The sequence below is a fragment of the Humulus lupulus genome, chromosome 6, assembly GCF_963169125.1.
Source record: "Humulus lupulus chromosome 6, drHumLupu1.1, whole genome shotgun sequence".
Taxonomy (NCBI): domain Eukaryota; kingdom Viridiplantae; phylum Streptophyta; class Magnoliopsida; order Rosales; family Cannabaceae; genus Humulus; species Humulus lupulus.
The window spans coordinates 190,051,907-190,123,995 of NC_084798.1; the positions used below are offsets into that span (position 1 = coordinate 190,051,907).

At 36.2% G+C, this 72,089-nt stretch overlaps 3 protein-coding genes across 3 annotated transcripts; 1 reads left to right on the forward strand and 2 right to left on the reverse strand.

Moving 5' to 3' along the window:
* Positions 1-2,102: 2,102 nt before the first annotated feature.
* LOC133782857 (uncharacterized) lies at positions 2,103-5,561 on the forward strand. Its single transcript, XM_062222273.1, has 6 exons — positions 2,103-2,354; positions 2,827-3,783; positions 3,986-4,159; positions 4,737-4,879; positions 4,998-5,108; positions 5,260-5,561. Exons 1-6 carry the CDS (start codon positions 2,226-2,228, stop codon positions 5,339-5,341), a joined length of 1,596 nt encoding a protein of 531 aa, XP_062078257.1. The 5' UTR covers positions 2,103-2,225; the 3' UTR covers positions 5,342-5,561.
* Positions 5,562-5,751: 190 nt separating this feature from the next.
* LOC133782855 (uncharacterized) lies at positions 5,752-8,191 on the reverse strand. The gene is made up of 5 exons (XM_062222272.1): positions 7,669-8,191; positions 6,671-7,519; positions 6,482-6,561; positions 6,306-6,377; positions 5,752-6,180 (listed from the first exon to the last, which is right to left on the reverse strand). Exons 1-5 carry the CDS (start codon positions 8,176-8,178, stop codon positions 5,928-5,930), a joined length of 1,764 nt encoding a protein of 587 aa, XP_062078256.1. The 5' UTR covers positions 8,179-8,191; the 3' UTR covers positions 5,752-5,927.
* A 9,347-nt stretch (positions 8,192-17,538) lies between these two features.
* LOC133782858 (probable E3 ubiquitin-protein ligase RHY1A) lies at positions 17,539-18,814 on the reverse strand. The gene is made up of 3 exons (XM_062222274.1): positions 18,424-18,814; positions 18,193-18,317; positions 17,539-18,100 (listed from the first exon to the last, which is right to left on the reverse strand). The coding sequence occupies exons 1-3, from the start codon at positions 18,595-18,597 to the stop codon at positions 17,755-17,757; spliced, it is 645 nt and encodes a 214-aa protein (XP_062078258.1). The 5' UTR covers positions 18,598-18,814; the 3' UTR covers positions 17,539-17,754.
* Between the last annotated feature and the right edge of the window lie 53,275 nt (positions 18,815-72,089).

Sequence of the window (72,089 nt, forward strand, 5' to 3'; positions counted from 1 at the left end):
TTGAAGCGGAAAATTTAAATTATCCAAAATAAATATAACACATGAACTAAATAAGAGAATCGTCATGACCTTCAAGTTGTGAAAAATTTCAAAAAGATTTATGAAATTGAACAACATTAGAAGTGAGATTGAATTAATTTAATCAAACTAGATGTCATTCTTCATAATAAATTTTTTATTCCTATTTATAAATAAAACAAAACATTATATCTATTATAATTATAAATATTTTTTAAAATGTATATTAATATATGTTTCTAACATTTTCAGTTATGAATATTCTCCAACCACATGGTACAACTACAAATGATAATAATAAAACATCATTACATATTAATCGAATCAGTAAAAAAAAACTAAAGGAAAACATCTTCTTCATATAGGTACATTTGTATTTACATTTGTTGGATTTTGTTACTTTTTCTTAATGTTTCTAATATTAGAAGTTAATAATTTATTATTTGTTGTTAGAACTATAAAAATATGATGCAAGCCCAAATAATGATACCTTTTTACATGAAACTGCATATACAATAGTAATATTAGTATATATAGGAATATTTATGTAACAATTATATTATTTGTAATATAGCTATCACTGACTCCATTGATGAGATTGCAAATGAAGAAATTGAAAAGGCCAAACAACAAGTTATCTTTCATGGACTTCATATCATTTAGTTTGAAATTGATGAGGTTTCAAGAATATTTTCTCAGAGTGCAAAATGTAGTGACTTATTTTATGTCACTCATTTAATGAAAATGTTAATAATTATTTAAGGTATAAATTTTTATCCCTAATAAAATAAAATCTGAATTTTTTTATAAAAAGAAGCTGAAAAACATTAATTTAAATATATATATATATATAATTTCAATTATTATAAAAACCGTGCCAGGCGCAATGATATTGCCTAGTTATATTGTAATTACTCAAAATGAAAATTATATACAAATTAAACAAAAAATATATGTCCTATATTTCATATGTATTTTTATTATGCTGGTTGAAAATATAGCATATTAAATAATAAAATACAAAAGTGAGAAAATAACTTTTTTTATCACTTATCTTAAAAAAAAAGGCAAAAAATATTAGAATTTTTAAAACTTATAACATAATTATTAAAAAATGACAAGGGAATTTTTTTTTGAAGCCAATAACACGCTTATTAATTCCACAATAAATTCATAAAATAATTTCTAAATACCATAAAACATTGAAAATCTTGGAACGATATTTATGTTTCTTTTATTTATTATTTAAAAAAGAATGTATAAATATATTATTATATGAAATTCATTATTGAACTAATTAGTTCTTAACGAATTATATGATCAATGCTTGTCTTTACAACCAATTAAAATAAATCTAATAACATATCCAATTAATTATTCTTCTTGATGGTACATTCCATTTATTATAAAAAGGATTTAGGAATTCCAACATATCATACCGACATTCTTTAATTTATATAGAAGCAAATCATAATATATGTTAACTTTAAAAGCTTATTTACATTTACATCACTTGAAATTATAAAAATGATTAAATTCTTTACTTCTAACCAATATTTTTATTATTATTATTTAGACAATAGATTTTTAAGGATGGATGTCTCTTAATTTTTTTTTATATTCAATCTTAGGGTATTTTTTTTAAATAAAAAAAATAAAGAACTAGATTAGAACATTGTGTTCTATACCAAAATATGTTAATTGACAAATTTTAGTATGTAGTCCCATATATTTTATTTTAAATTAAAACATGTAGAATATAATACTAAATTAAATTGCATCGATGATAATATATTATATCAAATTAGTGTTGAAAATCAATAATGTCTAATATTCTTCTAGTTATTTTATAAAATGTCATATTAATAATTTGATTCATGCAACGGTTATTAATGAATTAAAAATCTATTACATTAGTTGTGCATTCAATTTTTTACAAGCAAACAAAATCTAACAAAATGTTATTATTATTATTATTATTATTATTATTATTATTTATGAATGACTGTAACAGTTTTGAATTTATTTATTTTATTATATCATATTAAAAAAAAAAGAAAAAAAAAAGAGAGTTTTTGAGTTGGGGATTGTGGTATCATGCTTCCTTAGTTCTTTTTCTCAGTTATCATCTTCCTCTTCCTTTTCTCTCACTGAATCTCTCTAAGTAAGCGATTCTCTCTCTCTCTCTCTCTCTCTCTCTCTCTAAAATGGGTTCGAGCAGCAGTCGATTGGGATCGCGTCCATCTCGTTCCCGAGTCAATGGTTCATCCAACCGCTCCAGGTCCAGACTCTCTTCGTTAATTTGCGGTGGCTCGTCTTCTCGCGCTACGTATGAGGTACTCTACTCTCTTCTTTCCTCTACTAAATATTTTGCTTTTATTTGTCCTAATTCAATGTAACCATTTCTCATGTTTTCTGCCTTTTGTTTATTCCTCTTCAATTCGTACTCTTATGGCTTTTCAGTTATTTGGGTCTTCAATCAAGACAGCAGTTTTCAATATAATTTTTATTTATTTATTTATTTCTCAGCTTGAATTTATGATTTAGAGTAACACCGAATTTTATTTTATTTTATAAAAAAAACGTTTATTCGGGATTTCAAAAAATGATGCATGAGACCTTTCTGGTAGTATGCTTAAGTTTTTGGGGTTTTTTTTTCATATTTTTTTTATTCAGCAAGACCCATTTTTGAGATTTTTGGATTTCAGATTTTTTTTTTTTTTTTGAATGAGTGTGTTGTTTTAATTATTGTTACATGAGTTTTAAGCTCCTCTAGTTCCTGAAGTGCTGAGATAATTTTTCCTGTAGATGGAAGATCATCCAGCTGAGTGTCTAGTTAAATCTTCAGAACGTTGTTCACAAATCCATGGAGTTCACAACTCCAGGGTTGAATCTTCGTTTTCTGTCAGAGCAGGAACAGGGTTAACTAGTCCAAGTACTGAAACTGCAGCCATGGCTGATCGCTCTTCTGAAGATGGCTTGAGAAGATTTGGAACTAATAACCATGGTTCTACATACTTGTCTGATTGTAAGGAGCTAATTTCTCCTCGTCAGGTGAGTGATGATTGTAGTCATGATGATTCTTCTAGGGATAGTACTACTACATCTAGTACTTTGTTTAAAGAACAACAATCTTCAGACACACTCTCTGTGAATGTTTCGGCTAACGCAAATTCAGTCAATGGAATTGATAGCTCACTGCATAATGGTGAATCTAGGACCAATTCTGAGGTTATGCGTGCAAGCAGTTCATCTTCTCAGGGTGGTGGCAGTTCACGTTTTGATGTTTTTCCTGTTGAGAATCATGAGGGTGAAGTTAGTTCTAGTTCTGTTCGACTTTCCTCTCCACCAGCAACTTTTCACTCATTTGGAAATGAACCCCTTCAAGATGTAGGTTCAGGTTTAGGATTCCTTGTCTCAAACAGGGAAAGGGCCCGAACTGATAGCGGTTTGCTTCAAGTGGATGTCGTGAGTATTTCTTCCAATATGCTGTCTAATAGCAGTCCTAATACAAGTAACCGTGAAGCCAGAAGGAATAGTAGAAGACTATTCTGGGATGCATTTTCCAGACGCAGTTCCAGAAGGCATATTGATTCTCCAACCATTCTATTTTCCATGGATGATAGTGAGGACCTAGGTTCTCATGACAGGTGGCTACTTGGTTTCAGTGGTGACTTTTTTGATGATGGGAATGGAACTGATTCTGGATACCTGGGTGGTAGGATTCCATACTCAAGTGAACGTCAGCGGTACTCAAGATCTGAGGTGAAAACAACTCTTTTAAAACATTTTGAAGATAGCTTTTCCGATTCCACTCCAATCTGCTCTTTCACTTGATAACACCCATTTATGTTTTACACCTGTATTCCATCTTGGTGTGCTGGCTGCCAAATTTTTTTTTTTTTGTGATAATTTGTATTAATATTTTGTAATATATTACGAAATGCTTCTGCCTAATTGCTTGCAGGCATTGGAAAGACTACGCGGTGGTCTGGATGACAATGGTCGACGAAATACTTTTTGCCCATCAGGACTCCATCCTGATGGTTCATGCCCATGTGAGTCTTTATTGATGAATGAAGAATCTACTACTCGTGCAAGTATATCTAGAATTGTCATGCTGGCTGAAGCTTTATTTGAGGTATGTACCTTCTGATTCATGCTGCTCTGTTTATATGTAAATTTTGAGTTCCATATATCTTGCTCTCTTCTAATTGCTTGTTCATGGATATGGTCATAGAAAATGGCTATTTTAGAATAACTTTGAAGGTAAAAGCGTTTAGAATTTTAACCTTTGGGATGGATTTTCTTCAAAGAGACGTCAAGTCTTAGTATTCTTTATGGAGGCCTATGGGCTACAACTTGTCTAATCCTTACTATCCAAAAGTTCTTTCTTTTAAATTTGTGTCACGTAACTTTTATTCCTCCATCTTCTTTATTTTGTACTGTATCATGCATGGTAAATCTCAAGTATTTCGTGAAGATTTTGCTTTTGTGGTAAAATCTCTATGGCTATTAATTGTCTAATCTTTTATAACTATTGTGTTCTTTTCTGCTTTTGATTAAGTAATTGTGTCCTTTCAACTATACTTTCACAGCTTGTTATACAGTTCCTTTATTATTTATTCACCATGACAAATAAGATAGTTAAGATATCTTGCATACATGGAACTCCACAACTTGCTCTCTTAAAATCTCGTCATAATCTTGGCTTTCAGGTTTTGGATGAAATTCACCGGCAACCCGTCTCACTTTCCCTATCTATGGTCTCAAGTCCTGCCCCAGAATCAGTTGTTGATTCCTTTCCCCTTAGAATCCACTCAAAGAATGACAAGGCCAAGGGCGGGGATGAAGTTTCAGAGTAAGTTTCTCCTAATCCAATTTATGTACCGAAATATGAATTCAAACAGTGTATCTCACGAGCAATCTCAATCACAACTTTGTATGATTTGACAATGCTAAGTTTAAAATATCAACAGGTGTTATATTTGCCTTGCCGAGTATGAAGAAGGGGACAAAGTTAGAGTTCTTCCATGCCACCATGAATACCACATGTCATGTGTGGATAAGTGGCTAAAAGAGATTCATGGGTACTGTCATCTATAATTTTCTATCAACAACTTGCTTGCTTCTTTCATCCCCCCTATATGATTTTATGCCGAAATGTCATGTGTTTTTTTAGCTTTCTTAACCATTATTATATTTGTTTTTGAACCTTTCTTGGTTTTGTTTTTTTTCCAGAGTATGTCCACTCTGTCGAGGTGATGTTCGTGAAGGTCCCACAGGGTGTTCTGTCTCTAACTCGGAGATACCTTCTGTCTAACATAAAACTGTATATATTAATGTAAAGATTTCGTCTTTGTAAATAAATGATAAGGTTTTTTCTTTTAAAAAAAATGTTGTAATGTTTCTCATGAAATATTCTTTCTGTGTCTGAAATTGATATACAGCATCTTTTCACCATGATGCGGTTTTGCTCTGCTTTTTGTAGTGAACTTTAGAAATGATGGCATTTGCTGGATCCATACGTTCTACCTTTTCAACATTTTTTCTTCTTTTATTTCAAACAAAAAGGCCACTCTCAAATTTGAATAATTTATTATAAAAAAAATTCAAAAGTGGGGCTTTTGGAGAAGATGTTCACCTTTTTAGTTTTTCTTTTTCAATAAATAAAGTAATGCATTATTGTTATGTTACTGTTAAACCCCCACAAGGAAAACTTTGTCCAAAGCATTATTGATTGTTTTGGAGAAAAGGACAAATATTTTGATTCATATTATATAACAGCTCAATTACAAATCAAACACAAATAATGTGTCTGTATACATTGAAGAACAGAATCGTTCTTCCAAAATATTAAAAGCAAATACAAATATAGAGTTGTTCCCTTTTCATCTAAAGTCTGGTTTCTAACCGTGCCTTGGTGACCAAAATGGATTCTGGTTATGAAGAAAAGCTGACTCTGCACTCATCTTATTTCCATTAGCGAAGAGATTGGGGTGACAGTTCTCATCGTCGTCATCGAAAGTGGTCCATCGTTTTGAGTTGTTGCCGTGTTTCTCTCTTGCTGCACTTCTCATGTTTTCCATCTCCCCAACATGGTCTTTGAACTCTTTCTTCACCACATCCAAAACGACATCTCCATATCTATCACACCATGACCTTAACATGGCAAAAACAATGACCAATTTAGTCAATCACTCAATACAGTTTCCACAATTCATAGAAGAAGATGGAATAAAAAACATAGACAATTTATTTGGGAGAAAGTATAGAATCTGCTTTACTTGGGGAAAAAGTTCTTGAGCTCAGCCTTGTCTACTGGAAGCTTGGTAGAAATTGCTTCAATTTGATCATTCCTAAACAAAAGCACAAGAACCAAAAGAATTTTTTCATTATTTCTAGAATAGAGAACAAGGAAAGAAAAATAGCACAAACAGATAAGGTGATCGAGAAAGCATACGAGAATTTGAGATTAGGATTTGTAGTTGAAAGCTCAGTTTGAATTCTGGAGAGCTCCTTCTTGATCTTATCCCCTAAAACCTTCAAATTCAAACATTACCCAAATTCAGTTTCAACTCAATCTTCAATATACAAAGTCCACAAATTCATAAACAAACAATAAAGATAAGTTAAACCAAGGCTTAGATACCTTGTCAATGAAGAAATCAGATGGTGAACCATCCTTATGTAGCTTCTTTTTAATTAGCTTGGTGTCTGGCCCTTCTCCAATGGGACTGGCTACTAAATGGTTTGAGTATCCCTCAGAATCTGATCTTTCATTAAGAGGGAGTGGAGCTGTCTCATCCTCTGAATCATTTTTATTCCATTTCTTGAATCCATCAAAACCCCAATGCTTTTTCGCTGATTTTGTTGCTGTTTCACTGTTATTAGGATGGCCATGATCACCACCACCTCCGCTGCTTCCACCGCCATGTCCCTCTCTCTGTTCTTTCTGAAACAGAGACTTAAATGGTTTCCTCTTCTTAGCCTTATCTGTGCAAACAGTCTCCCTCACCGGCTCAGACGGGAGGCTTCCGGGCATGAGAATTGTGCTTGTCTCATTTTCGTTACTCTTTAAATGGCTATCCCAAAGCGGGTTTTCTCCAAAATTTCCCAATTCATGATTCGAACAGGCAGAGGCAGAGAGTTTTGATTCCTCCAAATCGAATATGCTCTTCTCTTCTCTGTGTCTCCCTGGTTTGTAAGAAGAAACAAAGCCCAAAACTGAGGCTGCTCCTTTGATCTGCTTCTTTGCTGAGCTTTGCTTTGATTTGCTCTTCGAATTCGAGTTCTCTTTGTTAAGCAAACAGTTTTCATCCTTTAAGTCAATGACTGACCATTCCTCTTCTGTACCATGCTCTTTGGGATCTCTTGGTGTGGCTCCAGCAATTACATCTTTGGCATCAATTTCAGCTCCTTGCACTGCCAATCTTTGCAGTAATGGTCTCTTTGACGAGTGGTACTCCTCTGAAGATATACATTTTGCATACAAGAGCTCCTTAAAAAGAAAGAAAACACACAAAAGATTCAGATTTGAGCAGAACTCTAACCCTCATAAAGAACTAAACTATAAGAAAATTTGTGGATGTACTTATTTCTACTACCACTTCTTTTGGTTCAATAAAAGAAAACCCATCTGAGATTTACCTGCAAAAACAGCAATTTATCTCTTAAAATCACTGATTGCTCTTGTTCAGCCGGAGAAGCTATAAGGGTATCGAGCAAATGGGATCGAAAGGCAGAAACCTCAGTTTCAGCCAAAATCCCTTCTTTGTGAAGCCCCATCAAGTTGAGTATTTGGTGGAAAGAATCCTGCTGCCATTTGAGATTATCAGATTGCAGCTTTGACAGCTTCTGCTCGGCCGCCAGCAACCGCCGCTTCTTGAAGTTGAAAGGAAGAATGGTCTTGCATAAGGAGGTGATGGAATCGTGGAGAGAAGAGTAGTATGTGGGTGTGTAAGAGTAGACCATTTTTGATCTCTTTGATTCTGAGTTTGACGAGTTGCTAATTTTAGTTGAAAAAGATTGAATTTTTTCTGAGATCCCAGATCTTTTCGTTGAACTTTTCTGGGTGTTTTGTGTTTGAATCGGAGTGAGCTTTTTTTCGCTTTCTTCGTCTATGGTGATGAGCTTCATGGACAGGAGTTTTCTTTTCATATTTTGAATTTTAGCTTTAGGGTGTCTAAAACGGTCACCTAAAAAAACTAGCCGTTGTACCATTGAGTCTATGAATGCTTATTTAGTGGTGCTAAAATGAAACGATGTCGTTTTGGTTTATCTTGTCATTATCAATTTAAGCATCCTTTCCTTTCCTTTGTTTTTATTTTTATATTAATTATTTAAAAAAAAAAAAAGGAAAGATAACCATTTTGCAAGTATGGGCCCATTTATTCTCTTGTGGGGTACACAAATAGAGATGTCATATTATAGAGGCTTGTTTTTAGGTAGTGGACAAAATATCAAAGAGTACATATTGATACAATCATCAATCTAATGACAAATACTTTTTCATTTTATTTATTTTTATTTTCTTAACATAATTCTTGAAAAAAAATTAAGATCCTCAAGGTGGTGTCCTCCAACTAATGACAACAAAAAAGGTGACTTTTTGCAAGACTTTGATTAGAATATTTGAAACAAATTATATGAAACTTAAAACTTTTTTTTTTATTAATTTAGAGGTTGTTTGGTAACTTTGAAATCAATAATTGTATGCTTATATAAATAAAAAAGTAAAAACAAAACTTAAAAATACGTTCGGTAAATGATTTTAAGCATAAATATTCGGTAAAATATAAATAAAAAACAGTTTACTTGATTTGGTTTCCAGTTTTTCAAATCAAATAAATAAAAACTATTTTTTAAAAGTTTACTGAACCCCACCTTAGTTTAGTTGGCAATTTAATTAAAACTAATACAACTTTTTCAATTTTAATTGTTACCTAAATAGTTATGATATCCAAATAATGGATTGTCGATTTCAAACCTTGAATTTTAATAGTATTATCCAAATGAAAATGGAGGCTAATAGATGTTCAACTAGCTTTAAATTTTAATAGACATTACACTAGTGTAATAAAGTTCAATTCAAGGACCAATTCATGGGTAGAGAACCAATTTAGTGGGAGAAAGTGATGTTTCCACAGCCACAAATGGTGACAAAATCTATCAAAACTCCTAGAATGACCTTTTCTTTTTAACCTAAATCAATACATGCAATTAATTATATAAAGGGAAGTTTTGTTATTTATGCTCAATAGTCTCTACTATTACTAAAAAATACTACCACTATTCACTCTTTCATTTTGATACTAAACATTCCTCATCTACCAAAAATACCCCTCCTATTATATCAAGTACACCAAAACCCTCTCTTCCTCTCTCTTTTCTCTCTCTCTCTCTCACACACACACACACACACAAAACACTTACCAAAACCCACGGTGAGTGCCAAAATCGTTGTTAGCCATCTCTATTGTCTCTGTAAAGATCACAATATCAAATGCAACATCCATTTTGAGGGATTTTGGAGGAGAAAAATTACGGGTAAGAAGATTGTTCATTTTTTGTATTGGGTATTGTTTGTTTACTTTTTTTGGCTATTTCGAACAGATCTGAGCCTAAATTGGTGTGTTTTTTGGGTTTGTTAGAGAGATTTCGCAATTTGTATTTTTTTTGGGTTTTCTGCAACATTTTTGCTCAATAACAGCTTGACAGGGGCTCGATGATATGTAGAAGACTGTTAAGTTGTGAACTCGATGCTGCTCGATAGTGGCTCAATGATAGCCCGATAGGTTTAGCATTTATTTCTCGATGGTAACTCAATAGGGGTTCGATTGGACCCTAGACTATTTGGTTTAGTAGTTTCTCGATACATGCTCGATGGGAGCTCAATAGGGACTCAACAATAGGAATATGATGTAGGTTCTGTTAAGATCTCGATGCTGCTCGATTGTGGTTCGATATATGGTGCTCGATAGGGGCTCGATAAAATGTTTGGTTAGGGTTAGGGTTATGTTCAGTTTAAAAACTTGTTGCTCGATGTAAGTTCGATAGAAGCTCGATAGGAGCTCGATGTAAGTTCGATTACAACTCGATAGATTTCTTTTTAAAACCTGAAAAAAAAATTACAATTTTTTTTAACAATTTATTGGCTTTTCTTCATCACATGTTCCATTGTTTACATTTTGTATCTTACAATGGTGTTTGGGAAATAGAAGGGAGGAAGTGGATTTTCAAGGAGACTCAATGCACGGTGATACCGATGGAGAATGACGTAACATACTTGTAACTTCTTAACATATTGCACAAGGAACTTCGTGTTGATAAATAGATGTGTATGGGTTGAAATTGGAGGTTCCTTACACATGCAGAGATCGACCGTTTACACCTATTCATGTTGAAAGTGATCTTGGTGTCCTTGCATTCTTAGGAGTAACAACGAAATAAAGGATTGCCTTGTGTGTCACTCCTATTAAGAAGATTGTCACTTCAGATCCATATTCCACTCCTGGTCCCAGTGTTAATAAAGGAGTGAGCCTAATGCCTAGCAAGAAAAATCTACTAAAAACATACATCATAAATCATAAGACTATAATATGAACATACACTATAAAACATATGACTATAAAAACATATATCATATATGACTACAATGGCCATCATTCTTCTTGGGGCTTGCTAGCTAGGCAAATCATATGCCCATAAATTTACGAGACTTGTTATCTAAAAAAATCATATAAATTTATGGGGCTTGTTATCTGAACAAATCATATGCCCAAGGAAAATATTCTTGGGACTTGTTATCTGAACAAGTTATATGCTTGTTATCTAAACAAATCATATACCCAAGAACTAAAACATATCATACATATACATATCATAGCATAACATGTCGTAACATAAACATAACATATAAGCACATAAAATCTATCCTATTTTCCTTACAAAAAATCAGGATATTTGAGAACAAGAACGAGATTAGAAAACTCCTATAAACCAACAGTAGAAAAAGGTGAGAATCTCTAAGAATAGAGATGAATATGAAAACTAAACCATCAAGAAGAAACTAAACCATCAAGAAGAAACTTACTAAGAAGGACCTTAAGTTTCAAGAACTTAAATACCTAATCATGAATCACAAACAAGAATTAGGATCTGAATAAAAGAAACTAAAGAACTGAACTTAAGGAATAAGAATACCTTGGTTGATCTTATAGATTGATCTAAACCTCAACACCGAAATCACACTATATCTCACTTCCCAAGTGTTTAGAAAGCTTAGAATGATAATGCTTTTATCCCAAAGCCAAGTGTATCTCTCTATACTAACACTAGCACATTGGAGGCTCTGATCAAGTACTTGAAGAATGAAGAAAATGGCTGAGCACTAGGTCCTATTTATAGAGTTTGAGGAGTGAAACTATCCTATTAAAAAAAAATACTTAAATCCTTAAATAAACATGATTATGACAAGTGTCATGCTCTTAATGGTTCTAGAAGGTTCTAGAGTTTCTAGATCTTTCTTTTATTTAAACTTAAATCCTTAGATAAATATGATTATGACAAGTGTCATGCTCTTAGTGGTTCTTGAAGGTTCTAGAGTTTCTAGATCTTTCTTTTATTTAAAAATACTTAATTTCATTCGAACTATAACCCAAATTTAAATTTAAATAGAATAGAATCCTAACTTCTGTAAACAATATCTTATTAATATTTTTATTAAATAATTGAGGAATATTCTAACATAAAAAAAATATCTCAACCTCTAACTTCCTAAATCTCGTAACTCTAAACTCATCTGTAGTAAAATCAACATAATTGGAGCTGTAAGATTTTAATTTAGACTATCTTTATACCGTTAGAAAGCTAATTCAATTATCTACAACTTTCTAGAGATACTATTTTTCGAAATTCATAATATAACTAGGTCAAAAATAAGTCGGAAGTTACAGTACCCTAAAGTTACGAAAAATCTATTTAATTATCTAAATAACAACCTAATCCACAAATATCTTAACCAACCATAAAATAACAAACTCTAATTCCCTAGGATGATTTCGAATTTACTAAGCCCAAAATCTTATTGGGCTTTTGGGCTTTATGTAGGCTCGATCCATAACACTTTTTAATAATATCATAATTAATTTATTCTTATGCAATCACCCCCTTTTCCACAAACAAGGCTACTAATATCATAAACCTATACTATACTATACTAATCGTAACTACTAAAAAAATTAAACCTTATTCTATCACCACAACTTAAGCTAAATCTATTCTATAAAAGTAAGACAACCTACGGTCACACAAATAAAGAGGTCTAAGAGAAAGGCAACCTTGGATACTACATTGATAGACTTGTTAAAATGAATTTTAAACCTGACTGTTTTCTCGATATGAGCTCAATGGTTTCTCGATAATATCTTATTAAAATGAATTTAAACCCGACTTAGCTCGATGGCTGCTCGATTGCAACTTGATGGTTGCTCGATAATAGCCTATTAAAAAAATTTAATGTTGAATATGTATGTTGCTTGATTACAACTCGATAACATATCGATATAGCTCGATAATACCTTTACAATAATTATATTTCTATAGTTATCACAAAAAATCTCAAAACACAAACAAAACATGTAAAGAACTTGTGTATATAAAGTCATAATAAAAATGAAGAGCCTATTATAATTGCTCTTGTAAAATATGTCCAATAAAAAACAAAACATACAAGTATTTGATACCACAAGTCTATACATTCTGATACCACAAGTCTGTAGTCCACTTGTTCCTGAAAAACTCTATATTTTCATCGCAAATGGTGTCCAATGAAAGGCTAGAAATGAGATCCTCAATATGCTTGATAGCATACACACCGCAATCTCCACCATAAAAAATATATAAACATTAAAGGTACAGTACTATAAATTTCCTTAGAAACTGATATAATATAAAGATGATGTTATTTACCTTCTCTTGGATTGAGTGAGCTTGTGTCGCTGTAGGCGGTGCCATATGAACTGACGTGGCTTCTTTCCTGATGCATGAATCTTCAACATCAAGCTATCCTTGAACAATTTACTCTTCAGCAACAGAGAAAGAAACAACATGCACCATGGCTTCATAATTTTCTCCATCTGTGCGTCACTAATCACCAAGATGTCTGAATCATAAATGGTGAATGTCCAACTAGAAATAGAAGCCTCAATGGCAAGCCAATGAGACTGCTGATAGTTCTGGCACCAATATACATCCTTAGCTCTTGACTAAGATGCTAGAAACTGTTGCTCGAGGCTGGTCACCATGGACATGACGTCAGCATCCCAAATGTACCTTTTTTTGTTAGTGCTGTTCTTGTACTGATCATATCTGGCAGATATCACTTGTGAGGACATCACGTTCATCACAGCAGCACTCTGGCAAGAAGTCTTGGGGAATAATTGGCGACGCTTAGGAGGAATGTGCTGTGTCAAATCAATATGTTACAAGGAGAAGACAGAAGAAAAAGTTAGCAAAAATAAGCATAAATGGCTGAAAATGTAGTTTGAAAAGCATGCATCGAGCTCATATTGAGCCATATTGAGCAATGTCGAGTTCCTATCGAGCTCATATCTAGCAAGTTCACACATTTAACCTCAAAACCTACAACCCCCCCTTCAATCGAGCTCATATCGAGCCCCTGTCGATGCAGTCAAAACATAACTTAAAGTTTTAAAAACAAGATAGAATTTGTCAACATTTTAAATAAATAACTTACCACATCATCGAGCCACGACCGGAGTGTCTTCCACTTTAGAAACCATGCTGGATCGTGACACCCTATCTTCACATCCCTCATATTCTTGTTGGGGATGTCTCCAAGCATCCACTTGCAAAGTGTCTTATACTGTTTGGCATATGGCTTCTTCAGAGGGTCGAGCACCAATGCCTATTCTGTATCTGCAGCTGCATTAGTGTGAGGTCCCTTCCTCGTTGGATTAGTGTAGTCCTCAAACCAATCTGGCTTGCGTCTTGTCCTTTTAAACTGAACCTCATGCACCTTCTCAGGGTTGACAATAACGACTCTCGGAGTCGCAGCATCAGGTGTCACAACAATGGTGGGAGGAGTGGATGGATCAAGTTCAAATTCATATGGAATATCTATTGAATCTGAGTCTGAATCTGCCCTAGAGTCCTTTGGTCGCTTCTTAATAAATGTCAGGATCTGGCTGACTACGTCCATGATCACTGACTGAACCTTCAGGAGGGTCTCTTGTGGACCCTCAACTCTCTCCAACTGCTGCATCAACTCTTTCATATCGGCTAGAACATGGGCTGGGGCTGCAATAGGGGCATTGGGAGGGGTGGGACCTGTAACCTCCTATTCCTCACGAACAACATCATAAAAAATCGTCACTGCTTGGGCAACCCAAGAAACCATCTCCACCACTTTCTCAAAATCCATGGATACCTCCTCCCTATCAAAATCCTCGGGATCCTAGCCAAGCCTGGGATACAGGGGAACATCTCTCGGAATCAAGGAGCTATAATAATCGACCTCTGATGGTCGGGGCTTCAACAACTGAAGGACGATCAACTACAAACAACATAAAACATTGATTTAACTTAAATAATCATAAAAGATAAACATATAGCTAAACATAACTGCTTAACGTCAATCAAATATAACTTCTAGTCCTCTTTGATAACATCAGCAAGAGGAAAACTTAGTAAAATCCATATTCTTCCGGTGCGACCAACTAAGCATCCTCACGACCATATTTCCCGAGCTCCCAACAAACTCCGTCGCAAGCTGCTGAATGACCTCATATGCCCAATACTATAATGCCCGGGTATAACCATAAAAACTGTACTTCAATTCTTGTTGCACCTTTGCATCCTTCTTCTTTTCATAGTTAGCCTTTTGGCGCTACATGTCCTTCTTACAAGAATTTAGAAACCTCTTGTAAGAGAACTTCCCCCATGGATAGCTGAAGAAGTTGTCTATGTCCTCAACCATCTTCAGTATGTCTCGCCATATATTCAACTTGTCCTCTATGGAATTTAGAACCCCCTCAACCAACAAACAAAGACCCAGCTTGTACACATATTCGACCACCGTACAAGTTTTGAAAGCATTCTCCAACTATAGGAGCTTGACTTTCTCGACATCATTGAAATGCTCCTTGATCAAGCAGTCACTGGTCAAATGCTCAAACAACTATGCCTGTGATGGTACATAACTGAAATTTAATCCCGTCACCAAAGAAAACTCTCCCATGCCAAATCTATAGGACTTCGAGCCCAAAAAGAAATGCACCTCATCTTCATTTTGACTTGCTATTTTCTTCAACATCAACTGATGCACCAAAACTCCTGAGAAATGAAACTTCGAAGCAAAGAACTTCTTGAAAGGGGATTCCTTAGCCCTTTCTATTAGGCCGAGCTCCACAAACCTTTTCTTAATATCATCCAAATTCCTACCACCCCTATATGTGACTCGACCAAGAAAGTGATCTTAAAATGGAACAAGTAACTTCGACAATTGCATTGACACATGAAAAATTTTGGTGAGAAAACAGAAAGTAAAATAATTTCGGGCAAAAATTGTAAAAAAATTCATAGCAGCATTGAAGTAAACACTGCCATCGAGCTGTTATCGAGCAACAACAAAACTCTATCGAGCCACCATCGAGCTCTATCGAGTAAGTATCGAGCTATATCAAAATCTGTCTTAATCATGGAGCATCGAGCATCCATCGAGCATCCATCGAGCTCATATCGGGCCTAACCGATTACTATCGAGCTATCATCGATCACTATCGAGCCAAAATGCCTCACTCATATCGAGCCACCATCAGTCCTAATGCCTCACTCATATCGAGCCACCATGGAGCTCTATCGAGTCAGTATCGAGCTATATGCATCGAGCATATGTTGAGCCTATCGAGCCAAAAAATATCAACCCCGAAGAGAAAATCCCAGACCTCATCGAGCCTAACCGATTTCTATCGAGCTAGTACTATCAAGCTAACATTGAGCTTATATCGAACCCTCGAGTTCTAATGCCTCACTCATATCGAGCATTATCGTTCTTATGATTTTTTAGTTTCTATTTTGTTGTCGAGCAACCATCGAGCACTCATGGAACCTATCAAGCCTATATCGGAAAACCCAACAAAAAACACCCAGAACTCAGATCGACACCCACCCCACACATTCTAAGATCTTCCCCCAAAATCTAAATGAAAACATGCATTTAATCTTCGCGAGAGAGAGGGAGAGAGGAGAGAGAGAGAGAGAGAGAGAGAGAGAGAGAGAGAGAGAGAGAGAGAGAGAGAGAGAGAGAGAGAGAGAGAGAGAGAGATTCAAGTCTTTACTTTTTCGATTCAAGTTTGGGAAGCTCGAGTCGAGTGTCTCTGTCTCTTTCTAGTCGCTCCATCGCCTTGGAGATGCTGTAGTGGTCGTTGGCAAGTGGTCTGGGTGGGCGTCGTTGGTTCGCGAGAGAGAGAGAGAGAGAGAGAGAGAGAGAGAGAGAGAGAGAGAGAGAGAGAGAGATTTGGGGTGAGGGTTTGGGGGATTTCTTGTTCGGGTTCGAGAAAGAGAGAGAGAAACAATAGAGAGAGAGAGAGAGTGAGCGATTTTGGAGGAATAGTTTTTGGGAGGGAAAAAATAACAGGGGTATTTTGGGTACTTGCTGAAAGTTTAGCACTAAATTGAAAATGAGAATAGTCCTAGTATTAAAATGTAATAGGACACAATATTATGAATAGATAGTGAAATTTCCCTATATTAATCTTCCACTATGACTAATTTGATATGATTTCAAATAATCTTTTTTGAACTTTCTTTGGGTGTTTCATCATATAAGTTAAGTTTTTATAGTAAATATATGTATTATTGAATTGTACAACCACTTAAGTGAATATTTAATTGAAGATAAATGGACAAATGTGAAATGACCTATAACATCAAGTTTCCAAATTGCAAATGCAACATGCAGTTGGGGGCCCATTGATAGGCTGGTGTGTATGCAATGATGCATAATATCTATTTAAATATATATACAAATATCTAATTATGTATGTATTTATGAAAGTTCAATTTTCATGGTGGGGTAAAAGATTTAGATAGATGGTGATGGTCTCTTCAATCAGATTCACATACTTGAGCAAATAATTCAAGAGGTGTCCTCCTCAAATAAAACCACTCATTTCTTTTTTTTTTTTCCTTTGTTTTTTATAACCTTAAACTGTTGCAATGAAATGACTAATGTTTTATCTTCTTCCCCCTGATTACAGTATTAACCATTGTTTATTGTAATAATTTTCTGAAATTTAAAGGACTAATTTTGGTTTCATCTACCTTATTCAGTGAGTAAATACAGTGTGTGTATATATATATATATAATATTACACAAGAAAAATTTGAGTTTAAATGGCATAGTTTCTTGAAAGTTGAAATTGCAACATATTTGACTGGCTAATCATTTGAACTCAATTTGAATAGTCATATAATTTGACTACTAAATCTGTAATGTGTCAAAATAAGCTTAAGATAGTATTGACTACAAAGAAATAAAAAAAATTACAAAAAATCACAAAACTTCTAATGTGCACATGCCCATCTGAAAGAAAGGTTTTTTTTAGTCCCCAAAACAGAACTTCCATGTTACAAAATCTACAAAGCTCACAGCTCTATTGCATTAAAAAGTTTTTTTGAGTTTAGATTACAAAGTGCCCAGATACCCAAAAATCAAGATACACTATTTTGGGTGGTGATTATAACCATTCTACAACAAGGGCAGTGAGTGTTGTTGTGAAGCCAAGGCACCAGGCAGCCATGGTGGAACCGATGGGCACAAGGCAAGTGAACCAGGCTCTCACCAGGCCTGAACCTCTCCAAGCAAATGGTGCACTCTTCTTGATCTGAGGCTCTCCATGGGCTAAGCTTGGCCCAACTGAACCTCTTTGATCCACTACCACTGCTACTCTTCTTTGAGCCACTACTACACACCTCCATTTGCAGCTCTTCTTTTTTCACCTCAGATTTTTTCTTATCTTCACCATATTTCTGTCCTAATTCTCTGCTCTTGTTTTGCCTGATTTTTTTTTTCATAAACAAATAAATATCAAAAGGGCAGTTTTGAATTCACGTAGTTGATCAAAATAAGGGAGAAAAATATAATTTTACCTTTTTGGTTCTGATTTTCTTTGTGTTCTCAATCTTTCATCCAATCTTTCTTTGGCTTCTCTGGCTTCTACCCCTAACTTCTCATCATCTTGGTAAAATTGATTTGAAAATATTGTTCTTTGTTTCTTTCATCAGAAATACCACCCAAAAACAATGAATTTTAGCAAAATATCAAAATTAAAGGAAAATTATAGCAAAATATATGATAGTGTTTTTGAAGAAGATATATACCAGTATAGAAGCTGAGGTGGTATGAGTTTCATGATTGCTTGTATACAAGCAAAAGGAAGATCTCCTAGTCCTTCCACATGAGGATGAGGGTGCACCCAGGGAATCACAGCTCCCTCCACTTTGATGAAATCTTCTTCTCCGGGCACATTCAACACCAGGAAGCATTCCAGCCATTGATTTTTTTTAAGTAAAAATAAAAGAAAAAAATATTATTACTATAGTATACAATATCCCATTTCTTCAAACATGTTACATAGTATGTTTTCTCTCTTGAAGCTAAATACTGCAGAAAAATAAAATACGGAAGAATTATAAGTGAAGAGTTTTTGTTGTGATTTGATGTGTACATGTATTTAACTATTTATATTATATGGAAAGGAGAAAGGGCAGAGTATTACTACTATTGTATTTTTAATTGATTAATTAGGTAAAGGTGGAAAGGGAGACAAAAGAGGGTCCATACCATTTATGGTTGCCCAAATCATCTTCCTCAATAATAATTCATTATTATATATATATATATATATATCAGATTCTTTATCTATATATAGTGTAACTTGGAAGACAAAAGGTTAAAAAGGTAAGAAACTATAAAGAAATTGCATGGAAGTTTCAATATTGAAGATTTTAATTTTATTTTTTAATAATTTGAAGTTAGGCTTGAAAGTTCAATAATAATAATAATTATTACTTATTGTAAAGTTGTTAGCAGACTAAAAACAAGTCCACCACCAGTTACTTGTAAGTATCTTGGATACTTTTGGGTACAAGTGTTTACCATGTGATTCACCAAATTGTTCTCTGTTTTTATATTGGTTAATTAGTATTAAAAATGACAAATTAATTAATTATTGTGCCTTCAAACCAGATTTTCATGTTTGCAATTTACTATTAATTGTTATAAAAAATCATATATATTAACAAAGAACCATACCATAAGCTCCAAAAGAAAGTCATAAGGTACAAATTAGGTAGTATTTACATGTCTAATTAAAACTTGTTAAACAAATTGCACAACTAATTATCCACTCACAATATATACTTATTCTTATTCACAAAAATTTGAAATATATATGGATCATGTGAGATAGAGAATGAATTCTTCAGATGGAATGACAGTCAGATCAGGAGTTAATATATGACAATATCATGTACAACTCTTTAATTATATATAAATGTCCTGAAATACAACAATACATGTGAACAATTTTATAAGCTCAAAACAGGAATTTCTTGATTTTGTTGTATTAATTAAACTGATTTTGTGATCATCATAGATTGCTGCTGATTTGTCTGTTACAATAATATATCTTATATTGCTTAATTGTAATTACTGCCGCGTGTTGTCATAATAAATAAATAATTCACTTAAAACAAAAACCCTCAAAGATACATATTTATTTAAAAGAAATTATAGTAAATGACCCAAAACAATAATATCAAGAAGTTAATTTTCTCATTTTTAAAATTGTAGAAAAATTGCCCTTTTACATTGTTGATTACCTAAATTACCCTTTTCTATAATTTATTTATTTATTTAGGAGTGTGTAACTTTAATATAGTGATATATGTATATTAGTTTTGTTTAATTATTTTTTATTTTAAAGTTATATTAATTTTTTGTAAAGACCCGACTAACTTAAAGATCTCGGACCTTTAAAATTACTAAAACAATAACTACTATCTTTGAATACAGACATAAAATAATAAAACTTTATCATAGAAAATCCAAAAAAATAAGTGATCCCACTATTTATACATAAAATCATAAAGAAAATTAAACCTTAAAATACTAAATGCGGAAATCATAAATACATAATAAAAAGACTCAAATGTCAACGTCATCCTCGATCGATCCCATCGGTTCATTCCTTTAGTCCTCACCCAATACACATGCCAAAGCCACCTAGAATCTGTCCCACCTTCCATGTTCATTTACCTGCACAATCTAAATAAAAAGGAATGAGCCTAATGCTCAGTAAGGAAAAACTACTAAAGCATAACATAAAACATAAAACATAAAACATAAAAATGGACTACAATATTAATGGCCATTAACTCATTATCGTAGTATGTGATAGAAATCGCTATAGTCCTCTTGCTACTATTTAGAGGTAGGTTTAGACACAACTATAGTCTACGATAATGATAAAAATCTTGGGATTTGCTATCTTAGCAACCATATTTCCCAAGCAACTAAAAGACATAAAAACAAACATACAAACATACACAAAGCACATAGCACATAAATCTAACTTATTTTCCTTACCAAAAATCGGGGTATTGGAGACAAGTGCGGGATTAGAAACTCCTAAAACCAAACAGTAAAACCATAAGTTTCCTAAAGAAAAGAGGATGAAAAGAAGATCTAAACCATCAAGATAAGAACTTATCGAAAAACTTAAGTTTAAAAGAAATCAAGCACCTAACCAAAAGCCATTATAACGAGTTAGGATTTGAAGTAAAAGAAAAGAATAAGAGGAACTGTAATGAACTAAACTTGAGGATTAAGATTACCTTAGATAGCTTAGAGCTTCGATCTATACCTCAATACCGAAATCCCACTCTAGCTTACTTCCCAAGTGTTTAGAAAAGCTTAGATTTGAAAGCTTTTAACCCCAAAACCCTAGTGTTTCTCTCTAAAATGAAATTGGCAGCTTGGAGGCTCTGAGAAGTGTTTGAAAGATGATGCAAATGGCTGAATGAATGGTCCTATTTATAGAGTTCAAGGAGTGAAACTAACTCCTATTAAAATGAATAAAAATGGAATTTTCTGCTCGACAGATGCTCAAAACTTGATCAAAATCGTTCAAGAGCAAGTCCGAGTTGTTGAGGGTTGTTTCTAGTTTCAGATTCCATGGATTTTCAAAATGGCCTGATGGAGCCGATATATCGCCCCTGTAGGCGATATATCGCCTGCCCCATTTTCCCGAGGCTCCGTGGTTTCGTTCGTGCGAAGTCGATGTGTTTTCCATATCAACATAGACGATATATCAGCCCCTATAACTGCGATATATTGGCTTACACTGATATATTAAATCACGTTTTTGCACATTTTAAGCACACTTGAAGTTGTTTAAACCACTTTGACTGAGTAATACGAGATCCTAACATCTGAGCGAAGGTTCTAAACTTTCTAGGTTTATCCTTGATTATTTTATTCATCTAAAATCCTTAATAAACATACATATGACGAATGTCACATTCTTAACTATTATATCTAAACCTTAGGTTATAATAAGTAATATTTCTAGGACCAACTTCAATAATTAAACCTTAGGATAAAATTAATATTTCTAAACTATAGGCTTAACTTATAAAATCCATAGCTATCTCTATGAGTTTCCGAATAATTCCCGGCTTGAAGCAATAACCCTGAAAACTAAAATACTACAGCATAAGATATTACTATCTAACTAAGTAAAATTTCAAGGCGCTACATTTTAAAAGTTTTTTATGAGTTGTTGGTATATTATTTTTCAATATTGTATATGTTTTTTGTGGTATGGTATATCATTTTTTTTATGATATTTAGTTTCTATCTTATTATACATTGTAAAGTCCTTTATTGACTATCTTAATAGACAATATCTTTATTATTCAAAAGTCTGTCTAGGTTTACTATTTAAATCTTGGTATATATGAAAGACATGTTTAATTCATATATTGTGTTTATATTGCCAAAGTCAAAGATCTAATTATTTATTTAAATAATATTTTCTCTTATAAATAAATAAATAAATTATTTTTCTTGTCTTAAGAAAAAGATTTTTTAAAGATTGAATTTGTGAAATTTGCTTGTGTTCTTTCCTTTGGCAATTCGATTATACAATTATTTTTCCAGCTCAAAAGATTATTTTTATTTATAGAAATATTTTCTTTAAATAAAATATATCTTTTCTTGTTTGGAAAAGAAGGTTTTTTGGTGAAATAAAATATTTTTTTTGAGATATTTTATTTTGCGCATCTCTGAACGAATTACTACATGATTTGATTTATTTTGGAAAAGTTCCTTGTCCCAGAATGAATTTGGTCGTTTTAATTGTCCAGGTACATTCAAGCTGTCAAGACAATTTCCTAATCTGTCAAGACAACATCTAGGAGACATACAAAATTTTCTATTTAAAGAATTGTATGATTCTTGTAGATTTTGTGGACTGCATTGCATGACCATTTCAACTATAAATAGATAGCAAGAGCTCTTGGAAAGTCAAATCTCTTTTCTTGTGATAAGGATAATATATTTGATTTATTCTGACTAACTATTTTCAGGGATTGAGTTATTCTGGGTAAGAAAGATTAAAAAATGAATATGGTCTAGAAAAATGACAAAATTTGTTACAGCCAGTCAAGACTGATGATCATACTGACTCAGCAGTTTCATATTTCGTCGGAACATAATCAACCTGGCTGGCATATTTTTTCAATCAAAGAAATTTGCAAATATTCTTGTATTAATTGCAAGTTTTCAGAGGAGATGGCTTTTGATGTTTTTCTCAGCTATAAATTCCTTGCCAAGGCCTTTGGAAAAATCACCTCCTCCATTGTGAATTTTGTAAACACTTGTTGTTATTTTTGAGGAGAGTTTCTTTGTAAAGATTAAGTTGTTCACCTTAATCTTTGTGTGTGTGCTGAATGCACTTTTCCATATATCTATCTTGTTCCTTGTAACAGGTGGTGTCTCTTGTGAGCGTGTTCCTTAGGATCTTCGGGAGAAGATTTCATCAAAGTCTTACTTCGAGAGGAAGATAGCACTCGCTATTCTTTAAAGGGATTTCAAGAAAGTCATTGTTTTATCAAAACTAGATTCGTAGAAAAGAGTACAACAAGATTGAGACAATAATTTAAGAGGGAGTCTTACTTTGTTTAAGTCAATACTTTTGTTCACATTATTTCTTTACTAATTGGTTTATTCTATAGGCATTACCCCATGGATGTAGGTTATTTGAAAGGATTTATGAACCATGTAAAAATTCTCATGTGTTGATTTTTTACCTATTTTTATGTTTCTGTCTTAAAACTTGTATCATTTGTGTTAACAACATTGGAATCAGTTTAAACAACTTAATCAGTATTTCACATTTAATTAAGTTGTTTTACTCTAATCACTTGGTAATCCTAAAAAATAGAATTTCAATTGGTATCAAAGCACGTCACTGAACTCTTAGTGAGATTTTGTGGTTTTCCGTTTGTTTTGTTTCTTGTGAAATGTCTTTCTTTGTGGTTTTCTGTTTGTTTTGGTATCAGAGCAAGTCACTAAACTCGCCCTCCATTGTTGAATGATACAAACTATCAATACTAGAAAGTAAGGATGAAAGCTTTTATCAAATCCCTTGATGAAAGGGCTTGGAGATCAATATTGACAGGTTGGACACCATTTGTCGAGACAGATTCGAAATCGTAAGACACAGGTAAAATATGAACTTGAATGGTCTAATGAAGTAGATAAATTGTCAATTTTTAATAATAAAGCTTTACATGAAGTTTTTAATGGTGTTGGTGAGGGTTATATAAAATTGATTTCATCTTCTGAGTCCACCAAAGATGCTTGGGAAATCCTTTAAACTTAATTTGAAGGAACCATTGATGTTAAACGATCTAGGCTAGTAATGTTGACAACAAAGATTGAAAATCTTTAAATGTCAGAAAAAGCCCTCATTAAGTTTTTATTTATAATTGCCTGACATTGCTAATGAAATTTTTGCTTTTGGAGAAAAGTTGTGTGACTCTGTTTTGGTTAGGAAAATTGTTAGATCTCTTCCTGACAGGTTTCAATCAAAGATCACAACTATTGAGGAGGTAAATAACATTGACACCTTGAAAGTTGAGGAACTGATGGGATCTCTTCGAACCTTTGAACTTAATTGTTGTGAAGGAGAAATCGATTGCCTTGAAATCTTCCAAAGAGAAAATGGAAAGCTCAGATGAGGAAGATGATGATGAAATAATCTTGTTATTAATTTTTTTTAAGAAGTTTATGAAAAAGATTGGTAACAAGAAAAACGTGTCTAAATCCTCCAAAGGTAATAATTTTTCCAAACCTTTTGAATCTACCAATAAAAAATGTATTCAATGTAGGGAGGGTGAATGTTTTGGACATATTCAATTCGAATGTGCCAATACCTTGAAGAAAAATAAGAAGGTCATGGTAGCCACTTGGAGTGACCAAGACTCTGAAAGTAGTGAAGAGGAAGAAAATTATAATCTTGTCTTAACTTCTATTTTTTCTGGCTTAACCCTTTCTGTGCTGGTAAATGAGAGCATTATCTGTTTAAATAATACTATTTCAGTAGATGAGAGTTCCGATGGTGACTCGGATGAATTCGATTTGGATGAGGATTCCTTGAAAGAATCATATAAAAACATGTATGATTAATGGTTGAAAGTGTGTTAAGATAATAGTTTGATGGCAAATAATAACAAAGTTCTCAAGAAGAAAAATGAAGAACTTGAATCTCTTGTTAAAAAATATGAAATTTATATTGTTGCTACGGATTTTGAAAGAAAAAGTTTATCTATTGAAGTTGATCAAATGGTGAAAGGAGTAAAAATGCTTAATCCTAGATCTATGGTTTTGGATGATGTTCTGCTTGCAGGTCAAAAAGCTGGTGATTTTTTTTTTTGGGTTACGATCAAATGGATCTAAACCTAAAGGAAAGGCAATTTTTATTTATGGAAATCTTCTTGTTGTTTCAACGTCTGATCCTTTTGCAAGAACAACTTAGACTCACGTGGCCTCAACTTCTCAATCTGTCACAACACTTTTCACACAGTAGTGTTTCCAAAATAAAAAACTTGTCATTTTGTTCCAATTTGCCATTTCTGTGGAGTGAAAGGTCATATTCGACCTAAATGTTTTACCTTGATGAATTTTCTTCAAAAAATGACTTTAATCATCATGGTAATTTGAGACAAATGCCCTTGAAGAAAATGACTCCACCTAAGAAAGTTTGGGTGAAGAAAAATAAATTCAAATGTCTTGCTGCCTTTACTCATCCTAGATTATGTGCTTCTAACTCTTGGTTTTTTGATAGTGGTTGTTCTAGGCATATGACAGGTAACAAAATCATACTCATTGACTTCAAGATGTTAAAAAATGGGAAGTCACATTTGGAGATGATAATTCTTGTAAGCTACTAAGACATAGCTACTATTTTGGAATACATACATACATAAAATATTAAAACTTTATTAAAAATCCAAAATACAGTACGAAATACAAAATATGGGATCCCATCGTTATTTACATAAAAACATAAACATAAACTTTAATTAATTGTTTAAAAACTAAGTGCGGGAATACATAAGAACATAAATTAAAAGACTTGAAACAACGTCATCCTCGATCTTCCAGCATTCCATTCAATCAATCCATCCCCAATACACATGCCAAGCTGCCACGAATCCATCCCACCTTCCAAGCTCATTTTCCTGCACCATCTAAAATAAAAGGAATGAGCCTAATGTCCAACAAGGAAAATCTACTAAAAACATATATCATACATCATAAGACTATATCATAAAACATATACTACAAAACATACAACATAAAAACGTATATCATATAGGACTACAATATTAATGGCCATTAACTCATTACTGTGGTATGTGATTAAACCATCTAGGTCCTTAGTCTACTAATCGAGGTAGGTTAGATCACAAAGTAGTATATGATAACCCATCTAGGTCCTCTGTCTACTAATCGAGGTAGGGTAAATCATAACTCTAATCCACGATAATGATAAAAATCTTGGGGTTTGCTATCTAAGCAACTATAAGCCCCAAGTGACTACAAAACATATTTATACATATATACATAACACATAACATATCATAACACATATAATCTAACCTATTTTCCTTACCAAAAACCGGGCATTGGAGACAAGAATAGGATTGGAAAACTCCTAAAACCAAATAGTAAGAGTCATGAGTTTCTAAAGAAATGGAGATGAAAAAGAGATCTAAACCATCAAGATAGAAGCTTACCAAAAAACCTTAAGTTTCAAGAAACTTAAACACCTAACCAAAAGCCATAATAACGAGTTAGGATCTAAAAGAAAATGAAAGAAAATAAAAGAGCTATGATGGATTAAACCCGAAGATAAGAATACCTTGAATGAACTAGAACTTTGATCTACACCTCGATACCAAAATAACACTCCATCTTACTTCCCAAGTGTTTAGAAAAGCTTAGATTGAAAAAGCTTTTATCCCAAAACCCTAGTGTTTTCTTTCTAGAATAAACTTAGCAGCTTGGAGGCTCTGAAGAATGTGTGAATGATGAGTGAAATGACTGAGTACTAGGTCCTATTTATAGAGTTCAAGGAGTGAAACTAACCCCTTTTAAAATAAATAAATAAATGAATAATAATTGAATAAATTTGAATTTTCGGTTCAACAGATGCCCAGAACTTGGTCAAAAACGTTCAAGAGCAAGTCCAAGTTGTTGAGGGCTGTTTCTAATTTAAATCCATAAAGTTTCAAAAAATGGCTCCAAGAGCCGATATATCGCCTACCCTAGGCGATATATCGCCCCTACCTATGCCCCAAGCTTCTGTGGTTTCGTTCCTGCGAAATCGACGTGTTTTTCGTATCATCCGTAGGCGACATATCGGCCCCTATAGCTGCGATATATCAGCATACGCTGATATTTTAAACACATTTTTGCACATTCTCAACACACTTGAAGTTTGTTAAAACAACTTTGATTGATTAAAATGTGATCCTAACAGCTACTGGAAGGTTCTAAAGCTTCTAAATTTATCCTTATTTAAATTATTCATCTAAAATCCTTAAATCCTTAATAAATACGTTTGTGACAAGTGTCAAGCTCTTAATTATTCTATCTAAACCTTAGGTTATACTAAATAATATTTCTAGGACAATCTATATTAATTAAACCTTATGTTAAATTAATATTTCTAAACTATAGGTTAAACTTATAAAATCTATAACTATTTCTATGAGTTTCCAACTAAATCCCGCTGCCGCTGTCACCGTTGCCGCCGTTGCTGCCGCTGCCGCCGGCGCCGCTGCTGCCGCCGGCGCCGGCGCTGCCGCTGCTGCCGCCGGCGCCGGCGCTGCCGCTGCTGCCGCCGGCGCCGGCGCTGCCGCTGCTACTACTACTGCTACTACTACTACCACTACTGCTGCGCCTACTACTACTACTACTACTACTACTACTACTACTACTACTACTACTACTACTACTACTACTACTACTACTACTACTACTACTGCTCCTACTGCTGGTGCTGCTGCTGCTACTACTACTGCTGCTGCTGCTGCTACTACTACTACCACTACTGCTGCTCCTCCTACTACTACTACTACTGCTACTACTGCTGCTGTTGCTGCTACTACTACTACTACTCTTACTACTGCTGCCACTACTACTACTACTACTACTGCTACTGCTACTGCTACTGCTACTGCTACTGCTACTGCTACTGCTACTGCTACTGCTACTGCTACTGCTACTGCTACTGCTACTGCTACTGCTACTACTACTACTACTACTGCTGCTGCTGCTGCTACTACTACTACTACTACTACTACTACTACTGCTGCTGCTACTACTACTACTACTGCTGCTACTACTACTACTGCTGCTGCTACTACTACTACTGCTGCTACTGCTACTACTACTGCTGCTACTGCTGCTGCTGCTACTACTACTACTGCTGCTGCTACTACTACTGCTGCTGCTACTACTACTGCTGGTACTGCTGCTGCTGGTGGTACTACTACTACTACTGCTACTACTACTGCTACTGCTACTACTGCTACTGCTACTACTCCTACTACTACTGCTGCTACTACTGCTGCTACTCCTACTGCTACTACTGCTGCTACTCCTACTGCTACTACTGCTGCTACTACTACTACTACTCCAACTCCTACTGCTGCTACTTCTGCTGCTACTGCTGCTGCTGCTGCTACTTTGATTAGTGTGCCGGGAGGGCATAATTGGTTTATGTGTGAATTTATTAATTTAACGTGTAATTATACGATAAGCATGCTAGTATGGTTGTATAAATATAAATGTGATTATATGCTTTAATTGTGAGAACCACATTATTATGTGGGTAAATATGCAGCATGTGACTTGAGGCGATCCTAGGAAGATAGTTAGCGAGAAAGTCACAATGGGGCTTAATACTTGACTTGGGGCAAGTCAAGGGGTATTTCGGGTATTAGATGATTATTTGGGTTATCAGGTTATGGAAATAAAGAATTGGAGATATATTTGAGGTTAGGAAGCTTAGGCGGGAATATTGGGGAATTTTACCATTTTGCCCTCGGGGATGTTTTCAGTACCCCGAGCCTTGGGATTGAATTAATTAATTAAGGTTAGACTAAGTAAAATAGAAAACAGTAGAACAAAAACCCAAACTGACCCTTTTTGTTCCTTTCTTCCTTCTCTTCTCTCTCTCAAGAAAACTACTGAAACCTAAGGAGATTCAGTTGGAACTCTGTGATTTGAGTTGAAGTTTTGAGGGATTAGCTCAGTCTTAACTAAGAGATTCAACCAGGGCTAAGGTGAGAACTGAATTACACTTTTGATCATTAGAATTCTGTGTTTTTGCTAGGTTTTAATGTGTTTATGGTTTTGAAATTTAAGGACTGAATTGAAGCTAGAAAGCTTGGGTTTTAGCTCAGAAATCGTTAAGGGAGTTGGTTCTGCAGTGGAGGTAAGCTTGAATCCATGATCTAATGGTTGAATTCTGGTGTTTCATTGCTGGTTTTTATGTTCTTGAGTTTCTGGGTTTCAGAAATTAAAATGGGATTTCAATGAGTTTTTAAGCTAGGTTTCTGCTGGATTTTGTTGCTAGAATCATGTTAGAAGTTTTGTGATCAATGGGTTTTGGAATTAGGGTGCTTTGGGGTGGTTTTGAGCAAGGTTGGGATGTTAGGAATGGTGTATTTTTTGGGCACGAGGGGCTGGGCCGCGACTTTGTTCTAGAGTTCGCGGCCCTGCGAAGCGAAGAAGAGCCAAGGAGGCTATGCAGTAGGGGAGTGCTGCGGCGCCACAGGGTAGGGCCGCAGTGCGTGTTTGTGGTCAGAGAGGCCTAGCCTCTGTTTTAGGGGGTGGGCCACAGCGCAAGTCTTTAGGGCCGCTGCCCTTAAGGGAATTTTTGGTTATTTGAAGGTTTTAAGCACGGGAACCTAACCTAGGGTGCTTGGGATCAATTCCACCACCGTGCTTGGTGGAATTAGATGTCCCGGAAGCTAGAACTTTACCCAGAAACCTTTGTTCGAATATTAATGGAATCCCTTATCTTGGTTGTGACTAGGTAAAAGCTAGGGCTCGGGAGACGGATCGTGCTCAAGGGGCATCTCTCGTGATCGAAGTAGTTGGAAATTAAAGGTAAGAAAACTGCACCCGGTTGTGGATTCATTATGGGACTAAGGGTTCCCTGCCTTGTATGCTTTATAAAGGATGGTATTATGCCATGTAAATAGTAGACAAACGGCCTAAGAGTGCCGGAGTTTACATTAGCGCATAGGGTGCGACTCGACCACTAGTAGCTGAGGACAACTTATTATGCACTGAGCTCGGTTTAACCGGGCCGGAGTCAATGGGGTAAACAGAGGGTGCGACCTAAGGGTGGCGACCTTATTTATTGTGTAATCTGGTTATTGTAGTTGATTGTTGAATATGATGTGCTGAAATGGCTAGTTGTTAGCTTGTGAATTCATGTTTATGCCAGTGAGTTATATGTTTGTTAGGGATTGCTAAATGTTTAAACATGCTTAAAGGGTTTATGATTATTATCAGTACTTGTGTTGTGATATTATGTTTTCTTGCTGAGCCTTGGCTCACAGGTGCTTCATGGTGTAGGTAAAGGCAAGGGCAAGCATGATCAGCCTTGATTTAGAGAGCTCTAGGAGCAGAATGTACATGAACAGCTGCTCAGCCGCCACGATTGATGGGAGACAGGGACAGGAGAACCATAAACATCTGTTTTGCCTTTAGAATGGCTAGTGGTTGTCTGTACACTGGAAATTTTGTAAACAGACTTTTAAATGCTATTTCTTTTGGGATCCCATGTGTAAAATGTTTAATTATATGGAAAGTATCTTTTGGGACCAAAACCTTTTAACCCTATCACATTAATGACTCTAGCAAACACGTTTTTAACTGGTTGACTTGATTAGCAAGTCCTGCACCTTTATAAATACACAGTGTAACAGTCTTGGCTATCCAGGGCATTACAAAACTCAAGCACCCAATTCATGCAAAATCTATCATTCTCCTAAAATCATATCAATCACAATAAAAAAATCCTATCATAGACTATTTACTTTAAACTTAACCATGTTTTACTACAAAATCTAATTATTAAACAAACTAAAAAAAAAAGATAGAATACGACAGTTGTCCTTCCCTCACACTTAATATAAGCATTGTCCTCAAGGCACAAATTAAATAAAAATCAATACAAAATAAAAAGATAAGGGTAAGAAAAACTCCTATAAATGCTTTGTTTAACGTTGTTAGCTCGAGTGAATGATTTGGTTATGATTGTTATGGTGGGTCATTTTATAGAACCTTCTTCCTCTTATACTTATCAATAGAATTAAACATATTGAATTTAATTACTTCACCATCAAATTTTAATGATAACGTTCCTTTTTAACATCTAGATTTGTACTCGTAGTGAGCTTGAATGGCCTCTCAAATAGAACTTGCACAAAAATATCTTCAACCACCCCTACGGAATAAAAATTAGTGCAATTGACCAATTGACTAATAAAATTAGTGTCTTTTAATGGCCTAAGATTTAAAGAAGCAAATAGAATAAGACATAGCATTAATAAATTCTCCTAAATCTATCATACAATGATCAAATCTGGTTTTACCATTGGTGCATGGAATTATAAACATCTCAGGGTCCTTACACTTGGATGACAACTTCCTTTGAAGAACAACAAACACATTCTCCCGCACACTTAACATACTGTGGTACTTGGTTAATAGTTTTAAGGAGCCAAATATTAATTTTAAGGATCTCCTTATTTTCCTCCTCATTCTTAGATTTTGTCAATCTGCTCGAAAAAGGAGGAATAGGGACATACGATTTCACAGTTGGTTTTTGTGGCCTTTTCTTCGATGATGAACCAATTGAAGTGGAAGGTTCTACCTCCAATGGAGAGGATTCTTCTGGGGTTGAATTGTTGACTTCTTGAGATGGAATTAGATCAAATGTTGTTTCTATGTGAGGTGATAAGTCAAATTGTACCACTTAGCAGAGTTAGGTCACTATCATTCTCTATTGGATTACTCTCCAGTTCTGTGGGTAATTCTCCAAAATTTTGAACGTCCCATTGCTTAGAGGTGCAGCAAGTTGTCCCAGTGTATTATCCAAATTCTGAAAGGATACCCAATTACTCTTAAGAATTGCATGTGAGGTTTGCTGAAATTGTACAAGACCCTGTTGAAATTGCATATTAGTAGTGACTAAAGTTTTCATCATATCAGCCAGAGAGAGCTCTTGTTGTTTTGAAGCTGCAGGTGGAAGTTGTTAAGGATGAGGCACATAAGCCTGCTGTGACATTGTAACGTCCCAAATTTACTGATAAGGCATAATGCATCGATTAGCATGCTGGGAGGCATAAATGGATTTAATTGAATACATATGTGATTATGTGAAATATATGAGTTATATTAAGATATGATTATTTATGCATGCTTATGTGTAATAAATGTGATTGTGGGCCCGATTTTGTTAAAATGACATTTTTGTAATTTTGACTTGTTAAGGGTATAATTGTAATTATATGTGTTATGTGATTGGAACCTCATTATTATGTGGATATATTTTGATAACTAGCTTTAGTCGATCCTTTAGAGAAATTTGGCAAAAAAGTCACAATGGGGACTTATACCCAACTCGGGGTGAGCGAAGGGGTATTTTTGTAATTTTGCGTAGATTGGGAATTTGTGGAGCATTATTGGAAAAAATATTCATATTTGGAGGGTTAGTAATCTGATTCAGAAATTAGGAATGTCAATTGAGGTTTAGTGGGATTAGTGGTATAATGACCAAACTACCCTTAGGGGTTTAACTTTGAGACTAAGTAAGGCAGGGGTAAGGTGGTCATTTGACCAATTGATGAGGCTTATGGAAAATTCTAGACTTAGCTGAAATTCATGTTTTGGACACTGAAGCCCCTTCTTAGTCACTCTTAAGACCATATCCAAGGACACCAAAATTCAAGGGACACACAAGTTAGGTCAAGGAATTTGAAGGATCCATAGAAGAAATTGGAGGTTCTAGAAATATAAAGCTGCCAAGGATAGCTATTTCCAGCTAAGGATTCTGATCTAGAGAGATTATCGCGAGGCTCGAGATCAGGATCGTACTTGAGGCCGTATTGTCCATCGAATGAAACTCGAGGTAAGAAAATTGCACCCTGGTCATGGTCGGGGCTTGTAAATGGATATGACAGTGGATATAAATGTGATTATTCGTTTAGGAATGCTTGTATATGCTGCATATTATTGTCAACTGTAATGCCCCAAATTTCATAATAAGGTTTATGACCTTGATTAGGAGGCTAGGAGGGCCATAATTGATTTATCATGTAATTAAATGATTATATGCATTTTTATGTGAATTATATTATTATATGATGATAAATACATGCATATGGGTCCACATCTAATTATAAGGGCATTTTGGTAATTTGGCCCGTTGAGGGTGTGATTGTGTATTTTCATGCATGTGGGTGAATTATAAATAATACCACATTATATATGGATTGGTTCGGGTCATTCGGCATGAGACGATCATGGAATGCAAGTTTTCGGTCTAGTCATAACGGGATTAAGTTCGGGGCTCGGAGTGAGTCTCGTGGTAATTTCATGATTAGAATGTTGCTGGGAATTAAAGGGTAACGGGATATGAATTATTGGTATTTGAGAATATTGAGGATAACGGGAATTGGAGAGTGTTAATTATAATTAACGAGATAGGCGGGAAATGACGGTTTTGCCCTTGAGGGCTGTTAAGGAAAGAATATTAGCCAAGGGGCATTTAGGTCTTTTCACCCTAAGGATATATATCAATCCTTAATGCTGTAAAAAATGTAAGAAAACAGAGCATCATCATCCTCATATCTCTCCCTCCCGTACCTATTATTCTGTCCTTCTTCCTTTTGATTTTTGAGAGCCAATTTGAGGATCCAAGCTAGGAGAGCAAGGCTTGAGGGCTTAGGACCTTAGTTCAACCATTGAAGGGGATCTAAATCAAGCTTGAGGTAAGATTACATCCATGAATTTAAGCTATACTCTATTTTTTCAAGTAAGTTTTCAGTTGAGAATTTGAGGTGTTAGTTGTGAGAATTAATGGAAGTTTTTGTGTAAGATTGCTTAGGTTTTGATGAGGGTGTGTTGTAGATGAAGTTTAGGGGTGGAATTGGATGTTTGGATGATTTTTGGGATTGGTTTGGATGCTTGGTTTTCAAGGGGGATCGCAGGGGAGAAGACCAGAAAAGTTTATGGTCTGCTGATGGCGCCCCAGCGCTAGGCAGGGTAGGTTCTGGGCTTCTCTGACTTTGGGGCAGTGCCCCAGCGCCACTAGGCAGAGCCCCAGTGCTAGTGCATTTTCCAGCAAGCCTATTTTAGGGCTCAGGATGACTTTTAAGGCTCGGGGGTTAGTTCCTTTACCCCGTTTGGGTAGATTGAGAGTCTCGAGAGTGTGGGATGGATCCTAGGAGTGAGGTTTTAGATTAACAACCTTTTTATGATTTATTTTATTGATGGGATTCCATATTTGGTTATGACTAGGTGACCGCTAAAGGATTAAAGGATTGATCGTTTCAAGGGTCGTTCTTTTACTAATTCTTGCTTGAACCCGAGGTAAGAAAACTGCACCCCATATGTGACATGCATGGTTATTCTTGATGCATGTTGGATGCTTAAATGTGGACATTGATAGCATATTGAATGCTTAGAAATCTTGCTCATTTATATATGGTTATTATTGAGGCATGCTAGATGATTAAGTGTGATGCATGTGATGCACGAGAAACATGTGATTAGGGCATGCCATGAATATTGACTATGAGACTGATCAGAGCTTGAGTCTCTGTGTTTGTGCATGATCATAATTATGCTAGCAACTGTTAAGTAAGCATGCTGAATGCCCTACTTTTGGATATTTGACATATGATATATACTGGTAGCATTTCTTACTTGTGCATGGTACTGACTAATTAGTCAGAATTGGCAAAGGTGTTAGTATCAACTGTGAAGCTGATACTTATTAGTCAAGTTCGGTAGTGGTACTAGGCACTGGTCACACAGTGCTGACTCATAAGTCAGGACGGCCTTAGCGTGTTCAACGCAAGCCAATAAAGATTAGATCTAATCGACATCTGCATTAGATGACTCAACAAGAGCATTAATGTTGGACTGACCTTAAGTTCGATGAAAACTAAAAGCGCTTGTGTGACTTACCCATCAGCCACTCATTTGTTTAAGCTAGTGACTACCCATCAGTCACTCATCTGATAGAGCCATTGTAGGAAAGCCCAGGTAACGGTTTCGTTACACAGCTATGGGAACCGAGCCCCATAGTGACTTGCTTGCCAGTCACTCAATATGGTTAACAGAACCTCAAAGTGATATTCACTCATCTGTTCAGGGCTCTAAGCTCTGTATGATCATTCTGATCATCATTTGCATGGCTTCGGGTACTGAGCCCCATAGTGACTTGCTTGTCAGTCACTCAGTATGGTTTACCAGAACCTCAAGTGTTAAATCACTCATCTGATTAGGATTGACTTGATAGTCATCCAATCAGGAGGGCATGATTTCTTATCCTCGATTCCCCAGCATTGTTTGAATTTATTTGCATGCTTGAATAAAGCTATGTTTGCTAGGCATGCCAGATATGATTTGATATCATGATATGATTGTTCTTGAGCATATTGAGTTTTCTTGCTGGGCTTCGGCTCACGGGTGCTATGTGGTGCAGGTAAAGGCAAAAGAAAGTTTGACCATCCTTGAGTTGGAGAGCTTAGGTGACGATGTGTACATATGCAGCTGCTCGACCGCCACAGCCGAGGTTTGAAGGAGAGGAACAAGGGTTAAACCTTGTTTTGCCACTTAGATCGGCTGGTTGTAAATATTTTGTTGTAATAAATCTTTAAATTATATTTTTGGGATCTCAATGTATATAGTAAATGGTCTAATGAAACGTTATATCTTAACCAAAATTTTTAATCCCTAAACCGCTAATCATACTTAGTTACACGATTTTGGCCAAATGACTCGATTAGCGAGTTTAGCACTGTTTACAAGGCACACCGTAACGGTCCCTTGAGTTTAGGGCGTTACATCAACTGTACAATCTATATATGTTTGATTATATCTAAACCAAAAGTCCGGCCTAAGGGAGCCAGTGTAATGCCCCAAAATCCCTAATGTGGTTTAATGGTTGGATTAGTAGGCCGGGAGGGCCATAATTGTTTTATTATGCAATTAAACTATTATATGCATGTTTATGTGAATTATATTATAATATGATGTTAAATGCATGCATGTGGGTCAACATTTCATCACAGGGGTATTTTGGTAATTTGGCCCGTTGAGGGCGTAATTGTATGTTTGTATGCATGTCGGTGATCTATTGTTGAGGCCACATTATAATGTGGATTTGTTCAAGCCATTCGGCATGAGACGATCGTTGAGCGCAGGTTAGCGGTTTAGTCATAACGGGATTAAGTTCGGGGCTCGGGATGAGTCTCGGGGTGATTTTGAAGATTAGAGTGTTGCCGGCAATTAAAGGGTAATGGGTTATAAATTATTGGTATTTGAGAATATTGAGAATAGCGAGAATTGGAGAGTGTTAATTATGATTAACGGAATAGGTGGGAAAGGATGATTTTACCATTGAGAGTCTTTAGAAATCTTTAAATGACCTAGGGGCAAAAAGGTCATTTCACCCTATGATTTATATAAGCCATTGAAGGCTGTAGAAGGTTGGAAAATCAGAGTATCAAAACACTTCTCTCGTATCTATTTTCTTTCCCTTTTTTGTGTGATTTTTGGAGCTTTTCTTGAGGATTCAAGCTAGGGAAGTGGATCTTGAGGGCATGTGATTGTGTTCCTCTATTGAAGAGGGTCCTAATTTGAGCTTGAGGTAAGTTTCTAGCCATTAATACTCTAGCTTTGCTTTGTTTTTGCTATAGTTTTCAACTTGGTTTTCTTGATTTGTTGAGGGGAATTGATGAGAGTTTGTGGTTAGGGTTCTTGGGGTTGTGATGCCTAGGACATGTGGGGATGGTTTTTGGGTTCATTTGGGACTTAAAATGAGGTTTGGAAGCATTTGATTCAGGTTGGAAATGGAGGAATCGAAGGGGAAAGTTTCAGGGCCATTTCTGGCTGGGTGTAGCGCCATAGCGCCCACTAGGGGGCACTACAGCGCTACTCTGTGTAGCTTTGGGTGGTTTTGGCTATGCTTAGGGCGCTGGGGCACTAGTGGGGTAGTGCTGGGGCGCTACCCTGTTCCATCAGATTCCCATTTTAGGCATTTTTAAGGGTTTTTGGCTCAGGTTTTCAATCCTTATGGCTCGGATCGAATTTCGGAGTCTCGTGAGTGAGGTCTAGGTCAAGATCCTATTATTGTTGATTTTCATTAGTGGAGGTTATAATTGGTTATGGTTAGGTAACCGCTAAGGAATCAAAAGGTCGATCGTTCTCAAGGGTCATTCTTTTACTATTTCTCGCTCGAATCAAAGGTAAGAAAACTGCACCCTATATATGACATGCGTGGTTATTATTGAGGCATGTTGAGTGATTAAATATGGACATTGATTGCATATTAAATGCTTAGCAAATCTTGCTTATTAGTGAATGGCACTGACTTACTAGTCAGAATCGGCAATGGTGTCAGATCCATCTGTGAAGCTGTGACTTACTAGTCAAGTTCATCAACGGTACTAAGCACTGGTCATGTGTTACTGACCTAAGAGTCAGGAGCGGCATAAGCGTCATGAACGCAGAGCCGATGAAAGATTAGATCTAATCGACATCTGCATTGAATGACTCACTATGAGCATTAATGCCGGACCGATCCTAAGTTTGATGAGAACTAAAAGCGCTTGCCTAGTTCTATAACTAGTTACTCAGAGCCAGGGCCAGAAGGCTAGGTGACCCTATCGTCACATGGTTAAGGGTACGGAACCCACAGTTGTGACTCTATGGTCACTCGGTTGGTTCATTGGTGATTTGCTTGTCAATTGTTTATTTTGCTTAAGCTAGTGACGTGATCACTTATTTGTAAAGGGAACGGAACCCACCTTAGTGACTTTTACAACTGTCACTCCTCTATTTAGGACTAAAAGTCCTGGATGATTATTATGATCATTGCTTGATATTATATTCATGCAGTATTGAGTCTTCTTGTTAGGCTTTGGCTCATGGGTGCTATGTGGTGCAGGTAAAGGGAAAGAAAAGCTCACCCATCCTTGAGCGGAGAGCTTAGGTGGCGATGTGTACATATGTGGCCGCTTGACCACCACGACCAAGGAGTTCTCAGAGGAATTAGGGGGTTTACCCTATTTTTTTCCCTTAGGTTGGCGGGTTGTAAATTTTACACTGTAATGACCATTTTGTATTGTAAATAACTTGTAAACGTTTTTATGGGCCCATGAACAGTTTTATGTTTTAAATAAAATATATCATTTCCTTTTGATTGGTTTTACACCTTAACCTATTAATAACACCTAGATGCAAGTTTATAACCAAAGAACTCGATTAGCGAGTTAAGCACGGTTCAAATATCAGAGTAACGGTCTTGGAGTAACAAGGGCGTTACAGCAGGGGTCGAAAGTAAGCGTGTGGAATGCAGTTCGACCTAAGCATTTGAAGTATTTCTTCACCCAGAAGGAATTAAACATGAGACAGAGACGTTGGCTAGAGTTGGTAAATGATTATGACTGTGAGATCCTTTATCATCCAAGGAAAGCCAATGTAGTGGTAGACTCTCTAAGTCGGAGGGGCCCAGGACAATTATTTAGTTCGAAGCAGATATCAAAGGAATTGGCAGAAGTCATGACCAAAGCAAAGATAGAGTTGGTAGTGGGCCAGTTGGTCAATATCACTTTGCGGTCTACTCTCTTGGAGAGAATAGAGGAGGGCCAGATGGGTGATTCATAGTTGGTGAAGCTTAGATGGGATGTCCTACCTAGAGTAGCTAAGAATTATTCTGTTTCAGAGACGAGTTTGCTGACATACAAGGACCATATTTGTGTTCCAATGGATGTGGGTATCAGACGTGAGATCCTTGACGAATCTCATACCACACCATATTCATTACATCCAAGCACCACAAAGATGTATCCGAATTTAAAGACCTTGTATTGGTGGCCTGGGATGAAGAAAGATGTGATTGATTATGTAGCAAAGTGTATAACCTGTTAATAGGTCAAGGCTGAACACTAGCAGCCAGCGGGGTTGTTACAACCTTTAGGTATTCTCGAGTGGTAATGGGAAGATATTACTATGGACTTTGTGGGAGGCTTGGCCAGGACAATGGGGCAACATGACTTGGTATGGGTAATAGTAGACAGATATACCAAGTCAGCTCTTTTTCTGTCGGTGAGGACAAACAATACCGTGGAATAGTATGCAGGGCTGTATGTGAGGGAGATTGTACGTCTCCATGGGGTTTCGATGTTGGATTGGGATCCCATTTTTGCCTCCAAGTTTTGGGAAGCTTGCAGAAGGCTACGGGGACTCAGTTGATGTTCAGTACGACCTATCATCCTTAGACAGACAGACAATCTGAGAGGATGATTTAGATATTGGAGGACATGCTTAGGGCATGCATATTGGATTTTGAGGGGCCCTGAAGTAAGTATCTTCCGTTGATTGAGTTTTCATACAATAATAACTATCAATCAACGATTGGAGTAGCTCCATATGACATGTTGTATGGCAGGACGTGTAGGTTGCCTATTCATTGGGATGAGATGGGAGAAATGAAGTATTTGGGTCCATAGATGGTTTAGAGGACTAATGAAGCTATTGAGAAGATTCGAGCTCGAATGTTCGACTCACATAGTAGATAGAAAAGCTAAGTTGACCCTAAACGTAGGAATGTGGAGTTCCAGGTAGGGGACCACGTATTTCTGCGAGTTTCTCCACTGTGGGGAGTAAAAAGGTTTGGAAAGAAGGGCAAGCTGAGCCTTATATTTATAGGACCTTTAAAGATCCTGGAAAGGATCGACCAGGTAGCCTATAGATTCGCATTGCCCCCGTTGTTATCAGGAGTTCATGACATGTTTCACATCTCAATGCTTCAGAAGTATGTGCAGATACGACCCATGTATTGGGATATGCAGATCTGGAACTACAGACGAATTTGTCTTATGAGGAGCGACCGGTTCAGATCCTAGATAGAAAAGACAAGGTTCTAAGGAACAAGATGGTTCCTCTAGTTAAGGTTTTATGGAGGAATAGAAAGGTCGAGGAAGAGACTTGATTGTTAGAATCAATTATGCGGGATCAACATCACGAGTTATTCAAGTAAATTTCGAGGATGAAATTTTCAGTAGGAGGGGATGGTAGTACGTCCCAAATTTGCTAATAAAGCTTAATTCCTCGATTAGCGTGCCAGGAGGGCATACATGGATGTATATATGGATTTCATTGAATATATATGTGATTATGTGAAATATATGAGTTATATTAAGATATGACTATTTATGCATGTTTATTTGTATTAAATGTGATTGTGGGTCCGTTTTTGTGAAAAGGGCATTTTCATAATTTTGACCCATTAATGGTATAATTGTAATTATATGTGTTATGTGATTGGAACCACATTATTATGTGGATATATTTGTGATAATTGGCTTTAGTCGATCCTTTAGAGCGATTTGGCAAAAAAGTAATAACGAGGACTTATACTCGGCTCGGGGTGAGCCAAGGGGTATTTCAGTAATTTTACGTAGATTGAGAATTTGTTGAGCATTGTTGGAGGAAATATTCATATTTGGAGGGTTAGTAATCTAATTAGAAAATTAGGAATGTAAATTGAGGTTTAGTGGGATTAGTGGTATAATGACCAAACTACCCTTGGGGGTTTAACTTTGAGACTAAGGCAAGGTGGTTATTTGACCAATTAGTGAGGCTTATGGCTAAGTCTAGACTCAGCTATAAATCACGTTTTGGACACTAAAGCACCTTCTTGGTCACTCTCAAGAACACATCCAAGGACACCAAAATCCAAGGGACACACAAGTTAGGTCAAGGAATTTGAAGGATCCTTAGAAGAAATTGGAGGTTCTAGAGACCTAAAGCTGCCAAGGATAGCTATTTCCAACTAAGGATTTAGATCTAGAGAGATTATCACATGGCTCGGGATAAGGATCGTACTTGAGGCCGTATTGTCCATCGCATGGAACTCGAGGTAAGAAAACTGTACCCTGGTTGTGGTTGGGGCTCGAACCCCCTGTAAATGGATATGTAAAGACCTAACTTATTCTAGACTTTGGACCATTTATAACTACTATACATAGACACTATTCTTAGGAAAACTTACATACGAAATAGTTATAACTTTATTAAAAATTGTAAGGAAAAAGTTAAATACATAAAAATTCGGTTAGGATATGGGATCCCATTGTTTTGAAAATAAAACATAACATAACTTAAATCTTAAATAAAATGGTTACAATATTAAGTGCGGAAATACATAGAAATCGTAATTAAAAGACTTAAACAACTTCATCCTCGAATCGTTCGCGCACGGTCCATCGATTCCATTCTCCCTCAATACACCATCCCAAGCTGCCAAGAATCTTCCCGCCACCATACTATTTTCCAGCACATATAAAGCAAAGGAATGAGCCTAATGCCCAGCAAGGAAAATCTACTACAAGCATGAAACATATACATAAACATAAACTATGAACATATATCATATACTATAACACATATATCATAATTCTACCCCATGTACATGGTAACTATTGGGGTTTGCTAACTAAGCAACTATAAGCCTCAAACTACAATGAGGCTTGCTAGTTAAGCAACTATAAGCCCCAAAACATAAAAGTGTTAGGGTTTGTTATATAACAACTATAAGCCCAAAACATAAAAGTGTTAGGGTTTGTTATATAACAACTATAAGCCCCAAAACATACATATATCATAACATATAAATCATACTATAGCATAATAAAAAAATATTATATAAACATAGCACATATCACATAGGAACTATCCTATTTTCCTTACCAAATACCGGGAGATGAGAACAAGGACGGGATTTTGGAACACTCCTAAAAACCATTAATAGAGAGGTGAGTATTCTAAAAGAAAGAGATGAAAAGGAATGAACTAAAAACCATCGAGAATATACTTACCAACAAGAAACCTCAAGTTCAAAGATCTTAGATGCCTAACCAAGAATAGAGAATACTGAGTTAGGAGTTGAGTAGAGAAAAACTATAAAAACTAATGAAACAATACAGAAAGGAACTAGAATTAGGAATGCCTTAAATGCACTATAACCGAACTACACCTTGATATCGGAATACACACTATGAACCTTACTTCCCAAGTGTTTAATAAGCTTATAATGATAAAGCTTATAAACCTAACCCAAGTGTTTAACACTCTAAAGTAAACCTAGTAGCTTGAAGGCTCTGAACTTAGCTTGATGAATGAAGAAATGGCTGGGCACTAGGTCCTATTTATAGAGTTCAAGAATGAAAAGATCTTCATTTAGCTTGAATAAAAATAAAGACTTTTTAATTGAAAAACATTTGAACAATCGTTCAGCAGAGGCTGAAGACTCGGTCAAAAAGATTCTGGACTTATCAAGAGGTTAAGGATTAAAATGAGCTCGGTTTTAAAATCATTTGAAAATGCAGCCCTAGAGTCGATATATTCCCTACCATAGGCGATATATCGCCTGGGCTCATATTCCCGAGGCTCGTTGAAATGGTTGTGCGAAGTTACGTGTTTTTCGTATCCCCGTGTGGCAATATATCGCCCCCTAGAGCTGCAATATATCGGCATACGCTGAAATATTATACATGTAATTACACTTTTTCAGCCTAATTTGAATTGAGTAAACAGCTTTGACTGAGTCCTATAATGATTTCAAAGCTTCTGGCAGACTCTGGGATTTTCAAATATTACTCTTAATAAACTATTCCTCAAAAATACTTAATTTCTCATTAAACATGCACATGACAAATGTCATTATCTTATTGAGTCTATCTAAACCTTATAGTATAATAAAAATCATCTTCATAATCAGTCATATTAATCAAACCTTAGGTTATAATTAATATTCTTAAACTATAGGTTAAACTTATAAAATCTACAAGTGTTGCTACGAGTGTCCAACTAAGTCCCGGCTTGAACCAAAATCCACATTAATAAACATACTACAACTACTACTAATTATAACTATTACTACTACTATCTAACTAGCTAAGTAAAGTTCTTGGACTCTACAATTCTCCCCTACTAAAAAGAATTTTGTCCTCGAAATTTACTTACCAAATAATTCCGGATACCGGTCTTGCATGTCCTCCTCCAACTCCCACGTTGCCTCTCGTCAAAACTATTACTCCATAGGACTTTGACTATCAGAATATTCTTGGACCGTAACTGCTTCATCCCTCTATCTAGGATGCTAACCGGTCGTTCCTCGTAACTCAAGTCTTTCTGGAGTGCTATTGTATCGTACTTGAGGACGTGAGATCGGTCTGAAACATACTTGCGTATCATTGAGTTGTGGAACACGTTGTGACTATTTGCTAGGGCTGGCAGTAGGACTAATCTATACGCAACTGCTTCCACTTTCTCCAATATCTCAAAAGGACCTATGAATTGGGGACTAAGCTTGCCTTTCTTCCCAAACCGCTTTACGCCTTTCATAGGAGATATCTTCAGGAAGACTTGATCTCCGACTTTGAATTCCACATCGCGTCGCTTGGCATCCGCATAGCTTTTCTTGCGGCTTTGAGCAGCGAGCATACGCTGTCTAATCAACACTACAGGTTCTTGAACTTTTCTAACATCTTCGGGATTGAGAAGCTGCCTTTCTCCTACCTCGTCCCAGTGTAGCGGCAATCGACACCTTCTTCCATAAAGTAACTCATAAGGTGCCATCCCGATCGTTGACTGGTAGCTATTGTTGTAGGAGAACTCTATCAGCGGTAAGTACTTATTTCATGATCCTCCAAAATCAAGTACACAAGCGCGTAACATATCCTCTAAAATTTGTATCGTTTGCTCGGATTGACCGTCTCTCTGAGGATGAAAAGCTTTACTAAGACTTAACTTAGTACCCATGGCTTGCTGTAAACTTCCCAAAAATCTTGATGTAAACATCGATCCTCTATCCGACACTATTGTCTTGGGGATTCCGTGCAACCTTACTATCTCTTGGACATAGATGTCTGCATATTGATCCGCTGTGTATGAGGTCTTAACAGGTAGGAAATGAGTGGACTTGGTTAGTCTATCTATTACTACCCAAGCTGAATCATGCTGCTTACTTGTTCGTGGCAAACCTGTCACGAAATCCATAGCTATATCATTCCATTTCCATTCTGGTATGCTAAGTGGCTTCAATAAGCCTGCAGGCCGTTGATTCTCTGTTTCACTTGCTGGCATATTAAACACTTAGACACAAATTCCACTATGTCCTTCTTCACCCCTGGTCACCAATACATTGCCTTGATGTCATGTGTCACTTGGTCGACCCTGGGTGGACTGAGTACGGGGTACTGTGTGCTTCCTCTAAAATCGTCATCTTAATCCTTTGATCATTCGGCACGCATACCCGATCCTTATATTTCAATAACCCTTGACCAGATATTGAGAAATCTGTGGCCTTGCCTTCTCTGACTGCATCCATATGTGCCACTAGTTTGTCGTCATGCCTTTGCCCAATCCATATATTTTCTAGCAGATTTGATTGGATAGACAAGTTAGCTAGCTTGCCGACAACTACTTATATTCCGGCATTGATCAGCTCCTGCTGCAGCGACTTTTCTATTCTGGCTAGTGCTGCTAAACTTCCATAATTCTTCCTACTTAGCGCATCGGCAACTATGTTTGCCTTTCCTGGGTGATATAGGATTTCACAGTCATAATCCTTCACTAGCTCTAACCACCTGCACTGCCTCATGTTAAGCTCCTTTTGAGTAAAGAAGTACTTTTAACTTTTTTGGTCCGTATAAATCTCACACCGTTCTCCGTAAAGATAATGGCACCAGATTTTTAACACAAAGACCACCGTTGCCAACTCCATATCGTGAGTTGGGTAGCGTTGCTCGTACTCCTTCAGATGCCTTAAGGCGTAGGCTATCACCTTGTCATTTTGCATCAGCACGCAACACAACCCTTGCTTCGATGCATTACAGTAGACTACAAACTTGTCGTTGGGTGTTGGTACACAGAGTACTGGTGTTGAGCACAACTTGTCCTTAAGCAACTGGAAGCTTTCTTCACATCTATCATTCTAGTTGAATCGTTGCTGTTTCTGGGTCAGGTTGGTGAGCGGAGTGGCTATCTTAGAAAAGCCCTCAGCGAGCCTCCTATAATAACCTACTAATCCCAGAAAGCTTCTTACTTCGGATGCGTTCTTCGGTCTTGGCCAATCCTTCACGGCCTCTACCTTTGATGGGTCTACTGCAACTACATCCTTGGATATAATGTGCCCGAGGAATGCCACTTGCGAAAGCCAAAAATCGCATTTCTTGAACTTGGCGTAGAGTTGATGCTCCTTTAGTCGCGATAGGATTAACCTCAAATGTTCCTCGTGCTTGACTTCGTCCTTGGAGTATACTAAGATGTCGACGATGAACACTACGAAGAATTTATCTAAGTAGTCCTTGAAGACCCTATTCATTAAGTCCATAAACACGGCTGGAGCGTTGGTAAGACTGAAAGACATAATGAAGAACTTGTAATGCCCATAACAAGTTCTAAAAGTTGTCTTAGGAATATCCTCTCCCCGCACCTTGAGCTGATGGTACCCGAACCGTAAATCAATCTTTGAAAATACGGTCGCACCTCAGAGTTGATCAAACAAGTCATCAATCTGGGGTAGCGGGTACTTATTCTTAATCGTTACCTTATTCAGCTCGTGGTAGTCTATGCACATCCGCATACTTCCATCCTTCTTCTTCACAAATAGAACCGGTGCTCCCCATGGCGAATGACTTGGTATAATAAAACCCAAGTCTAGGAGTACTTGTAGCTGCGTCTTTAACTCCTTGAGTTCTGTAGGTGCCATTCGGTATGGTGCCTTGGAGATAGGCTCGGTGCCCGGTACTAATTCTATCGTGAAGTCAATTTCCTGAGTCGGCGGCAACCCTAGTAAGTCATCGGGAAATACTTCTGGGAATTCTCGTACAATACGGACGTCTCCAACCTTAAGCTGGGTTTCCTTTACTACATCTGTGATGCTGGCTAAGAATGCTTGACTTCCTTTTTCTATCATCCTTTGAGCTTTGAGAGATGATACTAGTGGGGTGCGTAATCTTGAAACTTGTCCCATGAAGCATAGTTTCTGGCCGTCAAGAGTCTCGAACGTCACCTTTTTGCGTTTACAGTCGATGGTTGCGCCATGCCGTGCTAGCCAGTCCATCCCTAGTATCTCATCGAAGTCCTTGATCTCCAGTTCTATTAGGTCTCCTTCAAGTTCTACGTCCTCAATCTTGATCGGTACACCTCGTACTATCCGTGATGATAGAACTACTTTGCCCGAAGGCAACTCGGTTACAAACCTAGTTCTAAATCTTTCACAAGGTTTGTCTAGTTTTTCTATCATTCCTAACGAGATATACGAATGAGTGGCTCCCGAATCAAATAATACAGAACATATTTTATTGAGAATAGAAACCTGACCTGTGACCACCTTATTGCTAGCATCAGCCTCTCCTTGGGTTAAGGAAAATACCTTGGCATGAACCATTTTATCTTCCCTTTCCCTTCTGTCTTGAGCTGAGGACATTCTTTCTTCCGGTGTCCTTCTTGACCACAATTGTAACATCCCTTGGTGTTTGCCCGCCATTCCCCAGGATGTTTCCTTTGGCACTTAGCACACTGCGGGTACTCTACATAACCCGACCTACTGTTTCCATTGTTTGTCCGTACTCGTTTATCGTTGTCGGACTGCTTATTGTCAGGATGCCTTCTTTTCTGTCCGTTGCTGTTGCTGGACTGATTGCTGTTGTTATTATGGTTGTTGTTCCAACTAGTCTGAGGTTGATTCTGCTGTCTAGGCTCCGGCTTACTGGCTTCTTCTTTACTAATATTAGCCTGCAGCCTTTCTACTTCTATTGTCGTCTCTAGAACATCGGCATAAGTAGTGTTTCCTGGGTTTGCTAACTTAACCCCTAGCTCGATCTTTAGTTGAAGTCCTCTAACAAACTTAGACACCCTCAGATAATCAGTTGGAACCATTTTCGGTGCAAACTTAGCCAAACGGTCGAACTGCCGAGCATACTCGGCCACTGATAAATTCCCTTGCTTCAAGCCAGTGAACTCCTCAACTCTTGAAGTGAGTACAACCGAATTATAGTACTTCTTATGGAACAACTCCACAAATCGGGTCCAAGTCATAGTGGCAACATCATGCGTCTGCTGGACTAAGTCCCACCATATCCTGGTGTCCTTCTTGAGTAGAGACGAAACGCAGGATATGCGGTCCGCGTTGCCTAGATTCATGTGTGTCAAGATTGGCTCCATGTTTCTTAGCCAGTCTTCTGCTCGAAGGGGTCTGTAGTACCTTCAAAGTTCGGAGCGTGTTGCTTATGAAACAGCTCATAAACTGGCTCCATGTGCTAAACTGGATATGGCACATAATTCGCCACTGGCCATCCCCCATATGGACCAACTTGTTGGGGTGCTGAGGCCATTTGTTGTGGCTGTGGTTGTGGTGGAGGTGGAGGCTGAGTCTGTTGTCGCTGTTGCTGCAATAGTTCCTCGACTTGTTGTCCCAGTCTGGGGATCTCGGCAGTGTTGTCAACTGGCGGTGTCGGCGGTGCGTTGCGGTAGGCAGCAACACACACTCCCCTTCTGCGAACCTGAGGGGCTTCATTGTTCACCGGAGCAGCGTTGGAGGCATTTCTGTTGGTGCGAGTAGATCTTCAGAGCGACATTACAGCAGAGTTTTAACAGTTGAGAGAAACATGTCAGAACTTTACCCTAATAGGCTCTAAGGCAAAAACTTAATCTAAACAAACATAGCTCGGACCTATTGATTATGACTTTTTATGAAAATTATATAAGTCTTCTTTATTATTAGAGTGGGTTTCTATACTTAGAAAAATAAGCCATCTTTATTATTTTCTAAGTCTGTTTCTAATCATCCTATATGACTTAATTCTCAGGCTCGAAATTCATCTTTGTTTCAAAATTACCCATATAGAGGGAGGGCTAGGATCAGTAAAATCATTCCCACTACTATGGCCCCCTAACTCTCAATATAGAAACTTGGTTCATTGACTTGTATCCACCCTCACCGAACTTAGTCATTATTTATTATGATTGCAAAAGAAAATCAAACTCATACTTGATAACAAAAATAACCATGATATTAATTTGGAAAAGAAAGTTTTCACTATTTACAATCATCAAAGAAAACAAATAATAAATAAAAATAAACAATGAAACTAGTCGATTCTAAAAATCGGGATCTTCTACATCCGATCCTTCATCTAGCATATCGTCTTCTATCTCTTCATAGTCATCATTGTCTTGTGCCTCAAAATGCCCTCGAGGAAGATTCGTAAAAATTCTATGTTTTTGTTCATTTGTAAACTGAAATTCCATTTTTGAAGTGAACCTAAGTATGAGAAAATAATATCTCATAGCTACCAGCAGTTCATCTTCGTCATCTATCGTCTACCAAATTTCTTTTACGGTTGCAGTCACAGTAGGATAATCTCTAAAAAGTCTAAGTACTAAAACGTATTGCTCGGTTGATCTCATCATAATTTGCTTAGATTCTTGGAGGTGACCTATCTCCCTGTGGAACAAAAGTATCTTCCGAGTGATTCTCTCTAACACTCATACGGTGTTTCGGGGTTCTCTAATTCTTTTTAAAGCCTTAATGGCTCGGATATCCTCATAAGTTAATGCCCCGTTCATTATTAACTGAAACATAAAGGCTAAAATTTTTAGCTATACATATAAACATAATAATTATAACTTAAACACTTACTTAGCGGTCAGATTCAGAGCTTTGCGTGTGTGTATCGAGGAGAACTTCATGCGAATGAACCGTTTCTCTGATACCAACTGTAAAGAACCAACTTATTCTAGACTTTGGACCATTAATAACTACTATACATAGACACTATTCTTAGGAAAACTTACATGCGAAATAGTTATAACTTTATTAAAAATTGTAAGGCAAAAGTTAAATACATAAAAATTCGGTTAGGATATGGGATCCCATTGTTTTGAAAATAAAACATAACATAACTTTACTTAAATCTCAAATAAAATGGTTACAATATTAAGTGCAGAAATACATAGAAATCGCAATTAAAAGACTTAAACACCTTCATCCTCGAATCGTTCGCACGGTCCATCGATTCCATTCTCCCTCAATACACCATCCCAAGCTGCCAAGAATCTTCCCGCCACCATACTATTTTCCAGCACATATAAAGCAAAGGAATGAGCCTAATGCCCAGCAAGGAAAATCTACTACAAGCATGAAACATATACATAAACATAAACTATGAGCATATATCATATACTATAACACATATATCATAATTCTACCCCATGTACATGGTAACTATTGGGGTTTGCTAACTACGAAACTATAAGCCTCAAACTACAATGAGGCTTACTAGTTAAGCAACTATAAGCCCCAAAACATAAAAGTGTTAGGGTTTGTTATATAACAACTATAAGCCCAAAACATAAAAGTGTTAGGGTTTGTTATATAACAACTATAAGCCCCAAAACATACATATATAATAACATATAAATCATACTATAGCATAATCATAACATATTATATAAACATAGCACACATCACATAGGAACTATCCTATTTTCCTTACCAAATACCGGGATGTGAGAACAAGGACGGGATTTTGGAACACTCCTAAAAACCATTAATAGAGAGGTGAGTATTCTAAAAGAAAGAGATAAAAAGAAATGAACTAAAAACCACCGAGAATATACTTACCGACAAGAAACCTCAAGTTCAAAGATCTTAGATGCCTAACCAAGAATAGAGAATACTGAGTTAGGATTTGAGTAGAGAAAAACTATAAAAACTAATGAAACAATACAAAAAGGAACTGGAATTAGGAATACCTTGAATGCACTATAATCGAACTACACCTTGATATCAGAATACACACTATGAACCTTACTTCCCAAGTGTTTAATAAGCTTATAATGATAAAGCTTATAACCCCAACCTAAGTGTTTAACACTCTAAAGTAAACCTAGCAGCTTGAAGGCTTTGAACTCATCTTGATGAATGAAGAAATGGCTGGGTACTAGGTCCTATTTATAGAGTTCAAGAATGAAAAGATCTTCATTTAGCTTGAATAAAAATAAAGACTTTTTAATTGAAAAACATTTGAATAATCGTTCAGCAGAGGCTGAAGACTCGGTCAAAAAGATTCTGGACTTATCAAGAGGTTAAGGATTAAAATGAGCTCGGTTTCAAAATCATTTGAAAATGCAGCCCTAGAGCCGATATATTCCCTACCATAGGCGATATATAGCCTGGGCTCATATTCCCGAGGCTCGTCGAAGTGGTCGTGCGAAGTTACGTGTTTTTCGTATCCCCATGTGGCAATATATCGCCCCCTAGAGCTGCGATATATCGGCATACGCTGAAATATTATACACGTAATTACACTTTTGCAGCCTAATTTGAATTGAGTAAATAGCTTTGACTGAGTCCTATAACGATTTCAAAGCTCCTGGCAGACTCTGGGATTTTCAAATATTACTCTTAATAAACTATTCCTCAAAAATACTTAATTTCTCATTAAACATGCACATGGAAAATGTCATTATCTTATTGGGTCTATCTAAACCTTATAGTATAATAAAAATCATCTTCATAATCAGTCATATTAATCAAATCTTAGGTTATAATTAATATTCTTAAACTATAGGTTAAACTTATAAAATCTACAAGTGTTGCTACGAGTGTCCAACTAAGTCCCGGCTTGAACCAAAATCCACATTAATAAACATACTACAACTACTACTAATTATTACTATTACTGCTACTATCTAACTAGCTAAGTAAAGTTCTTGGACTCTACAGGATATGACTATGGATATAAATGTGATTACTCATTTAGGCATGCTTGTATATGCTGCATATGATTGTGTATTGTACGATCTATACATTTGATTATATCTAAACCGAAAGTCTAGCCTAAGGGAGTCGAGGTCGACAGTAAGCATCCGAAATGCAGCTCGGCCTAAGTGAGCCGGGGTCGACCATAATACCAGAGGACTCGACCTAAGAGCGCTGGGCCTGAACGTCATCTAAATATTCAGAAGTACCGATTGTACTTGTCTAACTATATTGATTGCTAAAATTGGATTATATGTTCGTTTGAGTAGATTATTACAGCTAAGCTTATTGCTTATATTCTGTTGCTTATTGAATTTGTTGATTTAAGTTTTCTTGCTGGGCCTTGGCTCACAGGTGATATGTGGTGCAGGTAAGGGAAATGGAAAGTTGGACCAACCATGAGTTGGAGAGCTTTAGGGGCAGCGTGTACATTTGCAGCTACTCGACCGCCATGACCGAGGGATCAACAGGGACTAGAACCAAAACATAATTTTTCTGCTTAGGTCGGCTTAAGTTGTAATTGATTTCGAAGTTGTAAATGCCTTGCAAACACTTATTTTTTTGGGATCCTATGTACAAACTCAAACTTTTTAATGAAAACAACTATTCCTTTGATCAAAATATTTAAAACCTAATTCGTTAATTATCCTTAGCTACACATTTGTATCCAAATGACTTGATTAGCAAGTCTAGCACTATTTAAAATACACAATGTAATGGTCTTGGCTATCCAGGGCGTTACAAACATCTGTTAAAGTTGGAGATTGTTGGCATTCAAGGCCCTCATGCGGTCTCCAATTGATGGATCTAAATATTATGGCATGATATCACTATATTATGATGGAGAGTAGTAATTCGGCTCAACATAGTGATTTATACCATAGAAAGTATTAGAGGCCGGACGCGCTTAGAGGCCCTAAGGGCAAGATGAGTTTACACTGAGACATGCGTTCATGGTTACCTCACAGAGATATAGTTTATATGTTTATGATGTTTTCATATAAAGAATATGCTTATTATGGAATGCCTACGTTATTTCAGTTAAAGTTATGATGCTGAGACTAGTTTGTTATTGTGATTATTTGTTATGTTTTATGCTTGGACTTCCTTACTGGTCTTTTAGCTCACTCCCTTACTTTCCCTCTTTCAGTTAGATAATAAGTTTTTTGTTTTGGCACGCATGGTGAGCTGGGGGATTCCAAAGTCGTGTGTTTGCTGTGGGGAGCTATGAACGAAAATGATTTAGGAATGCCAATAGACTTATGTTGAGTTTTATCATGTTTATTTAAATTTCAGTGGGACTTTAGTTATTTTTCTCTTATGACCTGCATGAAAGGAATTTTATTTTGTTTTGAACAAATGGGTCCATATTGCATGTATTTAATAAGGCCCTACTGAACCTTTTGGATAATTTTTGGTATTTTTCTAAATAAGCATAAATAGTACTTTGGCAATTATAGATGAGATAGAGCGTTTTACAAATGGTATCAGAGACAGGTTGTTCATTTTTCAAGGAGCCCCTCTACATGCATACTAAAGACTGGGAAAGCCTCATCTCACCATGTCGTAAGTATATTTTCTATTTGTTTTATTTGCTTTACTTTCTTTTATGTTCTTAGAACTTTGTTTGCAGACCTTTTACTATGCCTCTAGTAATTAGGACTTTTAGAAAGAAACTTCTCGAAGAGATGAATGAGATCTCAAGGGTTCATATAGATGAGGTAAATGGCAGAGACGAAAAGATTTCAATCCTCAGAAAGACATCTGCATCATAGGAAATCGCAAGTATGACATTATCAAGTTTCAAGTAATGCGGAGAATGGAATACAACGACGGTAATATAACTGGACACTATCAAGATCAAAAGACACACATGCCTTACGATGAAGTCGTTAATAAGTTAGAAGACATAGGTTAGGGAGTTTACTACTCGACATTAACTTGCGAGGTGATGTTATTAACTAGATAGATACACACATTCGCTAAGGAGTCGTCAGCGGGGGAGCATACAAGGTGGACACACCACAACATTTGGTCACGAACAATAGCAAAACCTTGATGGAGTGGATGAAGACTAAGGATCTGGTGAGGCGAGTAAATCCATGACAATGGAGTTCAACATAGAGGACAATGACAAGCTACGAACTGATGCAACAATGAGGACAAGTAATGAGTTGCGACATGAAGAAACAAGACAAAGGCTACAGGTACAAGCTAAGGATTACCAGGGAAACCAAGATAATTAGCAATCCTAAAGATGGATGCTAGAATTTGGTGGTCTTGGAATTGAAAGTGTAAATCAGAGTTACACAATAGAATGGGTCTTTTAAAAAATATATATGAATACTAGCCAGGATCATACATATATAGATATATTAAATCACATACAAATAGATTAGAGATTACCTCTTGTAGTCTATCAAGTGTCCTCAAATCTTTTTGTATTAAATCAATGATCTTCCAATCCAGATTCTGAAAGCTCACACCTTGATCTTCTAGATCAATCCTCAAACACACAAAGACGTGTGTGGGCACGTAGGATTCAAAAGGTTGATTTAGAACTCTCTAGATGTACTCAACACATGAAATCTGGAGAGGTTTGATTGAGAGAAGATGTATTGAATATTTTTTCACGTTTAGAAAAAGCTATTGTTTTCTTTTTTCAGAGAGAGAGTCTGACAGTCTAAACTTTTTAATTGTTTAAAACAAATTGTTCTTGAAAGTATCACTCTTCCAGTTTTATAAAGATAATCAACTTAATTAATTAATATTATTTTATTAAAATAAAACTGATCAATTATAACCTTTTTAATTATTTAATTTAAATCACATTTAAAAAGATTTGAAATTCAAAATTCAAATCCTAGGGATAGGAAATCCCTGTGTGTGGCACCACACTCACTACACAATGAGTGTGTCGACCACACCATTAGGGTTATCCCTAATTTGTTTATTTGTTTGTTTAATCAATATTTAAGATAATATATTTATCCCCAAATAAATATCAGTTAATTCAAAATTAAATTTTTCTTAAAATATCAGTTTTAAATAAATAAATAAATATTTTATTCTAAATAAGATATTTATTAATCTCTCTTTCATATTAATCCAAACATGATTAATATTAATTTTAAGCAATAGTTTTTCAAAATAAAAAACTATATAATTAAATAATTCATAATTAATCAGTTGTCCATAATTATCACATAATTATTTCCTTGCTCTAGAAAATTAATTCATTTGCAATAAGGCCTTTCTCTCTACAAATCTTTCTTTTGACATTCTTACCCATGACAGTGTAGGACAAAGGTGATCTGGGGACCATGGACCTATAATATGAAGCTCTAATAAACTAGATTATCAATTAAACTCTTTAATCTAATAATCTTATTTATTAATTCCATGATTACTCAACTATAAATATGGAATTGCACTCTAATTATTTATAGAATTATATTTACAGAGTTTTCTCTTGTAGCCCATTGATACAATCAATAAATGTAGTTCTATCCTCCATTTATTGGTTCGTTAATTAGAGCTGGTCAAGATTACCATTTTACCCTTCTAACTACCTCTTGATCCGTAAGTACCATTAATTCATGTAATGACCCAACTACTCTAGACTTTTGGACCATTAACGAAAACTATACATACTAATCCTTAATAAAACTTACAGGTGAAAATACCATAACTTTATTAAGAAACTTGTAAAAATAAGAGTTAAACTTACATAAAATTTAGGTTAGGATATGGGATCCCATTGTTTTAAAAGGAAAACATATCTTAATTGAAATGAAAAGAGATTACATAACTAGGTGCGGAAAAATACACATAAACCATAAATAAAGACTACATCCTCGAAATCGAACTCTCGACTCCTTGAATCCATTCATCACCGATACACATTCCCCAAGCATCCACGAACCTTACCCGCCACTATAGCTATTTTCCTGCACATATAAACAAAAAGGAATGAGCCTAATGCCCAGCAAGGAAAATCTAACACATAGTTCATATACATCAATTTCATAAGAAACATAATAACATAACATAACACTTATATCATACACATACTATAATGGCCATTATTACTTGGGGTCCCATAGACTAAACAAGTCATATGCCCATTAGATTAGTGGGGTCCTACTAGCTAAGCAGGTCATATGCCCATAATCCATTTGGGGCTTGTTAGTCATATGGGTCATATGCCTAAGCCTACAAACATACATAACATAACATATTTCATAACATAAAAACATAAGATAACATATAAAAGCATATAACATATAGATTCTATCCTATTTTCCTTACCAAAATTACCGGGATAAGAGGACAGAGTTGGGACTTTGGAACACTCCTAAGAACCATTTGAAAAAGAGTGAGTATAGTGAAGAAGAGAAACAGAAGGAATGGATGGACTAAACCATTGAGAAAATACTTACCAAAAACTTATGTGCAAGTTCTTATATTTCCTAACCAAAATAAAGATTAAGGTTAGAAGGCTAAGTAGAAGACTATGAGAACTTAAAATAAAATAATACCAATGAACTAAGGTGTTGAAATACCTTGAAGACTTGTAAGACCAATCTAAACCTCGAACCGAAATACTATAAAACCTTACTTCCCCAAGTGTTTGATAAGCTTATGATGATCAAGCTTATGATTCCCAACCCAAGTGTTTACACTCTCACACTCACCTAGCAACTTGCAGCCTCTGAACTTAGAGAAAAAGATGAATAACGGCTGGGTACTAGGTCCTATTTATAGAGTTTAGGAATGAAAGGATCTTAATTTAACTTGAATAAAAATAATGGCTTTTTAAGTGAAAATAATTTGAATTGTTGTTCAGCAGAGGCTAAAGACTCGTTCAGAAAGGTGCTGGACTTATCAAGAGGTTGAAGGGTTGAATGGAAAATGATTTAAAAAACATTCAAAATATGCTGAAGGAGGCGATATATCGCCCCCTATAGGCGATATATCGCCTGGACCATTATGCTTGAGGCAAACGTGCATCGTTTCATGTTTTCCGTATCTACGTGCTGCGATATATCGCCCCCTATAGCTGCGATATATCGGCATACGCTGATTATTTAAACCTGAAATTACACATTTTTAGCTTAATTCAAATTGAGTAAACAACCTTGACTAAGCCCTTAAACGTATTCAAAGTTGCTGACTGACCTTAGAGCATTCAAATTTTACCCTTATTAAATTTAATCCTCTAAATACTTAATCCTTAATCACCCATACATAACATGTGCTTAAAATCCTATTGGTTCTTATCTAAACCTTATAGTATAATAAATATTATCCTCAATATCAGTCATATTAATCAAACCTTAGGTTAACATTAATATTCTTAAACTATAGGTTAAACTTAGAAAATCTACAAGTACTACTACGAGTGTCCAAATAAATCCCGGTCTGAACCAAAAATCCACAGTCATAAAGATAATACTATTAATACTATAATACTACTATCTAACTAGCTAAGTAAAGTTCTTGGACTCTACAATTCACTAGCAAATAATTAACCTTTAATCAAATTATAGATTTGAGCTTAATAACTATTCAGTTTCAAAATTAACCCTTAAGGGAACCAATATTTGATCCGTTAGGAAAGTATGGGTTCTATTATTGTAAATCATGTTCCCAACCATTCATGATATTGAATCTCCAAAACAAAAGTCCTTAACCTCATTATCCTAAGAAACCTTAATGAGTGAATAAAAAGATCCAATAAACACAAACAAGAGTTCATGAATACTCAAGATTTAGACTGATCTACAAATGATCATGTATTATAATAAGAATTAAATCTTTAATTATGTTAAACGACAAGTTTATAAAGATAATTAATTCTCATCGGTCCTGTCATATATAATCTCTATTATATACAACACCTTTACTAAGATATCTATCCACATCAATAATCTGAATCTAGATCACTTGTTCCCGTATGCTTAGTAAACCACACTAGTAACCACTCATTAAAGATTCCATACTTTAATATGTTACTGACTATTTTATTCATTATATATGATCTTAATTCTCTCGTACTAATACAAGATCATATTGTCATGAATGAATAAGGGATTTTATTGATAATATTATATAATTAATTCAAACATTATTTATAACATTCAAATATAATAAAATTGTACTTTTATTTAAATCAATAAAATGTCTTTACATGCTTTTAGGGCATTAATCCTAACAATCTCCCCTTGCCCTCAAAGGAAGCGAGGCATCTCTCTTAATCCCATGTTGCATACATGACCCATAAAATACTTTACAGGAAGTGTCTTGGTAAATGGGTCTTCCAGGCACTGTTCCGACGCTATCTTCATAGCAGTCACATCACCTTTGTGCCCAATCTCTCTAACCAGATGGTATTTCCTTTTTATATGCTTTCCTCCCTTGTGGCTTCTAGGTTCCTTGGAATTAGCTACTACTCCACTATTGTCACAATACATGATTAATGACTTATCCATATCTGGAACTACTTTCAAATCAGTGTTGAACTTCCTCAACCAAACCGCTTCCTTAGTTTCTTCACAAGCCACTATATACTCGACTTCCATGGTTGAATCTGCTATATTGGATTGTTTAATATTTCTACAGACTACAACTCCCCCACCAAGAGTGAATACTAGCCTAGATGTTGACTTACGAATGTCTTTATCTGATTGGAAATCAGGATCAGTGTGTCCAATAGAGTTTAACTCACCCCGTGGATATACAAGCATATAATCTCTCATTCTGCTAAGATACTTGAGAATGTGCTTTATTGCAATCCAGTGTTCCATTCCTATATTTGATTGATAACGACTCACAATCCCTACTGCATAGCATATGTTAGGCCTAGTACACAACATAACATACATAAGACTCCCAGCTGCTGAAGCATATGGATACTTTCTCATGTCCTCTTCCTCTTGAGGTGTCTTTGGACATTGCTCTTTGGAAAGAGTAATTCCATGTCTGGTCGATAACAGACCTTTCTTGGAATTCTCCATAGAGAACCTTTCAAGCACCTTATCTATATAATTAGCTTGAGAAAGTGCCAATAGCTTGTTCTTTCTATCCATTAGGATTTGGATTCCCATAACATAGCTTGCCTTGCCCAAATCTTTTATTTGGAACTTTTCGGCTAACCACTTATTTACGTTTGACAGTGTCTCTACATTGTTGCAATGAGGAGAATGTCATCCACATGAAGAACTGGGAAAACCACCAATTTTCCTTTTATATACACATGCTTTGTCGACATTCTGTTCGAAGCCATATGTCTTAATTGTTTCATCAAATGTGATATTCCAAGATCTAGATGCTTGCTTTAATCAATAAATGGATTTCAGCAACTTACACACCTTTTGATCTTCCCCATTCTTGATGAACCCTTCTAGTTGTTCCTTATAGATACTTTCATCAAGATAATCAATAAGGAAGGCTATCTTGATGTCCATCTGCCATATCTAATAGTCATACGTAGCAGCTATGGATAAGAGGATGCAAATGGATTTCAGCAAGGCCATAGGAGAAAATGTTTCTTCATAATCAACACCTTCTCTCAGAGTGTAACCTTTGGCTACTAGCCTGTAAAACACCTTAATCTAGTTCTTTATAAAACATTCGCATACTCATGAATTAAAGGAGAAAAGCCACTTATTATAAAATCCCAGTGGGACCTTGCTAAAACATGCAAGTTGGGCCTAATAGTTTAAAAAGAAAAATAATAGTTTTCATGCAAAGTTCTTAAAAATAACCAAAGTTCAAGTCCAACTGATAAGTTTAGAATGTAAAAATGAACATAACATTTTTTTATAAAAAGAATGGCGTTTAAACTGATCGTTTCTCTTCCATAGGATGCCCCCCACGCCATACACACCATGATGATAGAACTCCCCACATCACCACGCGTGCCATGGAGAAACCTATTTGCTACCTGGAAGGGAAAGTAAGGGGGTGAGCTAAAACCCCAGTAAGGAAGTACAAATAACACATAATTAAAACACACAAAACATATTTACATTCATACATCGTCATACACCATAGCATCATTATCGTAAACGCAAACATAATCATGACAACATTGGCATCATATACAAAGTCATCACAATCATAACATCATAACATAAGCATCACATCCTTGTGAACATGGCCCGCTAACTTGTCCATGTCACCTCTTGAGGTAAACAGGATCTCTGGTCCTTGAATAACCTCGGCGCGTCCGCCCTTTGAGCTACGTCTTCATATCCTTAGTAACTCGGGTTACGTCTTCATATCCTTAGCAACCCCTTTTTGATGTGTCGCGTTCATCACGCTAACATCCATTCATAGCATACAACATTCAAAATGACATACAATCCAGTCACATCATCGCAGTAAAGCATTTCATAATTCACAGCGCAAAAGTATCATCAATCGTAACATTCTCATTCATACAAACGATCTTACCATTTACAGCATAAATAAACAAAAATTCTATCAAACTTCCTTACATCAGGTCTAAGAAAAGCAAAATGACAACTTCACAACGAGCCTATACCATAACCAAACAATATCCTTTAGCATCACATAAAACTCTATTTTGCCCACTCATATAAGCTATGTGTGCATGGGCCATACACACATGGTGAAAACTACTCACAACATTTAAACTAGGCATAATTACATATAAAGTCATCAAAAGAATAATGCAATTTATACCTATATTACATGCATGGTCTTCCTATAAAAATCATATGGTTCTATAATAGGCATATTTTTTAACGTAAAAGTGAAATTGCATGTGACATGCATTCGTGGGAACGTTGTTAAAAAGCAGCATTAAAAACGAGAATTCCTACGCGCTTATTTCTATCGTTTTGAAAATAATGAAATAGTAACATGCTTTAATCACCAATATTTTTCTTCTTAAAATCATTAAGTTGATTAAACCTCTTAAGACATTATTTTATTTCATAAAATAATTTATTTAACCATTAAAATATATATATATAATAATTCCATTGGTTACTTTTAAATTCCATGAAATTATAAGGACTAAAAGAAAAAGTGTAAAAAGATTTATATTTTAACATGTTTTCTTAAAATAACATTATAATCCAATTAACAAATTTACAATCTTAATGTGAGAAAAAAATACATTTTTTAGATGTGGGAAAATACATTTTCACTTGTATTATTTTTAAGACTTAATTTTAAAAATAGAATTAATTCATCAGTGATAAATTAATAACTATTTTAAAAATATTTTAATAAACATTCAGCCAATATTTGATCCACTTAAACATTCACAAGTAAATTAAATTCACCATTTTTCTTAATTAAAACAAAGAAAAATCATAACTATTATACTAAATACTCATAGTTATATTAAAAATACCACTTTTAATATTTTCATAGTTTAGAGCTTTAATTTATTTTAAAAACTCATATTTTCATCAAAATATATAAAAAAAACTGTAGGTAATTATTTGCACAAAATATCATTTCAAGGCATCTTAAAATTTTCCATTTAATTTCTTAAAATATCATAGCACTTGCAAAATTTAATTAAGCATTCAAAACATTATTCACATACAATATCATTTTTACATAAAAAGAGCAAGTACAATAAATCATGAAATTCATTCTTTTCATCATATACCACAAAAATTCATTCATATTTAATAACAATGTTCCAACTCAAACCCTAGCATGTTTCTACACCCTTTTTAATGATTTTAATGTTACCATTAGCATACAATAATTCATCAACCACCTTGAAACATACTCACAAGTCATCAAATAATCATCTTGGATCTTGTCTTAAATATACTCTACATATTACTATCATGCAAGTATTCCAAAAGAAACAAAACCAACATATATCCATTTAAAATCTTACAACAACCTATCGTGTTTACAAGATTTAAATTGACATAAAACATAACAATAAAAAATAATAATAATAACCATCATGCTTTGAATATCACCCTTAGGCTGAAATCCCCTTAGTCCAAAATACTCAAATCCTTTCATGTTATTTAAAAAAATATTCATCAACATTTGTATAGATCACAATTTTAAAATCTTTGCATATTTTCACATAGAGTCTTTAAGCCAAAACATACCCATCATCAAATCATAGAAAATCTTAAACATCATATCATCAACACAACATATCAATAATCAACTCCATGCACTTACTATGAATATACATATAAGAATTACAACCATAATAATCAAACCAAAACAACATGAATACCCATGCTACGCCCAGGTCAATTCCCACAGGCATCATCATAAATATAAATATGTATATATAACCATCAATCCATGAATCCAAGAAACATCATAACATTAGGGTTAGAGATCCATTAGCTCTCTTGATTGTAAAATCAAGAACGCCCAAAGTGACCAAAACTCAAACTATATCACCCCTTTGTTCAAGCCTAGGATTTTCGAAAACCCACATGAGGAGAAGGAGAAAATCAACAACAACACAACAAAACTCTAGTCAAAATACAAGAATCAAAGGAGAGAAATTACAAATATGAACATCAAGAAACATACCCTAGAGTTGATCCCTTCTTCTTCCTCTTCTTCTCCTTCTCTCTAGAAAATGGAAGCCCCTCTCTCTCTTTCTCTCTCTAGCTCGCCACTCTCTCTCTCTCTCTCCCCTCTTCTCTCTAGTTTTGGCAGCCACCAAGAGCATAATGCTCTCTATTTTCTCTCTTCCCTTTTTATTCTAAAGTGGCCCAAAATAACCTAATACACCAAATGGTAAGTTTCCTATTCCTAATTATTTTCTCTTAATTCTTATTTAATTGATTTTTATTTTTAATTGTTATGGAATAAAGATGACAACATCTTTTCCATTTTAACAAATACTCACCCAAATAAAATAGGAAAAGAATTTCCCTTTTCCCACTATACTCCACACTTTCATTACTCACCATTTCCCTATTTTTATTTTCTTTTTTTAATTAATTTAATAAATAATCTAATAATAGGAAACTACCAAGTGTGTAGAAACTACACATGTGCACCATGCAACCATGCACATGCACACACTCAATAACTAGGGTGCATCACTACCTACCATGCACCTTAGTGCATTCAACCAAAACTCAAATAATCACATTTTTAAAAATAAAATAAATAAATAACATTTAACAATTAAATTCACAAAATTTCTACAAGAAAATTCTAACAATTAATTTAAACAAAAAAACAATTAAATAATATAACTTACAACACTTAACAATTAAATAAAAAAAATAAAACTCAAAAATTTAATAACTAAAAGAAAATTTGGTGCAATACATAGCCTTGCTTTGAAAGTCTTCACTTTCCCATCTACACCTCTTTTCTTATTGTATATCCATTTACACCCAATGGGACTGGCATCTTCAGGTCGGTCTACAAGTTCCCAGACATAATTGGAATACATAGATTTAATTTCTTGGTTCATGGCTTATTGCCATTTTTCCTTTTTCAAGATCATCCATAACCTTTTTGAAGGTTAATGGATCGTCCTTGTCTATATCAGAAACAATGACATGTGCCTCATGTTCATAGCATATAGGTTGTGTTATGCCCAGGTTGTTCAAGACCGTCACACCGTGTACTTTAAATAGTGTTTAACTCGCTAAACGAGTCATTAGGTCATACACGTGCATCTAAGTGTTATTAACGAGCCAGGGTGAAAATCTCGGTCAAAAGGAATGGATATATTTTATTTAAAATAGTAAACTGTACATGGGATCCCATAAAAAGTGTTTACAAAGTTATTTACAATCCAAAATGGTCATTACAGTTCGAAAGTTACAATCCGCCGACCTAAGCGACAAAAATAGGGTTAGACCCTAGTTTCCCTTAGAAACACCTTGGCCGTGGTGGTCAAGTGGCCGCATATGTACATGTCGCCACCTAAGCTCTCCACTCAAGGCTGGGTTAGCTTTTCTTTCCCTTTACCTACACCACATAGCACTCGTGAGCCAAGACTCAACAAGAAAACTTATTACTGCATGTATACAAGTATAAATAAATAATCATTCTGGGGCTTGCAGCCCTAATTAGATGATGACTATTAAGTCATTCTGGGGTCCTACGCCCTGAATAGATGACTAGTAAGTCATTTTGGGGTCATGCACCCTGAATAGATGAATAGTAAGTCATTATGGGGTCTTGCGCCCTGAATAAATGATTAATAAGCCCTTTCGGGGTCCTGCACCCTAAATAGATGAGTAATAAGTCTCTCGGGGGTCCTGTGCCCTAAGCCATGTGGCTACCAAGTCACCTGAGCCTTTTAGCCCTGACTCTGAGTAACTAGTCATAGACTAGTTTTCTTCGACCAATAGATCGGTCAAGCATTTAATGCTCATGTTGACTAGATCTAATCATTTTGTCCCGCGTTAATGTGCTATTGCCACTCTTGACTCATAAGTCAATTCCATACGATCAGCGCCCAGTGCTATTGCCGATCATGACTGATAAGCCAGAGCTTCGCGATTGGTACTAAATACCAATGTTGTTTTTGACTAATAAGTTAGAGCCATTCACAAGTAAGCAATGTTGCTAGGCATTTACAATGCAACCAATGTCCATATATAGAGCACTCAACATGCCTCATCAATAATCATTTAAGTCACATACTGGGTGCAGTGTTCCTTACCTCTGACTTGAGCGTGAAATAAATCAAGAACGACCTTTGAGAACGATCTCGACCTTAGGCCCTTAGCGGTCACCTAATCCTAACCAAATAGGAAATCCCATCAATAAAATGAGTAATAAAAGGTTCATGGACTAAAACCCAGCTCCCGGGATCTTGAATCCTACTAATACGGTTAGTAGATTCGATCCTGAGTCTTAAAGTTTGAAAACCCACGCTTAAAACTAGTTAAAAACTAGCCTGGCTAAAAAAGGATAGGCAGGCCATGGCGCCCCCCCCCGCCAAAACAGAGAGCCCCCTATCTGGGTGCCAGGGGCGGGCCGCGACTTGCCACTGAGGGTTGTGGCGTGCCTGCCAGACAGAGCCCAGTGAAGGCTTTGGGGTTCACTCATGTTGCGACTTGCATGAACTCAGTCGCGACTTGACCCCACGAACCCAGATCCCCTGCATTTTCTTCAATTCAACTCAGCAAAAACTTATCAAACAAATCCCCAATATCATAACCAATCATAAATACAACATAGCCACCAATCTAGCTACAAAACCCAAGCCTCTCAACACCTAAAACAACATCAAACACTCACTTTTAAGATCAAAACTCTCAAGCCTTCAAGCAGCATAAAAACACAGCAATACCTTAAAGTTCAAGCTAAAAACCTTACCTCAAACCCAGAATTAACACCTTTCAATTGCTGCAACACAATCATAAACTCTCAAGCGTCAAATCCCCAAGCTTAATTTTCTAGCTTGCTTCAAAATTCCAAACTAAGAGAGAGAGAAAAGTGATCGAGAGAGATGAGAAGAGAACCTCTGTTTTGCTGCCTGTGTAATCTACAACCTTCCTTGGCTGAATATATCCAATGGTCTAAATGACCAAATTGCCCTTAGGGCCATCTAAAGCTTTCAAAGCTAAGCAAGGGCATAATTGTCATTTCCCACATATCTTGTTAATCATAATTAACACCCTCTAATTCCTGTGACTCTCAATATCCTCAAATAATTATTAATTCATATCCCATTACCCGCTCATTCACAGTAATGTACTAAACACCAATTTACCCATAGGCTCACCCCGAGCCTAGTAATTAACCCCGTTATGACCAAACCACTAACTTGCATCCTAGGATCGTCTCATGCCGAATAGCTCAAACATATCATCATAATAATGTGGTCTCACCCATATATCACATACATGCACATAAATATATAAATATGCCCTCAACAGGCCAAAATTATGAAAATGCCCTTCTAATAAGAAGTGGGCCCACATGCATGCAAATATCATTATATAATAATATAACTCACATAATCATGCATATAATAACATATTAAATTAATTATGGCCCTCCTGCCTCCTAATCTAGGCACTAAGCCACATTAGGGAATTTGGGACATTACAGGTTGTTGCACAATCCTCCCACTACGACGTTGCACTAGGGTTTCCTTTTTAGGAATAGTGGTTTCCTTGGTTTGCCGTTTATCATTTAATGATAATGAGGAAGGTGATGGAACCTTATCATTTGCAAGTTCCTCCAATACTACTTTGCACAGAGGTTTATAGTTATTCATATAATCGTCTTCAAGGAATGTTGCATTTGTTGAAACAAATAACTTTTGGTCCTTGGGACTATAGAAGTAACCACCTCTTTTTTCTGGAGTGTAGCCCACAAAAAATGCATACTTTATACCTCGAATCAAGTTTCCCTAATTTAGGTCTAAGAACATGAGCAAGACAACCCCAAATGCAAAAATGGTGCAACCTAGGTTTGTTTCCATTCCAAATATAGTCTTAGATGGGACCACATTCAAAATGTAAGTTGCCGTTTGAAGTGCATATCCCATAATGAGAGAAGAAGTGAAGAGTAACTTAACATAGACCTGACCATGTCCAACAAGGTCATGTTTCCTTTTTCTGTGGTGTTCCATGTGCTGTGAGTTAGGATAGAATACCATGCTCCAACATGAAATTATTGAATTCTAATTCCAAATATTCACCACCTCGATCTGATCGAAGGGTTTTAAGAGTCTTACCTAATTTCTTCTTAGCCTCAGCTTTGAATTCTTGAAACTTACCAAAGGTTTCAGATTTCCTAAGCATTTGATAAGTATGACCATATATTGAGTAATCGCCAATAAAAGTGACGAAATACTCATACCCACCTCTTTCTTGTACATTGATTGGACTATAGACATCACTGTGTACAAGCTCCAAAGGTTCTTTAACTCTGTTGCCTTTTCCTAAGAAAGGACGTTTGGTCATTTTTCCTTCTTGATAAGATTCAAAAACTGGAAGAGTTCCAACTTTTAGTTCTCTCAAAGGTCCATCTTTTGTTAACCGATTTATCCTGTCTAGTCCTATATGACCAAGTCTAAGATGCCAAAGATATGTGTCATCCTCATTTGAAACTTTTTTCTTTTGTTTCCTTTCGATTTAGCTACTTTAAATAATTCCGAGTTATTTAGCGTTCGTTCATTAGGTTTGAGCATATACAGTCCATTTGTGTGTTCTTCTTGACAAATTTTAAAACCATTCTTTGAAATAACAATTGCATTATTATTAAAAGAAATATAAAACAAATTGTTCATGCAACATAGATAAAGAAACCAAGTTTCTAGAAAATCAAGGAATAAAATAAACATTGTTCAAAACAAGATAATTGTTCCCAAAATGTAAGCGGACTGTTCCCTTTTCTCTAGCTGAAACGGGTGCTCCACTTCCAACTCGCATTGTCACCTCGCCATCAGCCAGTTCCCTTGAAGACTCAAGTATCTGCATAAAAGAACAAACATGGTTAGTGGCTCTTGAATCTAAAACCCAGGATGACATATCGTCTTCCACTACACAAGCTTCAAGTACTAGTAAATCAAATTTACCTTTCTTTGTCCGCTTAGCGAGATAGTTTTTATAGTTTCTCTTCAAGTGACCTTCAACTCCAAAGTGGAAACATTTTACTTTTGGTTCTTTCTTCTTCGAGTTGTTGTCATTCTTGTCCTCCTTGGATTTTGGTGCCTTCTTGCCTTTCTTGGCCTTCTTGCCCTTTTGTCCTTGTCATTGTTCTTCTTCCTCTTCTTGGTTTTATCCTCAAAGGTTGACGGTTTCTCCTCTGCCACATTTTCCTCAGTCTCTTTGGTTATGGTTTTGTTAAGAGACTCAAATGTCTGCAGTTCATTCAACAACTGGGTCATGTTGAATTCTGACTTATTCATAATATAGTTGGTCGTGAACGCAGAGAAAGCAGGAGTAAGCAATTCAAGTATGATGCTTACTTGTGTAAGCTTATCAATGATGGCCCCATGTATTTATGCTTCATGCATCAAATTAATCATGCTCAAAACATGTTCACATATAGAAATACCTATCTTCATCTTAGTAGCCATGTAGTATCTAGTAGCCTCATGTCTACTTTGATCAGATTGCTGCCAAAACATGGCATGCAGAGGTTCCATTATCTCAAAAGCAGTTTCCATGGGTTCATGCTTTGTTCTCAGAACATCATTCATGCTCACAAGCATGTAACACTTAGCCTTATTGTTGGATTGAATCCAAACATCATATTTATCCCGAATATTCTTTGGGGCATTCGTAACGGGCTCTTTAGGACATTCCTCAGTTAGAACAAATTTATGGTAATCATAGATTAACATCAGATTCAGATTCAATTTCCATCTTATAAAATTATCACAATTAAGTTTTTCAAGTGAAGGTAAAGCAGTTATTGGATTGCCAGCTTTCAACATTACTGAAAGAAATAAAATACAATAATATTACTATTTGAAAAATATCAATAATTTGGAAAGTAAATATGATGCATGCATGCAATCTATTAAAACATATAAACTAACATTTACTATTCCACGATAAAACTACCCAACAAATAAAGTGCCGCCTTAGGGTTGGTCAAGTTAAATTAAGATAGCTTATTTAAGACAATCTTATATTTATAATTTAAAACTTAAAATAACTCTTTATTTTCTCTTTTACATATAAAGTACCGCTAGTTTGGTCAAGATGCAATTATCCACCGCAAAAGCTTAATTGTATCTTTGTAAGTGTAACCCATTATTTCAGAATTCATGACTTAACTTAGAGAGTGCCGCCTTAGGGTTGGCAAAGCCTAAAATACATTACTCCTTCCTATCTTCGTAATAAGCCAACCTTGGTATTAATATGTCTAGAAAACTTCCTTAGGGGGACGGGTTCAAAGCCGCCTCGAGGCCCTATTCATATCTCATGGTGTTGTACTAATAATGGAGACCATAGGTCACATTGAGATGTTCACCTTCTCCACTTACTATTTTAGAAAAAAAATGTGTTTTATTAAACTAATTAATTAATTCCAAATTAATAACTAGTTTATTAATAACCCTATGAATGTAATTAATTACAAAATACATTTAATTATAAAAGAGTCTGTTTCTACAATTAATGCGATTTAGATAGTTACCCATATCATTCATCTAACTTTACTAAAACACTTTTTTAAATAAAGTTGGTTATCTTAAAGGCCTATAAAGATTATTTCCTATATTATGGTGTGAGTTACGAAGTTTAACTAATTTAATATTTGTAGTTTACATGCAATTTATTTCTCTAAAACAATTCACATAAACAATTAGGACAATCCTAAATAATCATGTTTGTAAAAGATGCATGATTAATGAAAACTGTGTGCGTTTCATGGATGACATGTAATTGACTAGTGCATGATCATGTTATCAATCAAACATTAATTAACATTTATTTAAATAAATACAATAAATAAATAAATAAACAATAAATGATGAACCGAGTACTATTAGGTATTTCTAAATTTACAACCTTTGAAAAAATAGAAATAAAATTACAAAATAGCCATTAAGTTATTTGCTAGACACCAAGAATGCTTCTCCTCTCTTTTAGGCTTTCTTGCTAATCTTTAGGAATTTGATAGACCAAACTAATTAATTAGAAACTAACTTTCTATTTAATTTATTTAATTAAAACTAACTTTTGATTAAATAACTATTTTTGTTATATTTTTAATTTTGTTGAATTCAAATAATTATTTAAACTTAAGATAAAATCTTAACCACTAAAATATATTTTGTTTTTCTAACAAAAATAAAATAAGATAATTAATCTTTTAAATTCAAACAATTTAAAAATTAATTAAATAAAAGATTTATGCACAAAAATAGGATCTATAGTTTGGGCACCAAGTGTGGTGCCCTAAGGTTAGGGCTGGTGTCACAAGGACATGAACCAAGGGATCGGGTGGCCTCTGCATGGTGGTTGGCGCAGGGACACGACACCAAGGGCGTAGGGGTACGGAGCACCAGTAGCGTGACATCAGAAGCACAGGAGGCAGGCTTAGGGACTGGGGTGAACAGAGTTTTCAAGAACTAAATAGCAGATTAACGACTGCTCCCATACTCACTATTCCAAAGGGTATTGAGGGATATGCTATTTATAGCGATGCATCAGGTCAAGGACTCGGAGCCGTGCTAATGCAACACGGGAAAGTGATCGCGTACGCCTCCCGACAACTGAAAAACTATGAGAGAAACTATCCAACACATGACTTGGAGCTAGCAACATTAGTTTTCATATTGAAGATCTAGAGACACTATCTCTATGGGATCCACTGTGACATATACACGAATCACAAGAGTCTGAAATATTTCTTCACCCAGAAAGAGTTAAACATGAGACAACAGAGGTGGTTAGAATTGTTCAATGATTACGTTTGCAATATACTGTACCACCCAAGAAAGACTAATAAAGAAGTTGACGCATTGAGTCAGCAGCCAATGGCTTCTGTAATGACGGTGAAGGAATTACCCCAAGAACTACAATCTGATATCTCCAAATTGGACTAGGAGATAGTAGTAGGAAGATTGGCAAAGTTATCTGTTGACGGTGAAATCTTGTCAACGATATAAGGTTAGAAAATTGAGACTGTATTGCCAAAAATATCTTAGAAGAAGATTGAGAGAACTTGGAAGAGTAAATATGCAGAACTACCATGGAGTAAAATTCGTATATTGCTTAACAGCCTCAGCATACAATGAATTTTCCCACCCCTTTTTTGGAGGGGTGATGATCTATTTATACTGGGGCTATAATGGCTCCCCATACATTGTGGTCCCAGGGGACAAGATTGTACATAGGTACATTGTCAGGGTAGTGGCACAAGTCGTAGTGGAGCAGAAGGTTATGGTGTCGGCCTGGTACATAGTCAGAGGTATGCATGTAGTGCTTCCACTCTCTGTACAAATCCGTACCTCCACTACTTGTAGGACACAGATGTCAGAGTCATGCCTTTGCCTTTTTTCAGAGTTGTACATCCTGTGCTTGTACATTTATCTCATGCCTAGTGGTCCCCCTTACCTAAATATCTTCTCTAGGTTTCTTTATATTTTAGTAAGTGTCGATCCATACTTATTTTATTATGTCCTTACCTCCAGGTACGAGGCCTGAAAATAGGCATGTACGAGGCTTGGGGATGGGTCTCACAAGGTGAGACCCTTGGTTCCTAAGTGAGTATCCAGAAGTGACTTGGGCATTCATGAGGCTCGGGGATGGGTCTCACAAGGCGAGACCCTTGGTGCCTAAATGAGTACCCATGTGTGACCTAGGCATTCACAAGGCTCGTGGATGGGTCTCACAAGGCGAGACCCTTGGTGCCTAAGTGAGTACTCATGCGTGACCCGGGCATTCACGAGGCTTGGGGATGGGTCTCACAAGGCGTGGTGGGGTTGCATGAGGGCCACGAGACGGTGATGGCATGAGGATCCTTAGTGTGGTCGTACCTTGCGAGACGCACACGGGCATGGTGAGGTGTGTCTCGCTGTGCAAGGTGTTGGCGCGCATCTGGGTTGCGAGGTGCGCGGGCGAGGAAAGCCTCGCATAGCGAGTCCCTTGTGGCCTTGGCAGGTGCGCGCGGGGGGAGGACTACCTCACATAGCGAGGCCCTTGTGGCCTTGGTAGGCGTGCGCGGGTGAAGGGAAGCCTCGCATAGTGAGGCCCTTGGATCCTTCTGGGCATTTTTGCTAAGGCCTCCTATGAGACATGGGTCTCGCATGGGGCAAGATATTGGGCTGCTTTGTTTGCCCGAGGCTAATGAAGGTAACCCTCCATTTTTCTCTTGAGTGTTGACTGTGGCTCTGGTCAATTTTTGGCATTCACACTTGCCCCCGGTCTATTAGGAAGTCTTTAGGCTCCCTGGTAGACTCATAATAATGCTACACTCACTATGCTCTAGTGGTACTGCTGGGTGATCCGTGTCCGTTGGTGCACTTTGATTACTTGTAAGGATATGTTGACCCCTTGGGTTCTTGCTATCCTTTTATGTATTTTTGTGCACGCTTATTATTTCTTGCGAGAAGCGTCCTTCTTGTCATTAGGCATAGTACTATTTTTGCAAACGTCTTCTTCGAGACCTTTTTTGCAAGCATCTTCTGTGAGACCCTTTTTGCAAGCGTCTTCTGTAAGACCCTTTTCACAATTGTCTTCTTTGAGACCCTTTTTGCAAGTGTCTTCTTTGAGACCCTTTTCACAAGCGTCTTCTTTGAGACCCTTTTTGCAAGTGTCTTCTTTGAGACCCTTTTTGCAAGTGTCTACTTTGAGACCCTTTTTGCAAGTGTCTACTTTGAGACCCTTTTTGCAAGCGTCTACCTTGAGACCCTTTTACGATTTTTTGAGGTTATCCCCCCTCGGGATGGGACTTTTATGGCTAGATGGTCCTCGTCCAATTTTAACCTTGGTCAGTGACCCCTCTAGCATGACGTCCCTTTCTATATGGAATCTTCAGATGTATTGGTAGCAGTACGATTGGAGGAAGGTTCGCTTTCTTCAACATGCAAGTTCTTATGGCCCTCTTCCACACTTATAAACTTCTGTGCTCTTTCGAATATATCATCTAAATTCAAAACTTCTCTTTTGAGCATGCTACCCCATAACTTGCTTCCTGGATGAACTCTGGCTGTAATAGCCATCTTGAGCTCCGCTTTGGTTAAACTTCCCACCTTTGCTGCCTCCATATTGAACCTATGGATATAGTTCTTCAGGCTTTCATTTTCGCCTTGCTTTATGTCAGCGAGGCTGGTAATTGGCATAACATAATCACAGATCGCATGGTGCTGCTGAAGAAATTCACTAGAGAATTGCTGCCATGATTTGATTGTTCTCGGCCTTATCCTCTTGAACCGCTTGTATGCAACACCTTTAAGTGTAACAACAAAGAAATGACATTTTGCTCTGCTGTTGACCCCTCTTAACCTCATCAAGTTGTTGAAATAATCTAAGTGATACTTTGGGTCCGTAGTACCCTCGTATGGAGTCATGCGAGGCTCTCTGAGGTTGGCAGAGATTTGCTCAGCCTGGATATCCCTTGTGAAGGGCGAGTCAAGGTAAAATTCTTTGTCATCTCTATGCCCCCCAGGTGCGGTGATAATCTTGCCTTGAGGGTGCTACATTTTGATGTCTTGTCCCCTCCTATTTTTGCATAAGGATTCTTGTGGGTTCTCAGTCTGATCCCTTGCCTTGGTGTGTTCCTCAGGGGAGCCACGGGGGGTGCATTTCTTACTTCTGACCTCTTCCCATGGAGCTCTTTTCTTAGGCCAGGAGGCGCCTCTTTTGAGGTGACTTCTGCCTCATTCTTACGACCATCGTCTTC

What these genes read in the sequence shown, in the direction of transcription:
- LOC133782857 (XM_062222273.1), top strand. Translation starts at nt 2,226, where the DNA reads ATGGGTTCGAGCAGCAGTCGATTGGGATCGCGTCCATCTCGTTCCCGA. An exon ending in CTTCTCGCGCTACGTATGAG is followed by an intron (nt 2,355 to 2,826) that starts GTACTCTACTCT and finishes TTTTTCCTGTAG; the next exon opens with ATGGAAGATCATCCAGCTGA. An exon ending in AGCGGTACTCAAGATCTGAG is followed by an intron (nt 3,784 to 3,985) that starts GTGAAAACAACT and finishes AATTGCTTGCAG; the next exon opens with GCATTGGAAAGACTACGCGG.
- LOC133782855 (XM_062222272.1), bottom strand. Translation starts at nt 8,178, where the DNA reads ATGAAAAGAAAACTCCTGTCCATGAAGCTCATCACCATAGACGAAGAA. An exon ending in ATAAATTGCTGTTTTTGCAG is followed by an intron (nt 7,520 to 7,668) that starts GTAAATCTCAGA and finishes TTTCTTTTTAAG; the next exon opens with GAGCTCTTGTATGCAAAATG. An exon ending in AATCCTAATCTCAAATTCTC is followed by an intron (nt 6,378 to 6,481) that starts GTATGCTTTCTC and finishes GCTTTTGTTTAG; the next exon opens with GAATGATCAAATTGAAGCAA.
- LOC133782858 (XM_062222274.1), bottom strand. Translation starts at nt 18,597, where the DNA reads ATGGCTGGAATGCTTCCTGGTGTTGAATGTGCCCGGAGAAGAAGATTT. An exon ending in CCACCTCAGCTTCTATACTG is followed by an intron (nt 18,318 to 18,423) that starts GTATATATCTTC and finishes TTCTGATGAAAG; the next exon opens with AAACAAAGAACAATATTTTC. An exon ending in AGAAAATCAGAACCAAAAAG is followed by an intron (nt 18,101 to 18,192) that starts GTAAAATTATAT and finishes AAAAAAAATCAG; the next exon opens with GCAAAACAAGAGCAGAGAAT.